This window comes from Alosa alosa, chromosome 5, assembly GCF_017589495.1.
Source record: "Alosa alosa isolate M-15738 ecotype Scorff River chromosome 5, AALO_Geno_1.1, whole genome shotgun sequence".
NCBI classification, from domain to species: Eukaryota; Metazoa; Chordata; class Actinopteri; order Clupeiformes; family Clupeidae; genus Alosa; species Alosa alosa.
This window is the reverse complement of record NC_063193.1, coordinates 27,538,301-27,599,248: the sequence shown is the minus strand read 5'-3', so window position 1 is coordinate 27,599,248 and position 60,948 is coordinate 27,538,301. Positions and strand designations below refer to the sequence as shown.

At 40.5% G+C, this 60,948-nt stretch overlaps 4 protein-coding genes across 8 annotated transcripts in view; all 4 read right to left on the bottom strand.

The window, feature by feature from the left end:
- Positions 1–418: 418 nt before the first annotated feature.
- On the bottom strand, positions 419–31,333 carry LOC125294906 (tripartite motif-containing protein 16-like). Of its 4 annotated transcripts, XM_048243967.1 has the most exons (8): positions 29,787–31,333; positions 29,155–29,250; positions 27,408–27,641; positions 26,491–26,662; positions 26,000–26,026; positions 25,779–25,838; positions 25,284–25,673; positions 419–1,027 (listed from the first exon to the last, which is right to left on the bottom strand). In XM_048243967.1, the coding sequence occupies exons 1-8, from the start codon at positions 30,369–30,371 to the stop codon at positions 903–905; spliced, it is 1,689 nt and encodes a 562-aa protein (XP_048099924.1). In that variant the 5' UTR covers positions 30,372–31,333; the 3' UTR covers positions 419–902. The 4 variants fall into 4 exon arrangements, with proteins under 4 accessions (XP_048099924.1, XP_048099923.1, XP_048099926.1 ...); XM_048243966.1 differs by lacking the exon at positions 419–1,027 and having other exon boundaries at positions 24,743–25,673; XM_048243969.1 differs by lacking the exon at positions 419–1,027 and having other exon boundaries at positions 24,743–25,673; positions 26,491–26,584.
- Positions 1,406–15,021, bottom strand: LOC125294907 (E3 ubiquitin-protein ligase TRIM47-like). Its single transcript, XM_048243970.1, has 8 exons — positions 14,028–15,021; positions 13,381–13,476; positions 12,666–12,899; positions 12,320–12,491; positions 12,179–12,211; positions 2,254–2,313; positions 1,654–1,709; positions 1,406–1,497 (listed from the first exon to the last, which is right to left on the bottom strand). Exons 1-7 carry the CDS (start codon positions 14,622–14,624, stop codon positions 1,675–1,677), a joined length of 1,227 nt encoding a protein of 408 aa, XP_048099927.1. The 5' UTR covers positions 14,625–15,021; the 3' UTR covers positions 1,406–1,497; positions 1,654–1,674.
- Positions 31,334–36,616: 5,283 nt separating the features above from the next.
- LOC125294908 (E3 ubiquitin/ISG15 ligase TRIM25-like) lies at positions 36,617–47,893 on the bottom strand. Of its 2 annotated transcripts, none has more exons than XM_048243971.1 (3): positions 47,262–47,893; positions 37,968–38,064; positions 36,617–36,732 (listed from the first exon to the last, which is right to left on the bottom strand). In XM_048243971.1, exons 1-3 carry the CDS (start codon positions 47,850–47,852, stop codon positions 36,701–36,703), a joined length of 720 nt encoding a protein of 239 aa, XP_048099928.1. In that variant the 5' UTR covers positions 47,853–47,893; the 3' UTR covers positions 36,617–36,700. The 2 variants fall into 2 exon arrangements, with proteins under 2 accessions (XP_048099928.1, XP_048099929.1); XM_048243972.1 differs by having other exon boundaries at positions 37,968–38,061.
- Positions 47,894–55,977: 8,084 nt separating this feature from the next.
- The window catches only part of LOC125295274 (CD209 antigen-like protein D), a 28,022-nt gene continuing 23,051 nt past the window's right edge, over positions 55,978–60,948 (bottom strand). Inside the window, exon 6 of the mRNA XM_048244540.1 lies at positions 55,978–56,060. Coding sequence (XP_048100497.1) covers positions 55,978–56,060 — 83 coding nt within the window. The remainder of the gene's footprint in view (positions 56,061–60,948) is intronic.

The window sequence follows — 60,948 nt, the reverse complement described above, 5'->3', positions numbered from 1 at the left end:
GTCTTCTTATTAAGCATTCATTATGATGGCAATACATGGTCTTGTTAATGAAAATGTCAAGAATCATATGATTCATTTTGAAAGAAGCTAAGTTATTTACATTTTGAAATAATAGTGACTTTATGAATGTCCATAATAATGGACACCAGGACCAAAATATTTTGATTTTTTGGGAAATTTAGGATATCATTTGTATGGGATGAATGGGGGTCAGATTTGGAGCTCTCAGGTGATGAGGAGTGAAACAGAGATGAGGACTATGAACTCCAGCCTCAAGAAGATAGCGAGGAAGAGTAAGACTAAAAATGAATTATCGCAGATGAAAGAAAAACATGAAAATGAAATGAACAATCCAGAAAAAAGAAATACAACTGTCAAAAAAAGGCAAATAAAGTAGTCTAGAAGGATAAATAACATTTTCCCTTATATTTGGTTAAGTTTACCCTTAATTTAATACCACTAAAAGCATAATTTGTCCATTTTTGTCTATTTTCATGGCTACCTTTTCATAGTAAAACGGTCCTTTTGTCCACCACAGGGGACATGCTATAAAATTAAAAATAAAAAAAAAATTGTAAGATGTTTTTTTAATCCTAAATAGAAAGGAAATCACAAAAAAAGAAGTTGTTGGGCACTTTTATTTCTTGGTTCTCAGGAGGGTATAGCTGCGTCAGGCCACCCAATAACTTGAGGGAGTGGTTTTGGTCTTTTGTTTTCCACAAGAATAGAGAATCTCAGGCAGCTGAGAGGCAGCTGCCAGATCCTTACATGTGAGTGGTGGCTTATATGTGTGCTGATGAGATGGGATGTCTTTATGGGGGTGTGTGTGGATGTGATAACAGCATCTATCTGCATCTGGGTTCTTTACATTTACTGTAATGTCCTGCTGTATACAGTGCGGGTCATAACAGCATCACTGATGATTTGGTACTTATCCAAAACCCAGGGTAGAGTGTGTGAGTGAATGTGGTCTGGACTCTGTGCAGGAGGGTCGTTGTGTCAGAGATGCTGTAGAAGGCCAGAGTTCCTGCCCCTGTGATCCACATGCGGATAGCCAGCTCCTATTCTGGAAAGGAAGCTGGAGGGCCACTAGGATGGATAACAGGAGTTCTTTACATTTTTAGTCTGTTTATTATGATGATTTGTACTTATCCAAAACCCAGGGTAGAGGTGTGTGAAAAAGGAGGGGTGTCAGAGAGCTAGAAGGGAGGTGATCCAGCCTCCAGGACCGATCATTATATCCAAACAATACCTGTATACCCTCTTTGCTGCTTTTATATGAGACTACTATATAAACAAGGCCACTCCACTCAACTTCCCAGTAGCAGCGTCCAGACACACCCTCTCTACACAGCACCTGATAATAAGTATCAAATCTTTCTGGATGATCAGGATATGACTGGAGCCCAGCTACACTCCAGTCCACCCTCCTGTTCCCCTCAGACAGATGGAGTTGTCTGTGTGCTGTGTTTGGATCCAGTGTGAAGTGACAGATATCTGATGGAGGAGAAGAGAAAACAGACTTGTATTTGTATATAACTGTGTGTGTGTGTGTGTATGTTTTTTGTGTTGCATGCATGTGTGTTTGCGTGGTGGTGTAGCAGTGTGGTGTGTGGTGGTGTGCACGTGTGTTTGTTTGAGTTTCCAACTTACACTGCAAGAGCTCCTCTCTGGTCACTGGTTCAGGAAAACAACCTGGACATCAGACACTAAAACAGAAAATATCACTTTACTACAAACAACACTTAGTTACATATACAGCATACAGATAATATATTATGATGAAAGCACACTCATTTTCAAATAACACCAGTAGAGATTGTATAAAGAAGGTTGTGTGCCATTATGCGTCCCCAGCTGCTTAAATCAACCTCCACTGACAAGTAAAGATGGAGGTGCCCTCATTCAAAAGTCCCTCATCTTCATTAGGAGGGTAAGGACATGTTTATAGGACCTTCAGTTCTAACCCCATCTGAATCAGCTCATTAGCACAAGACAACTCCAGAAGTAATGGGTGTAATCTACTGGTTTGTAGTGCATTCGTTACGGTTTGTTAAAGCTAAATTCTAACTCCACCATTGTTCTAAATGAGCTTGTTCTAAATGCCTAAACTCTGGGGGCCAGCCACACCACCAGGTTTGGCAGCTGAAAAAAGGTTTTAAAGATAAAAAGATTCAGTGAAACTATCATTCCTTTGCTAGACCCCAGATGTAAAGGCCTAGAGGCTGTTAGAATCAGTCAGTAAACACTTACTGTTTGGTGGCAGTTTCTCCTTACTGTTTGTTCTTCTGACTGGGAGTTTAGAATCAGTATCTGGGAACCAACACAGAGACACTTATATAGCCAGGATCTACAGACCAAACCAACACACATCTTGCTTTGCATTTATATTACCTTAATGTTTCCTCCACCTCTTTGGGGGATGTGTGTTTTTAGGAATTGCTTGTTAGCTCTAAAAGGAAGTTGTATTTCATCTGCTGAATGGGTGGCCATTTCCATAGCACCAAAAAGGAGGACACTTTGAGGCATTTAGTGAGGCAAGAATAAATTACATAGGACTCTGGTGTAGGCCTACTCCAAACCACAATACAATTTTGTCCATGATAATGATGGTTTCATGATACAGTGATTCTGAAATATTCTTCATTGCAATTAGGCCTATTTGCAAGACAATTTGATCTATGATATATCATGTCATGTATGTATAATAATAAAAAATATAAATATAAATTAAAAAAATATTCCTGGAAAGGCTAAAAGTGTTTGTTCACAGTATTTGTATTTATTCAATACATTGGGGTGTCTTTTTCAAAAACTGACCAGATTAACCTGCCTTGCAAAGTGCACAGTTCCACAAAGCATAGGCCTAACATGATTTCTGGACTGAAAATGTGCAAATTAAGTTCACATAAAAATAAACATTTCAGTTCTTAACCCTTTAAGGTGTAGGTTTTTGAACGTTCTAAGTTCCGCAACAATTGAAGGTTCTAAAATTCTATGTTGAATTCAATGAACCCAGATATTCTTTAGAACGTTCATTTCTCAACCAGTGTGACGGTACTCCTTTAAGGGTTAACAAGCCTAAATAACTTGTTTTATGTAAACAACAAAAGAGAGTGTGAAAAAAAACACCATGCATTAACATTCAAAACGTATTTATACAGTGATTCAGTCTATTGGGAACTTGTCTGCAGTGTCTTCATCATTGTGTCTGTGTGCGCAGCAGTTCACCTGTATTTTTAATCGATTTAAGTTCCTGTCCTCAGTATCCTGTTCAATTTAGCCTCAGCAAACTCCACCTTCACCCTCTGCAGCAGTTCAGGACAGGGGCGTCACTAGACCTTATTCACTGGGGCACGTGCCTTAGTAAAAGTCTCCAGTGCCCCAGTAAAATTCTAGCGCGGCTCTAGCTTCATTCATGAGCGCATCTCCGTGCCTACTTTAATCATGGCTCGAGCTGGTCACTTACCAGCCAATAAAAAAAACAAGGAATAAAGAAAGGGACCATAATAGCCAATCAGGAAATAGCACCTCTGTAGCTGGCTAAGATTGAACGCAACAATCAATGAAAATCGTTCACATGATTCTTTCGAGTGTTTCGTTGTACTGCACACACAAAGGGTGTGTTCCAAACGGGAGACAGCTGCCTACTGCCTCCCTCCCTACATAGAGAGCTGTCTCACTAGACATGACTTAGGATTAAATGCATCTTTTTAAAAAATGAGCGAAAGCACTCTAGAATCTTTGGTTAACACTCACGGTATGACGTTAGCAAAGGCCTGACGTTAAACTAAATTAGCTTAATGAAGTTTTAGCAGGCTAACGGTATAAATTAGTTTTACGGCCGGCAGATATATCAGACCAGACGCTATTAATGGTTACAACAATGGCATAATCAGATAGTAAATTGATTATTTCTAATCTGTAATCTGCAAATCTAAGCAAAATAAGATCACACAAATGACATTTTAAACAGATTCAGCAGCCATTACCGATGTCATCCGGCCATGTTTGTTTACCTTTCACAGCTGTTTCAGACGCTGCCGCAAGGGATTATGGGTAGGAGGCAGCATGAAGTGTGCATCGATGCTGCCTTCAAAAAAATGACCGCTATTTGGGAATTCTAAGATATCTTAAAAGGCAGCAGAATTTGTTTTTCGGGTTTCAACCAAGACTTGCTGCCTTGCTCCCCAGTTAGATATCTTAAAAGGCAGCAACTTTACCCGCTTTCGAACACACCCATACACTGTGGAATACGCTGGAGCTCGTGGACATCACTTTGAGCATAGAGTAAGTCGCCCCTGTTTAATGTTACAACAAATTGATCAAGACAAATTGATCGCTGTTAGAGAGTGTTACCCACATAACTAGCATCTGTTTTTCAATGCTTAGCGCCATTGTATCCTAAATTTAGCAACAGTTTACCAGCTTGTGCTCTCTCCCTCACACACACACTCACACCATGTAGGCTGCATGCACACATGCGGACAATTAATAAGGGATTTATATGTAGAGAGAGTCCTGTAAAAGTAGAGAGTCCCTGTAAAACTAAACATAGTAGCCAGATGGACATCAGAAAATTTCTTCCTGAACAGAGGGAGAGGAACAGTGAGGAGGATGAGGGAGGTATGATAATTTTGTCCCACATTAACGGTGTAACATTAAATGCTGGTAAAACAATGGTTTAGCAACTTAAATCTGATAAACTATTACACAGAATGGAGCCATCATTAAAATTTCTTCCTGAACAGATGGGCTTTAGTAGGAACAAAGTGCAGTATTGCCAGGATGTTGTGGGATTTTTTTTGAAGATGTAATTTTGCCCGAGAGATATGTATAGTAAAGTTCATGAAGAGTCTGTGTGCAGCCATGGCCAGGCGGAAGCTGGGGAGGATGTCATGCATGTGGTAATGACACAGGCCTAGTGGGGATTATGATTTGAGCTCATCCACCAATATGATTTATTGAGGTATACTGATTGCAGCCAAGGGGTCTGCCATTTACATAGGGGCAGACAAGGGTTGGCCATACGAAAAAAGGAGGTGTTTTGATAACATACAAAGACTTTCCCTAAGAGAAAACCCCAGAAGCCATCTGTGCCTGGATTGGATCTTGCAGAGGCATCCATCATTGCAAATCCTGCCTGGCAGCACTTAGTCTCTGTGCATTTTCAGAGCTGAAGGACTTGTGAGTAAAAGGCTATTTAAGCTCATCAAAGACCACTGCTGGTTTTGTTCAGAGGATGTTAAAAGTTAGTGGACAATGTCCCTTGCCTGGGAGGGAAGTATATCTCAATTTTGACTAAAAATAAGCTTCCCCTTGTGTTAGTAGGAAAGCCTATTAAATTCATGCAGTGAGTATAGGCCTACTTATGCCTATGTGTTTGGAAGTTGCTGGATAGTGGCTGCTACAACAATTGAGGGAGAGAGTGCTGGACGAGGAGGAGGAGAAGAAGGTCGACGAGAGGGAGAAGACAGGGGAGAAAGAGCACAGGCTGGGCAGTCCAATACCAGGCAGGAGGAGGAGGAGGAGGAGGAGGAGGAGAGAGACAGGCAAGAAACGGATGAGGACATGATGGGGGCTAGACGTAAAACTATTCAGAGTATGGAGGAGGATGTCTGTGACCTAGGGGAGATATGTGATGGTCCAAATCAGGCTAGCCATTTATTTCATATTGCGCACACAGTTCATTTTTTTTTTTTTTATGTTGGGGGCCTGTGCCCCAGCAAAGCTCTAAGTCTAGAATCGCCCCTGGTTCAGGAGACAACACCTCTAGGATGAGCTCTTCCAGGTTAAAGCGGAGCTTTGCTACGACCAGTGTCGGTTCAGACCTCCATGGGGCCCTAAGCAAAATCCTGCTAAGGGGCCAGCCTACCTGAATTCTGTGGGCCAAAATAAACCTTTTTTTTCCCAGTCCCACCTGCTCCCAATACAATCATCCCACCCCATTTTGGATGTCTACAGAAGTTACAAAATATCGTTTTGTGGGTAAAGAAAAATAATCGTGTGTGAATCACCTTCACAGCTATAAATGCCCAATTTTAGGGTCTAGACTGCTTGCTTTTGAAGCTGGCTGTACATATCTCGTTGTGCTAGTACTGGTTGAGGCTGACTGTTCTTCACCTGTGTCTGTAGTAGCCTAGCCTAGGCTACTTGCCAAAGACATGTACTGGACGTTATTCCCTTCAATTTTTTTATTTCATATTATTTAAATATTTTAATAGGCCTACTTCATATAATGTACTATGTGCATCTGTCCAGTATGCAGCACAGCAAATCAAAGTTTATCTATTAGGCTACTTTACATTTTGCATATGTTCAGTTGTATCTAATCTAACCAAAGCTTGACTGAAACATTATAAAACCATTGACTTGTTTTAAAAAAATGTAGGAAGAGTGAAATCACCCATTAATTTAGAGACGGGTCCTCGCATGTTTCTGCTGAAAAACTGCTGGTTTAACCTCAAGCGTGCACATATTAGTCCATGAGCCACAGGGGGTCGTCATTACCACTTGGGGGGGCAAATTCTCACTATATTTTTCTGAAAGCTACATATCTCTGGAGTATAAAATGGTATGATAGCAAGTTGGATCTTGTAGCTTTGTGGCTGTACAGGCCTTCAAAGTTGACCTGATTTGAAAAAAAAGGAAATTCCGCCTATTGGCTTTTTTTGTTAAAACACTCATAAGAGCCCAGAAAATAATCCAAATCTTATTATTACTGATGCATATGTGGTGTTTGATGTTGGCATACATATTTTGACTCATTATGTGATTTTGCTCTTCATTTTGGTTGATAAAATGTTTGTGTAAGATTTATGTACAAAAAAAAGCTAATTTGAGTTTTCAAAGCAACATGTTATGGCAATACCTGAAATGCAGACCTTATTGATCATTACTATTCTACCTTCCTTACTTTCAATTGCGAGTTGAAATTAATGTTAAATGATAAAGAGCTCATTGTGGACTTCAGGAAGTCTAAAGCTAGCAATCACACACCCATTCTCATCAACAGGACTGAGGTGGAGCATGTCACCAGCTTCAAGTTTCTGGGTGTCCACATCTCTGAGGACCTCTCTTGGACCCTCAACACCTCTACCCTGATCAAAAAGGCTCACCAGCGTCTCTTCTTTCTGAGGTCCATCTGTCTCCTCAGATCCTGGTGAACGTCTACCGCTGCAACATCGAGAGCATCCTCACCAACTGTGTCACAGTTTGGTATGGCAACTGCTCTGCCCACACCAGAAAGCACTGCAGAGGGTGGTGAAAACTGCCCAACACATCACCGGTTCCTCACTCCCCTCCATCGAGGCCATCCAGGGCAAGCGATGCTTGCGTAAGGCGCGCATCATCAAACACTGTTTTCACCCCAACCACAGACTGTTCACCCCACTCCCCTCCGGGAGGCGTTACAGGTCACTCCAAATCCAAACCAGCAGGTTCAGAGGAAGATTTTCTCTCCTGTGGCTGTCACCCTACTGAACTCTAGCTCTGCATCCCGGTGACATCCAACAAACTAAGCCCCCACCACCCCCTGCCCCGCCCCCGCCTGATGCCTCCTTGCCTGTGCCTGTTGCGGTGTCCACGACCATGGCAACCTTGACAGGGACAACAAGGAGGCGGACATCCCCTAGCCCCCCCCCCCACAACTGCACTACCCTATCCCACCCATCTATCCGATCCATCTATTTATTTTCAAATGTACATACTGTAATTACACTTATACTGTACATAGCCATATTCTACTGCTTTTCATCCTGCACATACACTTATTATTAATACTATTGTAATGTTACTGTTTCTGCACTACAATGGTACTGTTACCACACTGCACATAGTTGTACATACTGTACCTATCTGTCTATATGGTTCATACTAAATATCCATATTTATTCAGTTTTTCTGTAATATATTCTGTTAATACACTGAATATATCTATATTGTTCTTACTACTACTATAATGGTACCGCCACTACATTGCACATACTGTACATGTTGTTCATACATTGTTCATATTACAGTACATAGCCATATTTATTCTGCTCTTATGAAGTAACTGCTAATACACTGCACATATTTATATTTAATTTATGCTACTCTAAACCACCTTCTGCAAAACAACTGTATACTACTGTCTACACTGCACTATATGTCTTGTCCTGTCTATGCACCGCCTATACTGTGTATATCACATTGCACTTTTCTGCTTTTTTGCACTTCTGACGCAAACTGCATTTCGTTGTCTCTGTACTTGTTCTCTGCACAATGACAATAAAGTTAAATCTAATCTAATTTAATCTAAAAAATTATCTACCTCTGCTTTGACTCTTTACGGATCATGCTATGAATTGCAGCAGCAATGTCTGCATAAGTTGAGACATTGTTATTGACCTTCTGGACCAGAGACCATTATCTGATAGTGATGCAAGTTTCTGCAAATGCTTTGCAAGTGCTGCTTTAGAGGTTTTCCTTGGGGTCCCCACAGGTGTCGCCAATGACCATGGTTAAGGTCCAAGAGGGTGAAAAAAGACTTCTCTCATGTCCAGTCTTTAACATGATGGTCTTCCCATGTGCCTGTGTTTTCTTTTTTGACTCGTAAATGTCTTTAATTTTTGCTTTGTCAATGTATCATGGAATTTGTGCTTAGGTGTATCTGACTCCAGCCTCTATGTCATGATCTTTGCCTGGAGTATAAGCCTGAATCAGATCATCCCTAACCTCTTGTGTTGCTTTGCCTGCTGTAGATATGCAAATTAACTCATGTTCCTCTGAAAATGGATTGATCCAATTTCAGTTTCTGTCTCATCAGATCTAACTGTAGAATTTGTAGTAAATGTACAAAAACTGTTGTAAATGTATGTACTTGTAGATCAAGTCTTGGAAAATAGTTATTATTTCTTTTCAATGGAAATGATTTTACAGTTTTTTCTGAATGCTTAAACACAACTGTGATTCTTATAGCACAATTTCTAAAACTATTAATACTTATAGCAATACTACTACTACTCACTGAGTTCGCAAAACTAAAAGCACAAACACTGCTTTGCACTCAGTTTGCAATTTTGTAACACACACTTTGCACAACTGTAGGCACAATTCACTGCACTTACACTATTTTGCCAACTCTCTGGCACACTTTTGCATGTGAAAACTGTTTTAGATAATTAGTTCACTTTGCAATCAGCCTAAGCACTATAAATAAGCCACAGGTAATGTACAATGGGTACAATGGAGGGAACAGGAAGAGTGAGAAGAGAAAGAAATAGCCCTTTTACAGCAAAAAAAAAACAGTCTAATGTGGGGATATTGTCATCTCAGGCCTGGATACGTCATTCCAGAATATATTTTTTCCCGGTGCCTTGGACTAGGACATTGCATGTGATGTAGACAGAATTTTGAGAGTGACGACCCAGTCTCAGTGAAATTGCTATTTTGTGTTTTGACTTGGAAAAACAGACGTGTGTTTGTTTTGATGTATGTAAATAAACACCAATACTTACAGTAAAGTTTGGATCCCTGTATGTTTACAGAACTATGACAAAAGTATGACCTCAAACTGACATAGTCTACCTTGTGCACAGAGAAAGCAAAAGCCAGATGTGTTTTTTATTCATACCATCAGTGTGTTGTTGGCACATTGTGTGCTTACTATTGTGATGGCTTGTGTTTACTGTTTGATCTTAAAAACACCATTTTTACTTAAGGTGTGAAGAGTTAAGCCAGGTGTGTTGGCTTTTGCAAGAGAACTAATGATGTTTTGTTGATTGGGTGAGAGGTTTTGCCATTTGTGTGTAGAGTTTTGCAAAAAAAGCCATAGTTACAAAAAATGTGCTTACAGTTTTTTCTGAATGCTTAAACACATTTTTTGTAACTATGGCTTTTTTTGCAAAACTCTACACACAAATGGCAAAACCACTCACTGAGGTCACAAAACTAAAAGCACAAACACTGCTTTGCATTCAGTTTGCAATTTTGTAACACACACTTTGCACAACTGTAGGCACAATGGCTATTGTTTACACTATTTTGCCAACTCTCTAGCACACTTTCTCATGTGAAAACTGTTTTAGATAATTAGTTCACTATGCAATCAGCCTAAGCACTATAAATAAGCCACAGGTAATGTACAATGGGTACAATGGAGTGAGCAGGAAGAGTGAGAAGAGAAAAAAACAGACAAAAAAACAGTCTACATGTGGGGATATTGTCATGTCAGGGCCTGGACACGCCATTCCAGAATATATTTTTCCCGGTGCCTTGGACTAGGACATTGCATGTGATGTAGACAGAATTTTGAGAGAGACTAACCCGATGTAGACTGATTTGTTTTGTCTCAGTGAAATGCTATTTTGTGTTTTTGACTTGGAAAACACACTTGTGTTTGTTTTGATGTGTGTAAATAAACACTAGTACTTGAAGTTGGGATCCCTGTATGTTTACAGAACTATGACAAAAGTATGACCTCAAACTGACATAGTCTACCTTGTGCACAGAGAAAGCAAAAGCCAGATGTGTTTTTTATTCATACCATCAGTTTGTTGTTGGCACATTCTGTGCTTACTATTGTGATGGCTTGTGTTTACTGTTAGATACGAAAACACCATTTTTAATGAAGTTGTGAAGAGTTAAGCAAGGTGTGTTAGCTTTTGCAAGAGAACTACAATGTTTTGCTGATTGGGTGAGAGGTTTTGCCATTTGTGTGTAGAGTTTTGCAAAAAAAAAGCCATAGTAGTTAAAAAAAGTTACAGTTTTTCTGAATGCTTAAAAATTTTTTGTAACTATGGCACACAAAATGGCAAAAGCAATCACATAGTTACAAAAAACTGTAACATCAGATGAAAGACAATTTTAAGTATGATGATAATAATAATAATAATAATAATAATAATTGTACATAATGATAATGTGTAAAGTATGAATATTTTCACCAACCAGTTCATTTACATCTCATTCCCACATTCTTACTAGTCAAAAGTACAACTGAAATGTATAATGTAGATCATTTTAGCACCTGTGATGCAATTACCATAATTTCCCAACTATTAGCTGCAGCTTATACATTAATTTTGCAAAATTTCTTCAGCTATGAGGTTAATACACGGGGGCAGTTAATATGGTATATGGTTTTGTTTCTTTTAACTTGCATAAAACACTGTCCTGTGGCTTATACACAATACGGCTAATACACAGGAAATTACTGTATGTATTTCATGTGCCCTGGACATTATAAAATTATAATATTTATGTTAAGCTGGGTACATGTGGTGATGTGAACAATTTTCATATGGTATTCCTTGAATGTAAAGGTAATAATGGATTGGTAATCATGATGTTTTGATCTCTTGGAATATCTCTTATGGGTAGTTTCAATAAAATACTAATTTACTGAATTTTGGGGTGTTTCCGAATAGTACATTTACAAATAGTAAATAGCATAGCAATGCAGACCTATGTAATCATTTGTATTTCAAGTCTCTGCTGGGAGGTAGGAAGGTATAAATACATTGATTAATGAGGTAGTGGGCATTTCAATTAGTGCTGCAACACGTTGTGTCTCTGAAAACGTAGATTTGCTCATTATTACACATAAATCTTGAATTTTATCAACCAAAATGAAGGGCAAAATCACATAATGATTCAAAATATGTATGCCAACATCAAACACCACATATGCATCAGTAATAATGAGGTTTGGATTATTTTCTTATGAGTGGTTTAACAAAAAAAAGCCAATAGGCGGAATTTCCTTTTTTCAAATCAGAGGTCAACTTTGAAGGCCTGTAGAGCCACAATTTTTAAACTTGATGGCGCTATACAACAAATGAGTGGATATGGAATAGATTGAGATGGCCCCTTGAGTCCACCCTACCCTCCTTTGAGGGGTTCGGTGCAGGGTATGGGCAACAGATCAAAACGAAAATCAATAGTTCTGTGTCATCCTTGTGGAGCTACATGCCCACCATGTTTCATGCAGCCCGGCCTTTAGTGTCCTGGGAATTGTTGACGCAATTACTGAAAAAATATATATAAAAAATCTGGAAGAAAAAAAAGCTATACGCTATATGACTGCTATCCTAGCTATGATGAAGCTATGTCATAATAAACTTATTTGAATCAGAATAAACTGATTTAATCCATTATTTGTACAGCCTTTGGGGAAACTTAATGACAGACTCACATTCTAAAGACTGGATGATCTGGATATGTGCCACTGTTGAGAGACACAGAAAATGCATAGTCAGAATGATTTCATATCTGAACAAAACAAGGTCTTATAAAAGTAGTTCATAATTGTGTCAGTTTTAGATGTTTGTACAACCTGCTGCAGATATTTTGTCTACTTCCTGCTTGAAAATGCCATCCAGTTTCTCCTCCAGCTGCACCTTCACTGCAGAGACAGATTCCTTCACAGCCTCAAAAGAGAAACTCTGGCTGAATGTCATGTTGGCTAAAACTGTACTGCAAGGAGCACCAGTGACCGACACAACATTCTGCAGAGAGAAATACACACAAAGTCAGACAGGGTTAAATCAGTTTATTCACGCAAAAATGCAACTACCCACCCCGTTGCACCCATATTTTATATTGCTATGCAGTACATCTAATTATTATGTTATTTCAGATTCAGGAAACGCATTTAATTTAAATGTAATTAATGATGTCACCTTGAGGAAATGGATGTGATCCTCTGTGTGTGAAAGCTGCTCCAGTTCAGCATCTCTCCTCTTCAGCTCAGCAATCTCCTGCTCCAGTCGCTTCAGGAGTCCTTCAACCCGACTCACCTCAGCCTTCTCCTGAACTCTGATCAGCTCTGTCACCTCAGAGCGCCTTCTCTCAATGGAGCGGATCATCTCAGTGAAGATCCTCTCACTGTCCTCCACTGCTGTCTGTGCAGAGCTCTGTTAGGAGACACACAAAGAGGAGGGCAGGAGACACACAGAGGGAGGTGAAGCTGAAAGTGTTTCATGGTGTCAGTGGTTCTTTGTGTGCTGTAAAGATAACAGCAGAGGCACAGTTACTCACTGGGCACAGTCTGGCCCAAGGGTGGAATTACAATGTATTACTGCTAATAGACTCTTCTCACTCCCCATGATTCAGCATTAATATCACAGATTATGTATTGTACTTACTAATATGTAATAGAACACTACTACTATACTAATAGTTTGCTTTGGATGTGTGCCTATTATTCATCAAGACTCAATTCATCATGACTATCATTAAGCAATGGGATAAAAAAGGGAGTTTGTTGTGATAAAATAACTTTATACCTGTGATCTGGTAATAGCACATCAACCCAACTGCCATAACAATTCAATTATATTAGAGAGCTGAAACCTTAATCAATCAGCAGTTGTCTTTTCTGTGATCAGAACTCACCTTGAGAGTCTCCACAGCCTTCCTCAGCTCCTGCAGCTCCTTCTCTCTCTCCTGGATTCTCTGCTGGAATCTCCTCTGGGTCTGCCCCAACTGCTTCTGTTGATACAAAGGCAGACATATTTAAGTCAAGTTAATTTATATTATATCTAATATATATATATAATTATATCTAATACACATGGGAAATTCAATGTGCTTTGTATGAACAAAATCAATTAATAGTAAATAAATGGGCAATATAAAAATACAGTATAAAATTGTTAAAAAAACACATTAATCATTACAAGTCATACATACATTTCCCTCACGGGATCAAAAGATATCAAAATATATACTTATATATAGCGCATCTGATTAACAGGAAGTGCAATTACTGCAACAGAAAACATCTGAGAACAGTGCTATGCTCTATTAATTTGCTTTCAGAACGACCTCTGACATTGTGCATTCAACACAAGTCAAGCTGGCTCAGAGCCTGAAAAACATTTCCTGGTTCATGTCTTCTCTAATAACTAAGAGTCTATATAGAAAATCAGTAGAATTTAAGAAGTAATGTATAATGTTCTTGTAACTGTCCACACATTAGCCTATATGAGTATCAGACCTTTCAAATAAAATTAAGACTCGAGTATAGCTCCAGTACTCACCTGTTTGTTTTCCCATTCTGCAGCAGCTGTGACTGTGTCATGGCCTTTATGTTCGTCCATCGTGCACGGATAGCAGATAAAACTCTGATCAGTACGACAAAATATTTCAAAAACCTTCTTATGACGGGAGCAGATCCTCTCCTGTAGCTGGCCTGTGGCATCAATCACTGAGTGGTTTCTTCCTGGGTGAAGTTCATTGTGAGCTTTGAAGTGAGTTTCACAGTAAGACAACAGACAATCCAGACAGGACTTCGCAGCTTTGAGTTTTCTCCCAGCGCAGATATCACACTCCACATCTCCCGGTCCAGCAGTAGATAAAGCAGGAGGGGCAGCCTGGATTCTAGTCTTCCTTAGTTGTTCCACTAGCTCTGCGACAACATTATTTTTGTTTAAAACGGGTCTCGGAGTGAATGTCTGTCTGCATTGTGGGCAGCTATAAACGCCTGGTCTAACCTTCTGATCTTCCTGATCCCAGCAGCCTTTAATGCAGCTGATACAGTAGTTGTGTCCACAATGAAGAGTCACTGGATCCTTCAGCAGATCCAAACAAATAGGACACATTAAAAGGTCCTCGTTATTTGACATTGCCTCTGCCATTTTACTGAAGTGCTAACGAACACGATTCAACAAGAACCTATTGAGCAACACTTCTCTTTCACTTTCGTTTTTTACCCCTGATGTTTACCCAGCTTCCTTTGTTGCGCGCAGACCGGTGTCAAAATACCAGCCCACTTTTGCTAGTCATGAAGAATAACATGACAAGCTGTATGTCTGATGTACCCTATTGTAACGACTTGATAGCGACACACAGTTGTCCAATCAAAAGGTTTATCAGCAGAGAACGAGTGTAGACACCGACACAGAGCAAACAGGGCAGGTCAAGTAGACACACACACACACACTACAGATACAGGGAGGACGCAGCTCCCCACATAAAAAGCATCACACACGAGGGAGAACTAAAAGGGGAACATGTTACAATAAAGACGCTAACTTTACACTTATAACTAAGGAGATATAAAGACCCCCACCCCCCCAAATGTTCGCTCTCGTATCCCAGCATGCCCTGCGTGGGAGAACGCTACGCAATGTCTTGTGCGCCGACGTTACACTATTATACAGTGTTAGCTGTAGACTATGCCTACCTTATTGCTTTAATTTCGTGTTTCTCGTTGATAAGAAAATAGGAAAACATCACAGATTTAAAAGGAAATTAAACTCCAAAATGTAATGTTGTTTTCGCAAACTCGCTACTTGAAAACATAGTAAGCCTATTGGAAACCGGGAAACATTAACCAACAATCATGTAAACCCACCAATTCAGAACCAATGACTGCAGGACAGCATATGTTTATAATTGGATATCAGTTGTAATAAGGCCATCTAGTGGAGATAATGTGTAATTATGAAACAATTGATGAGACCTCAAAGTCTGCAAAGGAATGAGTAAGAAAATTAACTTTTAAGAATCCAGCCATATACAGTATACTGAGTTCATATTAATTATGTGTTTGTTAAGTTGTAGGGTATTGATTGATTAGTTAAATGCCATTCATGTTCTGTAAGGTATGCTATAATAAAAAGTATTGCCCTCTATGTCGACTCCAGTGAATCTGCGCGCGTAAAGGAAATGCTCAGCATCAGCATCGTCCATTACAGGACAAAAGCAGAGACATGTAGGCAGATTTATGACAGATTTACATCAAATAACTAAAAATACAAATGCCATTATACATGTCTTCTTTCTTTGATTTTCCTATCATTAGGGTTATTAACATCTGTTTGCCACCCACTGCTTGCCTTGTGAGTGTGTTAGCCCACCCATCAGTGCTGATAAGTAGCAAGTGGAAAGTCCTCTTCTTCATCATTATTCTGACTCAGTTATGCCCAGTCAAATAGGTGGCAGTTTTGTGGTCTGGAGAAGTTGTGGGCATCAGCATTTGTATTTCAAAATGAAAACCTACAAAACTGGTGATTGAGCCAGACAGATGACATAGTTGAGCTCCAAAAGAATTGTATTCGGGATGTAAATATTCATAAACAAGTCTGAGAAATCAGAGGTCTTTCTCCCCAATCCCAAAATGAAATATGAAATATGATTTTATTGTGTTCTCATCGTATAATCTCAGCTTTATTACATGCCCAATACAGTCCCTCCTCACACTGAATGTCCCTTTATTTGGTGATGATGACCCCGGGCAGCACGTCGCAGAAGATCAGATACAGCACCAGGTACGTGTAGCCGGACACGTCCACCGACAGCACCGAGCCGCAGTCCGTCACCCAGGTGGCGTTGTGGCTGCTGGTGGCCATGCTGGCCAGCAGGGGGCAGCAGAAGGCCAGGCCGCAGACGGGGATGAGCAGCACAGTGGGCCGCACGTGCCGCAGCACCAGCTCCTGGGCACGGGTGTAGCAGTGCACCGGCTCCATCACCAGCTTGGTGGCGAAGTAGAACAGCAGGAAGGCGGTGTTCCACAGCACGGAGAAGCGCAGGCTGAGCACCAGCACCACCAGCAGCGGGTGCGCCTGGCCCAGAATGCACTGCGGGTCCATCAGGTCCAGGCTCATCCAGAGCAGAGCGAGGGCCTGCTGCAGGATGCTCTGAGCCGCCAGCCGCGGATGACCTCCCACACGGGCGCCCAGCGGTGGGTGCTGGGCGCGCGCGGGTCGCACACTCTGCAGCAGGATGAACATGTGGAAGAACACGGAGAAGACCGCCACGCAACCCGTCAGGCACCACACACCCAGGCGGTGAGCCGGCGACAGCATTATGCCGGACGTGTGTGTGTGTGTGTGTGTGGAGTGTGTTTTTACTCCATACAGAGGGCAGTGTGTGAAGTCAGAGCCGACCAAACAGATCCCAAACTCTAATGGCAGCTCTGAAAATCTGCTCTTTCTCCTGAGAAATCTGCCTTAAAAGACAAAAATAAACATGTTATAGCTCTCATATTTGTTTTAAAATCCTCTTTTATCATCTTACCCTGATATCTACTGATGTTATCCACTAATGTTATTTTTAGGTAGCAATATCTTGCTCAAACAATTCATCTAAAATTCAACCCTGACCCAGTCCCTGTTAGGAGACAGCAGGTGATCGAAACTTAACCACAAAATCTTTCCATCAGACATCTTTTGTTGTTTGTTGTATGTAAGCATATATGTGTGTGTGTGCATGTACAGTATGTGTGTGTGTGTGTGTGTGTCCTCACCCTCATGGCCTTGAGGATGTCCAGGTTGTCCAGTCAGAGCTCCTTGGCCTGGGTGAGCTACTGTCTCTGCAGCAGAGCACTCGGATGGCTCTGCCCGTGAGTCTGATTTATACACTGGTGAGAGAGAGTGTGTGTGTGTGTGTGTGAGGGGCTGGTTAGCAGCTTGGCTTACCACTGCTTATCTAACACACTCCAGCCAACACAGACTCAGTTCACATTCAAATTGGCTTCCTGACGGCTTTTGGCTGTGTCCTTCACACACACACACACACACACACACACACACAAACATAGTGGTGTAATGGTGTGTGTTTGTGAAGTCAAATGTGGTGGACCTGAGGTGTGTGTATGTTTCCTGTCTGTCTGTAGTGCATGTGCCGTCGGGAGTTTAATGCTCACGGCCAAACACAGCTGCCTCTCAGCACGGAGGGATCACACACATCACACATACCGATATATACACACATGCATAATAAAGACCCATCACACAATACAGTCACATCACACACACACTGATATACCCACACATATAATACACACACACAAACACATGTCGTACACACACACAATACATCACACACACATCACACAATACAACCATGTCACACACACAATACAGGCATGACACCTGCATTGAAGGAGATCCCTCAAAATGTTTATGAGTTAGCTAATCATTTCCTGCCAGCTGTTACTTTACTGAATGCCCTATCTCTGAAGTGTGTTAATATATCATATTGTAGCCCCCGGCTGCCAATCACAGTAGTGTCCTCTCTATGTATATTATAAGTATAAATACTCTTTTGATCCCGTGAGGGAAATTTGGTCTCTGCATTTATCCCAATCCGTGAATTAGTGAAACACACTCAGCACACAGTGAACACACAGTGAGGTGAAGCACACACTAATTCCAGCACAGTGAGCTGTGAGGGGTTAGATGCCTTGCTCAAGGGCACTTCAGCCGTGCCTACTGGTCAGGGTTCGAACCGGCAACCCTCCGGGTTACAAGTCCGAAGGGCTAACCAGTAGGCCATGGCTGCCCCTAATATCCCCGGGCATGCTGATGGTTGGCAGGCTGGTGAGAGGGGACGGACCCCCCGGATATAAGCAACCTGTTGAGGAAGTTCATCCTCTCATGTCCTGGGCCAGATGTGGGCCACTGAATTCTGGATATCGGTGCGTTAACATGTTCATGGACATAAAACAAAATAATTAAACACTGGCACTCCAGTGAGACATTAAAATATTGTTTATGACAACAGCGTGTTGTCACACACACAGACAGACACACAGTCAGCCATGTGTGTGTGTGTCTGTATGTGTGATGACATAATGCAAGACCAGCAAGTGTCAAAGCGGCACAGGGCTTGTGTGTGTGTGTGTGTGTGTTCCCAGGTGATAGTGTAATGATGTGTTGGGGTTTCAGTGCTGGTTTGGCTGCTTTGCTTAGTGGCCTACTCCCCCCTCAGCCCTGGTGCTGTGGTCAGACTGTGTTTGACTGGGGGAAGCAGCGGCCGGTTTCTCGTCCTGCTGTGGGGGCCTGTGGTAAAGATATCAGGCAGGTCAGGGGCTGCGGTTGCGTGCGTGCGTGCGTGCGTGTGAGAGAAGAATAGACACATGCTGTTCTTCTATTTACAAAACTTCCACTCGTCACTTGTATGTTGGCATAGAAACCCTACTCTTACTTGTGATAGAGTCGGCATAGAAATCCTGTGCTTACCTGTAATATGAGCATGAAAATTCGTTCCAAACCAGGGACATAATTTATGTAACAGTTTTGGTAGGACACATATCCATTCCTTACTCTTGAGGTAATATATATAACGGTTATTGTGTCACACAAATAAATGTCATACTCAATGTAATTTATGTAATGGATATGGTATGATACAAATCCATTTTATACCCACGATGTAGTTCATGTAATTCATCAGTTTTTAAAAAAAAAAGTCGGTTGACTTCCTCCTCCATGTTTAAAATGAAGTGCAGCTTGAATCTGCTTTTGGCTGGTCTACTCCTTCTGCATTTGTCTAATTCCATGCTCTGGTTGGCCACAGACGCCTTCCACTGTGTCATCAGAGACAGATGACAGGATTATTTAAAAACTAATATCTTCAAATTCAGCCAAGAAAAGTCCTTAATAAATCTCAGCTGACTCTTTGCATCTGTAACAGTGTGTCACATAAAAGCACAGGCAGAAGAAAGACCACTACATGTGTACAGAGATGTGACTGTATAAACACCACTACATGAGTACAGAGATGTGAATATAAACACCACTACATGTGTACAGAGATGTGAATATAAACACCACTACATGTGTACAGAGATGTGATATAAACTCCACTACATGTGTACAGAGATGTGAATGTTTAACATAGATACACTGTAGATAGATAACATAGACAGACATATTGGAGATCAATAAAGTATCTATCTATCTATCTATGTTAAACACCACTACATGTGTACAGAGATGTGAATAAACACCACTACATGTGTACAGAGATATAAATGTACATAAACATTCATCTGAAAGAGGCACAACAAACACCAGCTTTAATACCGATTTTTCCGGACTATAAGTCACACTTTTTTTCATCGTTTGGCTGGGACTTAGTCAGGTGCAACTTATATATCAAAATATATATAATTTAACATGTTTTTAAGACATGAATTGACATGAACACTACATGAAACATTACCGTCTACAGCCGCGAGAGGGCACTCTAGGCTTGTGGAATGAGATCGAGAGCTTGGTAAACTTGCAACAGGTAAGTTGCCAATGCTAATGCTTTACAGTAATACTGTTGCCAAGGAAACGTCGGCCTACACTGGCATCGCTCTCAAGCTACAAGTCACTTGCTACCCACTTCTGAGCTTACCAGAGGCTGAAGCAGTGGGTGCTAGCCTATATTACACAATTGTTCCCTTGAGGCATTCCATCCTACAAATTTAATAAAAAAGTAATTCATGCAAAATTACAAAAGGCCTACGCAATAAGCATTTTTGTTCAGTGAACCTTTTGTAAAATGCTTTACAATTACCATCGCGCCTTCCTTATCTCCCAGTTCGCCTCAGCTTGCCGCCATTCACTCCTTTGTCTTCATTAAGACTCAAGGTAGAATTCTCAATCTTTTTGGCCTCTGTGCCCAGTTACATAGTCTGTCTGTTCTTGGTCTTGGATTTTGTGAAATAATTTTCTAAATAAATGCAACTCATAGTCCAGTGCACCTTATATATGTTTTTTTTTTTCTTTTCTTAAGGCATTTTTTGACAGATGCGAATTTAAACTGCAAAAATATGGTAATTTTCTCCTCCTTACTGCTGCTGCTGCTGTGTGTGTGTGTGTGAGTGTGTGTGTCAGGGATTAAAGTAAAAAAAAAATTGTTTGACTGAACTTTTTTCAGGCCATAAGTCATACGTTGTTCATATCTACCTATAGAGATAGCACCCCTTTTGGGGTCGCGACCTATTGGTTTTTAATTTACAAAAAGATGCAAACAGCAATGTAAAGCACCAAATAAACACCAAAACGAGGCTACAGGGTACTCTTAAGTTACTATAATAGTATAACTATAAGTATAAGTATATATACTCTTTTGATCCCATGAGGGAAATTTGGTCTCTGCATTTATCACAATCCGTGAATTAGGGAAACACACTGCACACACAGTGAGGTGAAGCACACACTAATCCCGGCGCAGTGAGCTGCCTGCAACAAAAGCGGCGCTCGGGGAGCAGTGAGGGGTTAGGTGCCTTGCTCAAGGGCACTTCAGCCATGCCTACTGGTCGGGGTTCGAACCTGCAACCCTCCGGTTACAAGTCCGAAGCGCTAACCAGTAGGCCAAGGCTGCCCGAATGCCACCTACAGGTGAATGCATAGAACATAACAATCCTATGGTTTGTGTACCCTGTAGCCTCGTTTTAGCCGCCAATGGCCGCCATGTGAATAAGGCGAATTGAGAGTGTTCTTGATTGAGATTTAGTTTTCCTGATGAACAAAACAATATTTCAGTACCATCCCTGACCATTGCTGATTAGCCATTGCTGTTCTTTTCTACTGCAGCAATATTGTAGCAAGGCTTTAACTTACACTCTTATTTAATTACTTCAGGCCAAAAGTGTTTAAAGGGGAGATTTGTTTTCTTGTTAATATACAATTCAACACCAAGTAAAATCTATAAAATCAAGTTTGCAAGACTTCACATTTCCTCATCAAAGTAACGAATCAGAACAGTCTAGATATTGTTCATATTTCCATTTGTTGCCTCATCCGCATTTAATGAAAACATAGTAATTTTGAGTTTTACAGACAACTCAGTTTTCCAATGAGCAGCAATACTGTGTGTGCTCATGCAGGAGGTCTGCGCATCTGATAATGACAATCTGGAGAGGGCGCTTTTGTCTTCAGCAACTGATTGTATAAGGTTGACAAGAGGTTGCGATATGGTGAGGGACAGGTCGTGTTGCGCTATGATAGAACATGCGTAGCCTATACTTTCTGAGCGCAAAAACGGTCAGCCATAGATAAACGTAGCCTACCTCTGTCGTGGTGGCTAGTTGCACCAGGTAGGGAAGATGTCCTGAAGTGCACGAACGTTAACCTTATGGCGGTCTTTTGATTGTTGGCGTGCTAAAACGTTTTCCTATTGCATCCATAAACAATTTTCTTGCAGCAAACCGCGCAAAAGCAAACCCCTGGCACTTTGTTTTTTTACACCATGGCTTGTTAGTTCTCCCGTTTCCAACAGCCGCCCATCTCCATTTATTTTTTAACTTTTGACACCTGTGCCTTCCTTTAGCAACGCATCCATGACAGCTAGTGGCCTTGCCAAATAGACGCACACAAATCATGACGCTAATATGCGAGGTTCTGGTGGGCCTACTGGTTATGGTTTTGTGCTATACATTAATAATAGCAAAGTTTTAAAGTTGCCTATTTTAATTGCATGGTTATTTTTTGTCAACATACGCTCGTTAAAAGTGAGGCCTAAGCAAAATAGGCTACAAGGCTGTCTGTGCGTCACAAACACGACTGACCGACCCCCTTTACTCAACAGTTCGCGATATTATTTTATGTAACACGCTCAGACAAAACCTTCCGTCGCAAATTGTGAACAACATGTTGTACATGTCAGACGGGATATAGGCATAGGCTACAGTTTATATTGCGTCGCTTTACACATAATGTTAGTTGCATTGATTAAAAACTGTAACAATAATAATACATCGGGTGGCATAGCAGGCTATCTGTTCAAGTCAGGTGACACCCAAAATGAATGACCTCCCCTGACAAGAGTTCGCGATAGTAAGAAATTGTCTACATGATGCACGGAAAGAACACAGCCTCCGAATTCGCACATAGAGCTCACAATATCATATCCAAAAAAGTTAAACGGATTGGGCAACCTCATCAGCTTTCGATTTTGTCACTATAATCCAAGACGTCAGTTGTTTTTTTAAGCAACCGCCCCAGGCCAATGAGACAAGCGTGACAACATAAACAAAGCGAAACTCATGGCTGACGTATCTTCTTGAGCGGTCTCTGATTGAGACACAGAAAGTTCTCAAGAACACTATAGGTCTTTAAACATTTACCATAACACACATTCATAGCCTGGCGAGGGTGCGTCTAGATTTCTAGGCTAACACATTCATTGGACCTAATATTTGTAGGCTAGTTGCCTTAACCCTTTCATGCACGCATTATGAAAAAAATTCTCTAGAATTTTTTTATATTGATTTTATTACTCTATATGAGCCTAAAACTGAAAAGCATTTTGAATGTTTTAAAAATATGATTTTATATAAAGTTATTTTACTGTCCACGTATGTGGACAGTGCGCAACAATGGGGTAAAAAATAATAAAGAGTAATGACAGAAAATATGGACCATTATGTGACTTTAATGCAAAAAACCAACAGTTTTTTTAAGTACATCATAACAGTAATGATTTTAATGGCACAGAAGGATATTCTAAAGGTGTTTTGCAACATTATAAAGAGTTAAACATTTAAAAAAGAGTTATTTATAACAGTATTTGATCATTTTTTGAACATATTTTGTAACAGATAACATATAAATTATTTTAAAATATTTGTCCAGTTAAAAAAAGTAGATTTTACAATCATATCATGTTGGTTATGTTGTAAACTGCAGAAAAATATTTTTTTACTATGTCATTTAGAAGATAATATTTACAAACATCTCGAAAGATTTGAAAAATGTTTTAAGTTTCAAAAACTGATTGATTTTACAATCATGTCTGTAATGTTATGAACAGCATTTTCCCTTTTAAACATCGTGTGTGTGTACTGTATGTGTGTGTGTGTGCGCGTGTGTACTGTATGCGTGTGTGTACTGTATGTATGTGTGTGTACTGTGTGTGTGTGTGTGTGTGTGTGTACTGTATGTGTGTGTATGTACTGTATGTGTGTGTCTGTGTGTACTGTGTGTGTGTGTGTGTGTGTATGTATGTGTGTGTGTGTGTGTGTGTGTGTGTGTACTGTATGTGTGTGTGTGCGTGTGTACTGTATGCGTGTGTGTACTGTATGTATGTGTGTGTACTGTGTGTGTGTGTGTGTACTCTATGTGTGTGTGTGTGTGTCTGTGTGTGTGTGTGTGTGTCTATGTGTGTGTGTGTGTGTCTGTGTGTGTGTGTGTGTGTGTGTACTGTATGTGTGTGTGTGTGTGTATGTATGTGTGTGTGTGTGTGTGTGTTGTGTGTGTGTGTACACCACTTAGTCATCACCTAATCACCTAATGTCTTAATATATTACTCTTTGCAAAACATACACACCATTCATTGGTCTCTATATATTTCTGTAATGTTGTCATAAATAGGCAGTTCACATAATGTATAACATGTAGTTAGGTCATTATTTATGTTTACCAAATGTTTGTTTCTTTGTAATTTAAAGTAGTTAAATTCATATTTGAACAATACAAATAAAAAAACCTTCCTAGTTACAAAATCAGATTTTTGGTCATCAACTCCTCTGTTGCGCAACATCCACGACTATACGAGCGTCTACAAACTATATTTTACATCAAATATAATTTCTAACCTCATAGAGTTGTTCAACACACTGTCCTGTACACCATAATATTTTTTTTACCTGGTTTAGCCTTCTTGATTAGAAACTTTTACAGATATGCCTGGAGCATTCAGCACATGGCCATTACTGTCAGCCATGTTGAATTGATGATGTCATCAAGCAGTCAATATTCCAAATATAAGATGATACATATTATTAATATATTGCAATGGATCTATTAAAACTGTCCTCAAGTGGATTGGAGTATATCAGCATGATAAACAAATAGAAATCAGAGTTAAAGTTACTGTCCACAGATGTGGACATTGCGCATGAAAGGGTTAAAAAAAGGAAAAGAAAAGGTGATAGACCCCCTCCTATTTTTTTTCTCACAGGATCTGCATCGATCTCAAATATGACATTTCTAAAATCAAATTGACGGAAATCCTTGGTGTGTGTGTGTGTGTGTGTGTGTATGTGTGTGTGTGTGTGTGTGTCTGTGTCTGTGTCTGTGTGTACTGTAGCTAGGCAATTAAGCCAATCCCCCAAAGATTTCAGTCAACATATTTCCCACCCAATAGTTCTAGAGGTGCAGACGCTGTAAGCTGGTGCATGGTTTTGGTCTTTAGTTTTCCCCAATAGTATCTATCTATCTATCTATCTATCTATCTATCTATCTATCTATCTATCTATCTAACACAGAATCTCAGGCAGCTCCTTACATGTGAGTGGTGGCTTATATTTTGTGTGTGTGTGTGTGTGTGTGTGTGTGTGTGTGTGTGTGTGTGTGTGTGTGTGTGGATGTGTGGATGTGATAACAACAATAACAGCATATATCTGTATTTGGGGTCTTTACATTTCTGTCCTGCTGTATATGGTGTGGGTCACAACAGCTTAACTGATGATCCAGAAAATATCTTAAACCCAGGGTAGAGTGTGTGAGTGAATGTGGTCTGGACTCTGTGCAGGAGGGTCATTGTGTTAGAGATGCTGTAGAAGGCCAGAGTTCCTGCCCTGTGATCCACATACACTCCTATTCTGGAGCTGGCCACTAGAGGGAGTTTAGTCTCTTTATTATTGTGCCTGAAAGAGGAGCTGGAACTGGTAATGAACAGCCTCCAGGACTGATCATTATATCCAAACACACACTCCCTACTCTGTCCTTTCCTGCTGATGCTGTTATATGAGACTGCTATATCAACCAACCTACTCCTCTCCACCTCCCAGTAGCAGCGTCCAGACACACCCTCTCTACACAGCACATGAGGACACACATCAAATCTCTCTGGATGATCAGGATATGACTGGAGCTCAGCTCTGTACTCCACCCTCCTGTTCCCCTCAGACAGATGGAGGCGTCTGTGTGCTGTGTTTGGATCCAGTGTGAAGTGACAGGAATCTGTTGTATAAGAAAAAACAGGACAAACTTAGACTTGTATTTGTGTACTGCAGTGTGTGTGTGTGTGTGTGTGTGTGTGTGTGGGGGGGGGGTTGTTCAGCTTACACTGCAAGAGCTCCTCTCTGGTCACTGGTTCAGGAAAATAAGCCTGGATATCACTGGATACTGAAAGAGAAAATATCATTTTACTAGCAATAAAGCTTCAATACATAGTATAAAGAGAATATAATGATAGCATCATATTACTTTTCAGAATGAGTCTGTTAGCGCTGAGGGATAGTTTTATTTCAACGGTAGAAGGGAATATAACTTTGTGACAGACTCACATTCTAAAGACTGGATTATCTGTGTCACTGTTGAGAGACACAGAAAATACAGTCAAAATGAATCCATGTTTATTTCAACATACAGGACCCTCCAGAATTATTGGCACCTCTGCTTACTGTAACTAAAAAGAGGAATATAAAATCATCTTTTAGAAATTGATAATTTTATTTTTATGCTCATTGAGCTCAATGCAAATCAAACCAGCTATAGGCTAACTGAAATAAAACCATGCCAGTCTCTAGGTATGGTGAAGGGTATGTGATGATGTGGGGCTATTTTAATGTCAAAGGTCAAGATAACTTTATCAGGATGCATAGTAAAGGTTGGATATTCCATCATTTTTTACTTGAGGCATTAAGATCAATTTCCAAAAGATGATTTTATATTCCTATTTTTAGTCACCTTTAGCAGAGGTGCCAGTAATTCTGGAGGGTACTGTAACTGGTCTGATATAGTTCATGAATGCATCCAATCAAGATGTTTGTCCAACCTGCTGCAGATATCTTGGCTACTTCCTGCTTGAAGATGCCATCCAGTTTCTCCTCCAGCTGCACCTTCACTGCAGAGATGGTTTCCTTCACAGCCTCAAAAGAGAAACTCTGGTTGAAGGTCAAACTGGTTGGAACTGTACTGCAAGGAGGAGCAGTGACTGACACAACATTCTGCAGAGAGAACCACAAGGTGAGTCAGATCACCTGAATAGTAAGTCAGGACTGTTTCCCCCAAAGGCTGAAGACATTATGAGTTAAATCAGTTGGTTTAGTGTGTGTGTAATTATGCATTAGTGTGTGTTAAGTATGTATGCATGTTAGATACATTATCTTACTGCATGTAAAGCAATACAATTCCTATCCACATTACACAGCACACATACAGTTTTTATCATGTGGACATACATGTCATATGTTGCACAGAAAGATTTATCAGCTGAATTCTTCCTGTCATTGAAATTCTTATGTTATGACTGCTGGTAGCATAGTAGTGATAAGTGTCATACAGAAGTCTTTTTTCCCCCAGACTTTTTGGAAAATGATTCCCGGGACAACGAAACACCGGGGCACATGAAACTTGGTGGTCGTGTAGCCTCCTAGACCTTTACAGAAAATAAGTGTTTGGTTTCTGGGGGCCACAATAACTACCCGAACCATTGCACCCAAGATCACACAATTGTATGGTACGCTGGTCTCAAGGGCCCACATCAACCTACAGTACCATAACGTGATGTTGCAGCCCCAGTAAAAATGAAAATGCAAAAACATGCCTCTTTAATTGCCTCCATGTTCAGAGTTTAAATTTGCTCCAAATTTGATGTGATACCCCTGACATCCTCTGGGGGTAAGCCCATACAATAAAGGACTGCAGAAGGAAATGTATTTAATTTAATTTAATTGCCATTAATGATGTCACCTTGAGGAAATAATTGTGATCCTCTGTATGTGCAAGCTGCTCCAGCTCAGCATCTCTCCTCTTCAGCTCAGCAATCTCCTGCTCCAGTTGCTTCAGGAGTCCTTCAGCCCAACTCACTTCAGCCTTCTCCTGAGCTCTGATCAGCTCTGTCACCTCAGAGCGCCTTCTCTCAATGGAGCGGATCATCTCAGTGAAGATCCTCTCACTGTCCTCCACTGCTGTCTGTGCAGAGCTCTGTTAGGAGACACACAAAGAGGAGGGCAGGAGACACACAGAGGGAGGTGAAGCTGAAAGTGTTTCATGGTGTCAGTGGTTCTTTGTGTGCTGTTGAGATGACAGCAGAGGCACAGTTACTCAGTGAACTCACAACAATGTTGCCTGATAGTGGAATTAGAATTTAATTTAATTTAGACTCTTCTCCCCACATCATAGACAGTGCACTTACTAATGTCTAATATAATGCTAATACTACTCTACAAATAGTTTACTTTGGATGTATGCCCATTATTATGACCGCCGCGCAGCGAAGCGGTGGCCAAATTTCTGTCAAGGATTCCTGGGACACTGAAAGACCGGGGTACACGAAACTTGGTGGGCATGTAACCCCACATGGATAGCATGGAACCATCGTTTTTCGTTTTGATCTGTAGCCCCCCCGCTGGACTGGACCCCCCGAAAGGAGGGTAGGGCAGACACAGTTTTCTGTGAATATCTCGAGAACCGTAGGGTTAAGGAGGACCACCTTTTTTTGTATGTTGATCTCAAGGGGCCATGTCAACCCATTCCATAACCTCATTTCATGTATAGCGCCACCTAATTAAACACAAAAAAGTAAAAATGAGGTGTTGTAATCGCAGGTATCTGTGACCTAACAAAACTGCACAAAATTGGAAGTGTAGGATCATTATGACACCCTCTGAATGCACACCAAGTTTCGTGGAATTCCGTTCATGGGGGGGCACACAATAAAATAATTTATGTGTACATTTAGTGACCGTACACCAACAGAGTTTTCTGTGAATATCTTGAGAACCGTAGGGCCTAGGATGACCAATTTTTTGCGTATGCTTGCCTCCAGGGGTCATGTTAACCCATTCCATATGCACACATATGCATAAACAGATACACATGCACACACATACATTCACAGTAATCATACGTATGACACATACTCACACAGTAGACATATGTACGCATGCATGCACATGCACACACACAGGCACATACACAGGCACACACACAAGCACACACACACACACACACACACCCACACACATAAACATGAACATATACACACGCACACATGCACACAATTCAAGAATTTCTCAGAATTATGAACAGGCAAGATGGGGGTGGGGTTGTATAAAATGAATTTTACATGTGAAATCTATGAACTAATCATGTTTTGGTACTTGTTGTCTAGCAGATACCAGTGAGAATTGAGTGTGCATAGTGCAATTTAGTGAGACAGTTAGAATCATATATGCCTTTCAGCGTGATTTATTTTTGTGGAAAAAATGTGCTGGACTGGGCGGCGGTCATATTTTGTACCACTCTGCGGTACATCTGGTTTAGCATGGCTATCATTAAGCAATATAATGCAAAATGAGTTTGTTCTGACAAATAACCTTTTACCTCTGATCTGGTAATGGCACATCAACACAGCTGCCATAACAATTATAAATTATATTAGAGAGCTGAAACCTTAATCAATTAGCAGTTTGTCTTTTCTGTGGTCAGTACTCACCTTGAGAGTCTCCACAGCCTTCCTCAGCTCCTGCAGCTCCTTCTCTCTCTCCTGGATTCTCTGCTGGAATCTCCTCTGGGTCTGCCCCAACTGCTTCTGTTTATAATAAAACAAACATACTGTGCCTAACTATGTTTCCTATTCATTTGTCAGAACAATGATAACAATAACCAGATTTTTTTGATGAACACATAATATTGTAGAAACAACATGATCTTGTTTCAGTTAGAGAACTGGTATTAAGCATTAAACACAGGGACTGTAAAAAACATTGGACCTTTTGTATGGTATCATATTGAGAGAGACATCCAGGCTACCCTAATCAATGACGCCAATGGCATTTGACGAAAAACAAACAACAAGAAGTGATATCAACCCTCGCTAATTATCTATTCCACTTTCTCTTATTCACATTGAGGCTGCCATGGCAATGTTTGACAGATTTTACACATTTTGCTCTTTGCACCTGCAATGCTTACCTGCTTTGTGAGTTCTCCAATGAGCCTAATATACGTCTGCAGAAAATCAGTAGACTTTAAGAAGTATAATGCTGTTGTCATTATATAAACACATCACTTGTATATCAGACCTTTCAAATAAAATGAAGACACAAGTGTAGCTACAGTACTCACCTGTTTGTTTTTCCATTCTGCTGCAGCTGTGACTGTGTCATGGCCTTTATGTTCATCCATCGTACACAGATAGCAGATACAACTCTGATCGGTACGACAAACTATTTCAAACACCTGATGACGGGGGCAGATCCTCTCCTGTAACTGTCCTGTGGCATCAGTCACTGAATGTTTTCTTCCTGGATTTACATAATTGTGAACTTTGAAGTGAGCCTCACAGTAAGACAACAGACAATCCAGACAGGACTTCACAGCTTTGAGTTTTCTCCCAGTGCAGACTCCACATTCCACATCTCCAGGTCCAGCAGAACACTGAGCAGGAGCAGCAGCCTGGAGTCCAGTCTTTCTAAAGTCCTCCACCATCTCAGCAATCAGAGTGTTTTTACTGACAGCAGGTCTTGGCCTATATGTCTGTCTGCACTGGGGGCAGCTGTAGATGTCTTTACCATCCTCCTGATCCCAGCAGCCTTTAATGCAGCCCAAACAATATGTGTGTCCACATGGAATTGAGACTGGATCCTTTAGTAGATCCAGACAAACTGGACAAGTGAAATACTTTTGTCTTTTGGCTGAAGCGTGCGCCATGTTTTGTCCCGATCACACACAGCAGGAGAGGAGACAGCAGTGTGAAAGGGCACTTTTGGTTTCCTGTATTATCATCAGGAGGAGTGGCTGCCACATTGATAAGGAGAGGTGACAGCAACTTTATCTGAGAATGTACTGTACGTATGTCTCTCTCTATCCCAGTGTGTGTGTGTGTGTGTATGACAGACAGACACAGCGGATACCAATTATGGATGCATCCCTGGGTGAGACATCAATCCATGCAGTCACACTATGTATGTGTGTGTGGGTTATTTGTGTGTGTGTGTGTTTGGTGTAGAGCTGCACACATGTGTATGTGTGTGTGTCAAAGGAGACCATGGTGACCAGTGATCTTTAAGCTGTACTGTACTGACCAACGATCCATGGATCTGTACTGCCACCCAGTGGCGACAGAGTGTCAGTGTGGCTGCTGCCCCATGTAGGCCACGGGTAGAAGTGCTGCTCCTGCACCTCACCTCACCTCCACTCCACTCTCATCTCTGAGACTGACCTGAAATGAAGGGAAACCTGCTCTGCTCTCTAAAGGAGAAACAACTTCTTCAACAACTCTAAACACTGGGCCTGTGATCATAGTGAAAAGTAAAGAATGTGTTTGTGATAAATTATGTCTTCATTGGAGAGTTTATAGTGTAGAATTCTTTATTATATGAGTCATGTTTCATCACATCTATTTGATCACATAACTGATTCCTTGGAGATAGAGTGCCTCTTGAAGGTTGTATCAGCGATGGCGGGGTAACGCCACTTCTGTTGACGTTCAAACAAAACTGAGAGCTAGCTCGCTACTCCCTCTCCCTCCCTCCCGTGCAATTGAAACTCTCCTGAACGCTCGTCGATTATTGGTTGGAACAATTTATTTTGCCATTGAGTGGTTGGCAACACTTGTTAACAATTGTTTTTGTGTGCAGATCTCAGAGCCTAGGCTGCCTACAGAGACACGTTTTTTTGACGGCCTGCTTATGCGGGCGGGCAGCTAGCGGATCGTTAGGAAAGATTAGATGAATGTAATCATTAATGTTTGGGCCTTTTTTGGGCCTACAATCGCTGATACAACCTTTAATAGAGCTTAGAGTTACAGTTCAATTTATCAACACTGACTTTATTACAACAGATATGAAGAATTAGGTATGTCAGGTTGATTTGTACTGTTTGGTTAATTATGATGGATACAAAAGGATGTCTATTCATTTTTTCCAACATTAATGTGATTTAAACTAAGATCATTTGTGTATTGGTAAGATAAGGTGCGTGTTGTTCAAAAGGCATTTATAAGTATAATATTTAGATACAATTACAGTTACAATTGTATTATTTGTCCCAGATGGGTAAATTGTATCACTTATCATCATGTACACATTTCCTATGAGAAGTATATTTGGCATTTTCAGGAATAGCTTCTAAAGTAGAGATCACGTTTTTGTAAATTTAACATTAGCCATCAAAAGACATTTTTTACAATTATTATTATAATGACATCTGCTGAATCTCATAAAGATTAATGACATTTATGATAATTCACTCTAATATAAAGAGTTTTTACTGTGGCCCTTCCATCAGACGTGCTCAGTCACAGAGGGATTAAAGGCCTGAAAACCTGGGGGAGGGAGGGGAAATGGGTTGTGGAAGAGGATCAGAAGGGGATAAAAAAACTGGGCTAATTAAGTCATTGCCTATCCAATAGTTTATGTGTGGTGCGCTGATGTGTGTTCCAGCTGAGGTGCAGACGCTGTAATATCTGCTGGGGTCCAGAGATGAGGGAGTGGTTTTGGTCTTTTGTTTTCCCCAAGAACAGAGAATCTTAGGCAGCTGAGAGACAACTGCCAGATCCTTACATGTGAGTGGTGACTATATGTGTGCTGATGAGATGGGGTGTGTTTATGTGTGTGGTGACTATATGTGTGCTGATGAGATGGGATATGTTTATGTGTGTGATGACTATATTATATCTGTGCTGATGATATAGGATGTGCTTATGTGTGGAAGTATGGGATGTGTGGATTTGATAGTAACCTCATCTATCCGGGTCATTCTGTGTCAAATTCTGTGATACTGTTGTTGCTGCACCGTCTCAGATTTTGTTCAAACCTTGTCTATATCATCAATGGGTCCTAAAACCAAGGGCTGTGAAATATTTCTGTGCAAATCTTCTGTCTTCATATCTTTTTCAGACCTTGAAATTCTTTCATTTTTACAGCTTGAAAAACACATGCCATGTTTAGGCATTAATATCTTGACAAATATTTTCCCTAGCCTCTTCAAATTTTCTAGGATGGACGATCAACTCCTAAAAATCATGTGTAAACAATTTGAAGTATGTACTAAATGTCTCCTGACTTTTGAAAGGGCCCTAGATTTTGGAAAAATTAGCTTTAAGTGTGATATTGAGGGTATTAAAAAACAGTTTTGTTTTTTTCATTTGGTATCCGTCACTATTTCCTCTTGAAATGCATCAGTTTATTAATGTTTTCCAACAATTTGAAGTCTCCACATCAAATGACCATGACAATAATAAGGATAAAACAAGGCGTGTTTGTATTTTTGTGTTATTTTCAAGCAACTGAAATGGTATGTGGGGTATCTAGTAGGACCATAAAAATCAAAATCTAAATCAAAATCTGTAAAGTACCAATATTGTAGCAAGTCCTATTCACAGAATATGCATGTAGTTACAGGTGTTTTGGGAACACCAAAATAAACATTTACAATAAACAATAGATTTTAGAGGCCCCTCAGGTGAAACACAGCATAGTATTTTGTTCCTTTTGTTATGTTCCTAAAACACCTGTAACTACATGCATTTATTCTGTGAATGGGGATGCATTTTCATACATTTCAGTTGCATGAAAATGATACAAAAATGCAAACACGCCTTGTTTTATCCTTATTATTATCATGGCCTTTTGTTTTAGAGACTTCACTTTTTTGGGAAACCATTAAAAAAGGATTATCTTTCTAGAGAAAATACTGAGTTTTGAGACCCTCAATATCACTTATTTTGCATGTTTTTTTCTGAAACTAGGGACTACTATCAAACCAATGAGAAGTTTGTGGTACAAACTTTTAATGATTGAATCGTACTAAGAACATATTTGTCTTCCATTCTACAAAGTTTGGTAGTGGTTCATACCTGCAGTAAATACTCTGTGTGGTTCAAGTGAGGGGAGTAGCCAGGCTTGACGCACAATATATGGTCGGGGTATGACACACAATATATCAATCAATAATGATGATAATGCTAATAATTATGGCAAGTCCATTTCATTGAAATGAAAAGAAAGTCTGAAAACATGAGTTTTATTTTCCTTAAAAAGGGCAACAAATTACCATCCGAAGATCCTGGGGATTGAAACATTACTCTTTTAAGACTGTCTTATTTTTAACATAGGCTAAAGTTTGTCTAGCACCTGTCCTTTTTCCAAAAGTTATCGTTCTCAACCAAGCGGTAGCCCGGTCTACATAAAGGCTATAGACACAATCTGGCCATATATAGCCTATAGTCAGTTAAATCGCGATGCAATGGATGTTCATGGGAACTTCCCGGCTTTGCCAATTAGTGCTAGTCTGTCATGAATGAGAATAAATGGATGAACTTGATTATGATGATCATAAACTTATCGGCTACAATCAAAGCCAAGGAAATATCATCAGTTTCGCACAGAATGTCATCAACACACCCCCTTGCTTGGTGTGAATTTACCTTTGCTTTTTGTAGACTAAATACTCTCACCCGTGTGACCTTTTTGTAGACTAAATACTCTCACCCGTGTGACATCCTGACTAGGGGTCTGGTAGTGTCATTGATTTCCAGGTAAAATAATTGTGACTTGATGCCCGGATCATGTACAGAGTTCAGTGCACGTCTGAATACAACTAAAGTTTGTCTGTGGGCGTGTCTGTGTGTGTGTCCAACTTACACTGCAATAGCTCCTCTCTGGTAACTGGTTCAGGAAAAACAGCCTGGATATCAGACACTGAAACAGAGAATCACTTTACTAACAATAAAACTTTACATTGTGTTGCTGTGACTCGTTGCTATAAGGTCTTATCACTTGTTAGATGACTTCACAGTGCACTCTCAAAATACAGTAGCAGTGTAGAGCTGCTCATTTTACTTTGGATCAGTTATTTCTTGGTCAGTGGCGTTATCATTTTCAGTGGCTGGCTTCAAGATTTGCTGTGTGTAGGATAGGGCCCCCAGTGTTTAATTTTCTCCTAAACCCTTCATGAAAATATTAAGGTATTTTTACACATAACATATAAAGGGCCTTCATTTCAAACTCTGGAGCCAAGCCACACTCTTTCATTTCAGTGAAACTATCATTCCCTTGCTAGACCCCAGATATAAAGCCTTGCAGGCTGTTAGAAGAAGAAAAACAGTAAAGACTAACTGGTTTGTGGTAGCATGCCCTTACTGTCTGTTCTTCTGACTGGGAGTTCTGGATCAGTATCTGGGAACCAACACAGAGACACTCAATCACCCAGGATCAACAGAAAAAACAAACACACATTCTGTCACAAATGCTAAAAACAAACATTTCCCAAAGTGGAGTACATATGAAGATAATATGTGCATATATTATCTTCATCTGTACTCCACTTTAGGAAATGTTTGTTTTTAGCATTTGTGACAGGTCTGTTAGCTCTGAAAGGAAGTGTTATTGTTGAAGGGAATGTAACATAATGACTCACATTCTAAAGACCGAATGATCTGGATATGTGCCACTGTTGAGAGACAGAGAAAATACAGAGTCAAATGAATCCATAGCAATTCAAACACTGTGACAGTGTCTTTTAAAAGAAGTTCATGATTGTGTCAATTCTAGATGTTTGTCCAACCTGCTGTAGATATCTTGGCTACTTCCTGCTTGAAGATGCCATCCAGTGTCAACTTCAGCTGCACCTTCACTGCAGAGACTGATTCTTTCACAGCCTCAAAAGAGAAACTCCTGAAGGCCATGTTGGTTGGAGCTGTACTGCAAGGAGCACCAGTGACTGACACAGCATTCTGCATAAAGAGACACACATAAGGTGAGACAGGCCACCTGCATATTCAGTCAACTCTGTTTCCACAAAGACTGCTGAATTAGTTGGTTTAGTGTGTGTAATTATGTGTAATTATGCATTAGTGCATTTAAGTGTGTACAGTACATGTTAGATACATACTGCACTTACTAAAAACAATACAAACAATTTTTACTCTAATCACACATCATACAGCACAAATACAGATTTTATTACACACTGTTCATATGGGCATATGTCTATGTTGCACAGAAATGTATCCGCTAAATACACAGGGCCACATGTTACCTACAAAGACAAATAGCAGGTTTTTTCTGTCCGCAGAAAGCAAACGCTGTGCCATTTACTAAGCTTTCACTTCATTAGGTTTTGCTAAATTTTGCTTTTTGTTTTCAAAGCCCTAAATGGGATGGCACCCACAGTATATCTGTGACCTTTTATGTCCCTACGGTCCTTCTAGGCCACTAAGGTCTTCCTCGCAACATCTTCTTTCAGTCCCCAATGCAATCCTACCTAAAAGCGAAAGGTGATAGGGCTTTTCTTTGCTGCCCCTCGATTCTGGAATAATCTATCTCCCTTTAGAAATGTTCCTTTATCTACAATCATAATCAGTTCATCATTATCATTACTGTTTTTTTTTGTATTTTTATTTATTTTATTTGTCTTTGAAAGTTTCTCTAATTGACGCATTTAACCGCAATTTGGATGACACCTGCTTTTAAAAGTCGGAACATTTTCACCACAAAACGTGTGCCGTTTTCATACATGTGGCGGAATACCTAATCAATCACTATTAACACTTCTCCTCCCATGTTTTTGCGCGATACTCCCCTCGAACTTCCAATAAATGTATACAGTATGTATGTATGAGTAAGAAAAGCACAGTTCACAATTCTGCGCTCCAGTGGCATGCAAAATGTGCTTTCATCCATGTCCGGTCTGTTTTGTACATAAGATGCCATGTTTTAAGGTGCAAATTGCGTTATTACAAATAGGCGGTAATTTGGCGCTAATTCTTAGTACATCAGGCCCTGTTTCATACTTTACATTTAATTTCAGTTTCAGGAGGTCAGGTCAATGTTACCTTGAGGAAATGGAAGTGATCGTCTATGTATGAAAGCTGCTCCAACTCAGCATCTCTCCTCTTCAGCTCAGCAATCTCCTGCTCCAGTTGCTTCAGGAGTCCTTCAGCCCAACTCACCTCAGCCTTCTCCTGAGCTCTGATCAGCTCTGTCACCTCAGAGCGCCTTCTCTCAATGGAGCGGATCATCTCAGTGAAGATCCTCTCACTGTCCTCCACTGCTGTCTGTGCAGAACTCTGTTAGGAGACACACAAAGAGGAGGGCAGGAGACACACAGAGGGAGGTGAAGCTGAAAAGTAGCTCATGGTGTAATTTACTTGATTCAAGGCTAATAGGCCTTATGCTTGAAAGGCTCTTCAGGTAACTCATTTGTTTCCAGTAGAGCCAGATGTGTTTGAACCTGCTGCTATTGTTAATGTAATTAGTGTCTACACGGACCCGGTTGGTTGTTGCATCTAGTGAATCACCATGCTACAATGTAAAAGGATTTATGCGTGCGTTGAAATAGTTATTATTGGGCAAACAATTTTTTCATTGTCGGAGCATGTAAGGAGCAGAACATAACAGAAGATGCCGATACAACACAGCTAAAGCTACACCAGAAACAAATGAGCTACCACAAGAGCTTTTTGTGCATAAGGTCAATTCCTGTTAAACCATGTCTTTCTGGACAATCCATGTCACGGATCAACAATGCATCAACAGCATTGCCTTGGCTCTTTGTGACTAACAGGCCAAGGGTTTGCCATGCCAGACTGCACTGGAATTTCATAGGGTTGAGCAGAATCTAGGATGGCCACTGGTGTGGATGATAATATTCAATATTACTGATGACGTCAAGGTGGTGGGGGCCCCCAAATCAAATATCTTTTTAAAAAAGTATCAAAAAAGCATCGAAATCACAATTCTTGACTTGGTATCAGTATCTAAACAATAATTTTGGTATTGTGACAACACTATTACTCTCTAAAAGGACGATCATCATTGTTATCATTACTTGATTGGTTATGAACAAAAATGAGTTCTAGGCTAGCTGAAGCACGTTTTTACATGAAGAAATCCTGCACATAACAGGATAACAATTAATTTCATCAATGGCAAATCCCTATTTCAGCTGTGATGATGAGCAATCACCGGCTGCGTGGATATGTCATAGAATCCATCATTTGCACTCCAACTTCGGAAATGTGGGTCTTATTGTGTGGCAGATTAGGCATCAGAATATGAGAGGGAGTGTGCTGACAATAATGACTGATGACACCGTGATAACATGTAATCCTGAGACATCAAAGCTTGCTGAAACAACAAGACCAAGTGACACTTCCAGGATCCAACATTCTCCTGTGGTCAGTACTCACCTTGAGAGTCTCCAGAGACTTTCTCAACTCCTGCAGCTCCTTCTCTCTCTCCTGAAATAACAAGACCAAGTGACACTTCCAGGATCCAACATTCTCCTGTGGTCAGTACTCACCTTGAGAGTCTCCACAGCCTTTTTTCAACTCCTGCAGCTCCTTCTCTCTTTCCTGGATTATCTGCTGGAATCCTATCTGTGTCTTGCCCATCTGCTTCTGATGATAAAAAACACACACAACCACTTTCATTTATCAAAGTCAAAGTCAAAGTCAAAGTCCTTTATTGTCAATTTCTTCACATGTTCCAGACATACAAAGAGATCGAAATTACGTTTCTCACTATCCCACGGTGAAGACAAGACATATTTTACCAATTTTAAGTCCACAGACAAACATAACATTCAAGTAAACAAAAAAGTAAGTAAATAAGTAAATAAGAGGGCACATATAATAATGAAAAAATAAGAGCAGCAAAATTTTGTTGAAATTGTGCATAGACAGTCAATAAAAAACTAGTGCAAAGTCAGGCCAATAAGAGGCTTGGGTAGTTCTGTTTGACCTGAGTAATAAAGAAAGTGGCATAGTGGTGCAAGTTATGTAAGAGCAGCAGAAGTGTTGTGTTTTCAGGACAACAACACCAAGTTGTAAAGTGTACAAGTGTGCAAGTGTTCAAGTGTGCAAGTGGAGTAGTGCAGGCGGCCATTGTGGGTCCAATGTCCAGGATGTTATGTAGCTGAGGGTGGAGGGGGGAGAGGAGGGAGAGAGTTCAGCATCCTTACAGCTTGGTGTATGAAGCTGTTGGTGAGTCTGGTAGTGCGGGTATATATTTATATCACAATTATATCATCTTAATGATTATAATCAGGTAGGCTATCTCAGCAGGCAAGATATGAATCTCTACAGAAAACACGCAGCTATCAGGATCATACTATGACGACTACTCCAATACTTCGTTCAGCAAGCTTTATTGACAGGTTCGGGAGCAGAGACACAGACCAAGACCAACACAGTATACGCTAGGGAAGTCAAAGACACTCATACACTACACGCACAGGGGTGGACACAGCCACACCAACACGAAGGGTCACACAGGAGATAGAACTAAAAGGGGAATCACTCTACACTAAAACACATAAACAGTAATTAAAGGCATAAACACACACAAAAACAACCCCAAAGTTCTCCCAGAATCCCCCAGCATGCACTAGTGTCGGACCGTAACACACAGTCCTCATACAGCACCGACGTTACACAGCCCCCTCGCATGCCATTGCCATCCTCGGCAATCGCCTCTCCCTCAGCTGCAGGCAAACGTCGGTGCGGCACTCCGCCACCCAGTCCAACTGTCCATGGTACCACCAACACACATGGGGCGCACACCGCAGGAGCACACTCACCGACAGCAGCACAACCACAACTGCTAGCGGTCCAGTGCGGGCACCAGCTTTTTTGAAAGGCGCCGGCCAACAGGCCAACTGGAACAAGTGCCTACACTGCATGATGTCTCTCACGCGCACCCAGAGGAGAAAGACAGTCACTTCAGAGGGCGCCCACCCTCTGCCCCACCCAGAAGTCAGCCCGCCGCTCGGGATCCCAGTGAGGACCAAACCAGGCACGTCCTCCCAGGCTGCCACTCCATCTCGCTGCTTTGACCGATGAAGCGACAAAGGGCCCACGCCTAAGATGCAATGCCGGCCAGGCCGCCGCCATCCAATCCGCCAGGGAGGACCGGAGATTGGCCGCCATCAACCGCACGAACTCCCCCGGCGGGGGCAGGTACTCCGGGACCTCCCTGCTCTGGCTCCACAGCAGCCAGGCCCGGATCACCGCCCCACGTTTCCTCTCACATCGCCCCAGGGACTTCAAAGGCTTTTTTTAAGCCATTATAAGGGCTCTCATTGGCATCAGCTTGTTGAGCCCCTGCCCGTGGATAAGTCTTCTGCTCCCCCCAACTCTTCCAGGAAAGGGGCAGGCAGCTCTCCCACCCACTGAGGCCTCTGTCTGAGTCTTTTGACAATAGTATAATGACCACACCACTACTTTGTTCACTAAGCTTTATTGACAAGTTCAGCCTCAGGGAGTCAGACCAAGAATATCATACACATGGAAGTCAAAGGCATACCCTAAACTACACGCACAAGGGGGGACACACCAACAGGAAGGGTTACACACGAGACTAAAATTGGAATCACGCTACACTAAAACACAAACATAAACAGTAATTAAAGGGACACCAGGCAACGTTTTCGTGTTAATGAATCATCTTCGTAAGTCGGTATATGGTTAAATGACTCATTACGGGGCGAATGAAGGCTCTCTCGCCCGCCCCTACTGCCTGTAGGAAGAATATCCCACTTGCAAGTTCGGTGTATCCTACCCGGCGACCGAAGCAGGATCAGTTTACAGCACAGAGGCAGGCTAACGAAACGCTAGAGATTGTTGCAAACGTGTGTATAATGGCAGAGCCGGCGAAGAAGCAGCGAAAACCCTTGACGGAAGACGCAAAGAAAAGGAAAACAGTACTTCTCACTGAGGTCACCAACAGGACATACAGAGGAATTACAACTTAGAATACATAATCCAATTTACGTTCCCATTCTTTATTGTGTTTACCTGTGATGAATCAGATTTTAGCGTGCAAAATAGCCTACATTTAATGGTCATAATAATGTGATGAAAAGCGGACAAAAATGCAGTCAAGTTATGAAACGAGACGTTGCCAGAATAGTTTGACATTACTACATCAAAATCTAAGCCTACACATTTCCTCTCTTTCTTACTCGACTTCTTTCTTATCTTCAAACGTGTTCTTAAGTGACACCGCGAAAAATTACAATCTAATCTTAAAATAATTACAATTATTTATGTCTCTGTGTGGTATATAACCTACTTGGGATGCTTACATGCAGATGTCAAAGTGTTTCTATTTTCGTACTGATGTGAATTAATGTGTAGATCCGAAGTTTAAATGGTAGGCCTATAGCTGTGACGTGCAGTCACCTGACATCACCGTCAAATCAGAGGATATTTCAGAACTATTAACGTGGACAGCTCCCCTTAAGAGCATCTTAAGAGCAGTGCACGCGCATTCACGCTACGAGCATGTTCGAGAAACAGTTGGAAAAACCAAACGAACGATCGTAAGATGAATCGTAGAAAACCCTTGTAAGAGCGTGTCTCCGTCGTTATCGGGAAACTGGGCCCTGGTCAGGAGCTATACTTTCTGTTTCGTTTCGTGTGAATTCAGGAGCATGTAGGCTACTGCACAGCTTGGGAAAGACAGGTGTGTGCAAACAAGATTTCGTCATTAACATTAAATAGCATTAGACGAACGAAAAGAAAAAAGATTAGCCAGCCTATATATGAATAACTTACATAGGCTACTCAGACTTTAATTTATGTTTGCTGTGACAACCATAATAACATTTTTAAGGAATAGATGTTTAATGGTAGAGAGTCTGAATGAAGGGTGGGCCTATGTAGGCTAGTGAATTTTAATGGCCAAACACAAACGTAGCTATAGCCTACAACAACGGAATCATTTCCAAACGTTTCATTTCAAAAAGCTTTCAAAGATCGGCTATTATTTGGCATGTATTTGGTACCAACTGGTGGAGATGTTTTGTAGTAGGCCTAGCCTGTAAAACAATTTGTGTTCGCACTGCTCTGTCATACATTCCATTGGCAACTGTGCGAAAAGATTAAAAATAAAAATAAAAAAACTAACCAAGCCTCCAAACATTTATTGTATGTTTACTGGAGTCTTATTGGTCTAATGCCTCAGCCTTTTCAGTTTAATCTAGCCTACCACTGAATCATTGTCCAATCAGCGCAGTCTTGTACCATGGGGTAGGCCTACCGCCCATTATTGGGTTATTTAAGTCAGGTTGTAAATCACCCAGATTTCTCTGATAGACTTGAAAAAATGTATTTTTGAAAAAATGTAATTTTTTTTGTTCAAATAGCTGGCACTATAATGCAATCTCGATGGGTTAGGCTATATTATATAAGCAGTTGGAAGATGCAATTGTATGTACAGCAAAGGTAGACCAAAATGCATTGCTTCCTGACTGACTGCCAATGAGATTTATTATCAGTTTGTAAAAGTTAGGTGAAGTAGGTAACATTTGGAATCCCTGATCAATATGATTGGTTAGGCTGGAAGTTATCACAAAGTGTATGATGCTAGGATTTGAAATGTTTCCGAATTGTGAGAGGCCAGACTTTCTTAACAAAGTAAGTCTGGAAATCAGGCTAGGTCTTAGCTCCCAACCTAAATTATTGGGTGGGAAACAGACACAAAAGCCACCAGTAGCCAGTTAAAACATCCTGTGCAAGTTAAAACCTTGCTATAACTTAATATAATAGCTTCAAAAGTAATTTTGACGGTTAACTAACGTGTAGGGAGAATGGTGCACCTTCTCAGCCCTATATATATCTGCAAAGAACCATGCAACTTTCCTCACCCCCAACCTGGAGAATCACAAATGGCCTTAGAGAAGAAAATAATACATTTTGAGGCTAACGCAACAAGTTGATGCAGTAGTATAGGCTTTGCTAACTAGACCTTGTTGATGTGGGCCCACTTCCCCGAAAGCATCTTAAGAGCGTCGTAAAGTCCCTCTTACGAACATCTTAAGATTTGCCGACTGTTTCCCGAAACCATCGTAGCTTAAGAGCATCGTGAAAACACTCGTAGATCTACAAGTGCTCCAGAGTACTCGTTATCGGCTAAAGGCCCATTCACACCAAGAACGATAACGATAACTATAACCATAACGATAAAAGCGTTCACACTGAACAACGATAAACAAAGTCTCTCATTGTGTTAATAAATGTGAGGGCTAAAATTCGATGGGTTCTGATTGGCTATTAGCATTTTATCGTTGTGAAAATCACTCTGAAAGTGATCCCCAACGATAACGTTCTTCATGTCGTTATCGTTATAGTTTATGTGTGAACGTCGTCATTCATATTAACAAGAACGATATTTATTTATAGTTATCGTTATCGTTATCGTTATCGTTTTTGGTGTGAATGGGCCTTAAGAGCGTCTTAACAGTGCTTCTCACTGAGGTCACCAACAGGACATACAGAGGAATTACAACTTAGAATACATAATCCAATTTACGTTCCCATTCTTTATTGTGTTTACCTGTGATGAATCAGATTTTAGCGTGCAAAATAGCCTACATTTAATGGTCATAATAATGTGATGAAAAGCGGACAAAAATGCAATCAAGTTATGAAACGAGACGTTGCCAGAATAGTTTGACATTATCTTTGCTAAGTGAATATTTTATTAGGCCTATGAGGTAAAAAGCAGAGAAAGCAACATGTGGTTTAGTCTGTAGCCTACTGCATCAAAATCTAAGCCTACAGTACATACACGATCACTTACTAGTGCAGGGCGATATGTAGCAAAAAAAGGTGTTTGGAACATTTCATACCTTTCAGACCCTATAGTTTGCAAAACTACCTGTTTCCAATTTTTTCCCGGACTGCACAGGTCCAAAATCCAAGATGGCGGCTATATCACCAAAAATTGCAAATAATCGCCTTTTTAAACATTTTAAATGGATATATGTTAGGTATTATCATTATATACATACATTTTCTAATAAAATTGAATGACTTAAGTAATAAATATGACCATGGGTGACATGAGATGTCATGATTATCAACCAGTGATTGGTGTAACCACCATTATGCTGTTTATTGGCATACCCAGAAAAACACATTGACTGATTAAAAGTTTCCTTCACATAACCTAATAATCATTTGAATTAAAGTATTGTTCTGCACTCACCACAATAGATTAGATTAGATTAGATTCAACTTCATTGTCATTGCAGAGTACAAGTATGAAGACAATGAAATGTGGTTTGCGTCTAACCAGAAGTGCAAAAAAAAAAGAAAAGTGCAATGTGATATACAAAGTATAGAGGACGAGGTTGTTGTCCCTGTCAAGATTGCTATGGTCGTGGACACCTCAACAGGCACAGGCAAGGAGGGATTGGGCGGGGGTGGCTTTGTAGGTTGGTTGTCAACCAGGATGCAGAGCTAGAGTTCAGCTGCAGGAAAGCTTCCTCTGAACCTGCTGTGCGCCTTATGCAAGCATCACTTGCCCTGGATGGCCTCAATGGAGGGGAGTGAGGAACCAGTGATGCGTTGGGCTGTTTTCACCACCCTCTGCAATGCTTTTCTGTCGTGGGCAGAGCAGTTGCCATACCAAACTGTGACACAGTTGGTAAGGATACGCTTGATGGTGCAGGGGTAGAAGTTCACCATGATCTGAGGAGGCAGTGGACCTTCTTTAGCCTCCTCAGATAGAAAGCTTCCTGAAGTCCACAATGAGCTCTTTGGTCTTCAATAATTCTGTTAACAGGACTTGCAGGAAATTGTGGGAACATATGAATTTGTTGATTATATGCAAGCCTAATGCTGCCCACTACAGCTAAGTCTGCCTTCATCCATGAATTGTGACTGGTTACAGCATCATCTGAACAATCTACAGAGAGTAGCTCAGTGCAATTAACACACACATTGGATAGCATCTTAATAGATGGCATGGCTGTTGTGCAGGAGATGGTTGTCAGGAAAAATGACATAAACTGTTGCTAAGATCTGGCAGAATGCTTCTTTGAAAATGTTGAAAGTGAGGCACGAGGCTACAATGACATATAGGCTACTTATTATTTAACAACTATACCATCACAAACTCCATGAAAGACAGGACGAGACAGGTCGATACAATGGGAAAAAGCTCATGATAAGGGATACAAAATACAAGACTACACCAATCAAAGACTTTAAAGCTTTCTGGGATCGAAGGAAACCAAAGCCAACCTCGTCCTCTACCTTGCTCATAAAGCTGTTGAACTATGTAAACTGCCAGTCACAGTTCACACACACAAAGGTGGCAGTAGCATTAAGTCATTTTTGGCAAAACCCCACATATCTACTCGTCACACAGATGTCTTGGTGCTTGCCCTTCGCAGGGTACCAGACATCAACGAAGACAGTCTCATTATCATGGGCACTGGAGAACGTCGACAAAAGATACATCTCAGCCTAGAAATCTTGACGCACCCTAGCAGCAGCAAATGTAATTTCTAGCCAGGTAGTCTAGCAACTCTCCGTTGGCTTGTGAGGTGGAAAAACCCAACTTAGGTCCAGCCAATCACATCGTGCATAGAGTCGGTGGACCTATCGGGTATCCTATTGTATCCTGTCAGGAAATTGAAAGACAACCGTTTGTCCCGCCATTTACTTTTATCCCGTGGGAAAGGAAAGGTTTCTGTTTTAAGTCAAACAAGTCGTGATGATGTCATTAACACACTTTGTAGGCTTGTAGTAGGTCCTCATCCATCTCCAGACGTGTTAGCTGGATGTGAGAAATTTGTGTGTCAGCTCCTCAAAACATGGTTTTCAAACAGCTAAAGCCCTTCAGTGGAACTCGGGAACTAAGGAATCCCATCCCTATGATTGTCCTACCATCGTCTATTGCTGTCCCCATGCTCGGATTCCTACCCGCGCAGCCTAGAGACCCACTACTTGCCCGATGACAACTCCTAATCCCTATGGACAATTCATCCCCTACACTGGACTATTTGAACTCAACACTAAATAGGATTCATGCATTATCATACTGGTTATGTAACCATCTAACCACTTTGTAACATATACCTCAGGTGGCTCTAAATACCATGTTCTATTCTCTGTATATAGACCTTACTGTCCTGTAACTGACCCCAGGCAGATGGGTCAGGCCCTTGCGAGTTCTTGCGAGTTTTTCCTCGCCTCTGTTACTCATTGGCTCTGTCTGAATGTTTAACACTCTGTAAAGCGCCATGAGACATGAGTAATGTTTTGATGCTCTATAAGTGAAATTAAGTTGAAATTGAAATTCTGAGAGCACACAGGCAAGCAAATGTTTGGGCACAAGATACAGTGCCTGCTCCAAAGATTCTTGACTCACTATCACTGGGATGGAGGCAAATTGTTGATGGGCAATGGGCTCCTGTTCTGTCAAAACTTCCACCAGCACCACAGGCTGTTGTGGAGCTTGTGAAGTGCTGTTGTCTTGCCAGCCAATGCAGTAGAAGGTGTTCTTGCAAGAGTAACAACTTACCATTCACACAACTTTGCAGGTGTGAAGGCTCTGAAGAGATGTGCACCAATATTAAAAAGACAGTGACAGTGGTGAGGATAAATACTTGAGTGACAATGTTTTGTTGAACTCTTCAATAATGAAACAAAATGCAGATTTTTTAAATGTTTTTCTATTTTTCCCATTTTTCTCCAAATTTCTTGGCAAATGATGCAATACATCTTTTGTAAATAGTCTGTATCTCACTTGTCTACCTTATTATATGTATATTTATCAAAGAAATTGACCACTTTAAGCCTTTATATTATTTTTCTGCATATATTGTCCACCATCTTGAATTTTGGCACTGAAAATGAAGAAAAAAATTGGAAACAGGTTGTTTTGTATTCAATGGGGTCCTAGCAAGTAAAAAATCACCAGTTGCAAAAATCTATATGAACCGTTCCTAAAATTGCACGATTCCCCATACTATACTTTCAATTTCAACCGTTTTGTCATAGGCTAAAACCTGGCAACCCAAATAAGGAAGCGGGTGCCGACTGCACAGTCTGAGTCTGGAAAGCAAGCGGGTTAGTTGAATAGCCTAGCCTACTCCAGAACTAGCTGGAAATTGTTGGGAATTTAATAGATTAACACATCACAAACTGTTACTGAGTGTTGTTGGTGGGTAAGGTCGTAACACCCCCAATTATCACCACTTTTGTTCAGAAATTCTAAAACGATGTTTTTTAACACTTCAAAATAACATTTGTTAAATGAACCTTACATTTTTCAGTAGCCATTGGTGTGTAGATTTGAACAAAATCTGGTTTGGTTCTGGGAGCATTTACTGCCTGAAATATCCGATTTTGTTTACCACGCTCGGAGTTATAGTGCTGGCCTAATGGGTCGCCTATTTACGCCTTTTCAACGACATATGAACGGTTAGACCGAGAATTCTCGTCATGAAATTAAAATTCCACTGGAGCTCCAAGCGGTTGTGTACACGCAGCCTTACAACACTATTTACAGCTCTTCGAGTCACGGTAAATTGTCATTTTTGGTAGGCCTACATAGCTAATTAAGATACACCTATGGTGTGGGTGGTTGCGTTTCTTTAGGAGTCCGCCGTCTTGGTTTGTATAGAAATGGATATTAAGTGACACATACACGCAAGACGGCGGAAATACGGGACTGACGGTAATGGGGGGAGTTCCGATAATGGTAAGGTAAAAGCAATGACCGAAATGCTGTGTTGAAACACGTGTATGAAACATGTTAAATATGCAAAAACACTGACCCGGTATACACGTCTACTCACCTGTTTGTCGGCCCATTCTGCAGCAGCTGTGACTGCGTCATGGCCTTTATGTTCGTCCATCATGCACAGATAGCAGATACAACTCTGATCAGTACGACAAAATATGTCAAACGCCTTCTTGTGACGGGGGCAGATCCTCTCCTGCAGCTGGCATGTGGCATCAGTCACTGAATGTTTTCTTCCTGGATGAATATCATTGTGAACCTTTAAGTGAGTTTCACAGTAAGACACCAGACAATCCAAACAGGACTTGACAGCTTTGAGTTTTCTCCCAGTGCAGACGTCACACTCCACATCTCCAGGTCCAGCAGGCCTACACAGAGCAAGAGAGGCAGCTTGCATTCTGGTCTTCCTTTGTTGTTCCACAAGCCCTGCAACAACATTATTCTTGTTTAAAACAGGTCTTGGAGCAAACGTCTGTCTGCATTGTGGGCAGCTGTAAATTTCATTCTGATCCTCCTGATCCCAGCAGCCATTAATGCAGCCCATGCAGTAGTTGTGTCCACAGAGAATAGTCACTGGATCATTCAGTAGATCCAAACAAATTGAGCACATTAAAAGGTCCTCGTTACTTGAAATCGACTCTGCCATTTTTCTGAAGTGCTAACAAAAACAGGAAGCTATTGAGCAAGCGTTCTCTTTCACTTTCGTTTCTTCTGAGTGTTCACAACCATATATATTAGAAAGCTAGATAGCAGGGGTGGAGCCAGAGGGGTGGCTTGAAATTCGATTGTCCACCCCAGGTGCCACCCCAAAACCGTAGTCTACGATTGGCCATTATGATGGTCTAAGGCGGGACCTTTCTTGATGCACTTGCAGCGCTAGTTTGAAGGGTCAGACAGACGTCGGAAAGTGGCAAACACTTGCCATTATACATGACTTATTGTTTTTAGCATGTGAGTTTAGGCCTACAGGCTACTGCTTGTTAGCCTGACATAGCCATACTCATTTCTAGTCAGAATACGAGTCTGATACTGCTCTATTGGGAAGTAATTATGGGGCGTGTTTCAACCGATATGGGGGAATGCCTCTGCACTCAATTGGATAGACCTAACCAATCAGAGCAATGAAATAACTTACCGTGAAATGTAGGAAAAACACACAAACCTTATCCTTATTCTCCACAAATGCCTTAAAGGAGAAGTAGGCTACGGTGTGATATTGACCTAAGTGTGTTGAAACATGATACCGAGTGTGAACTTTTGTCTCATAGCTCATCTCGGCTTGTCCCCTGCACTCCGAAATCTGGTGCTAGTTAGCCGATGCTACCAACAGGTTTTCAATGGGGGTGCCTCGGGCAAAGTTTTCTAATCTGCCTTGATAATTATTCTACTTTGTCTTTTATTACTTTTTTTTACTACTTTTGCCTTTGTTTTTGCTTACTAATTATTCTTTATTTTTAAATGATTTTACCTAGTGTTTTATGTTTTCTTTTTATTATGATCTTTACCTTTTAACTAGTCTTTGACTATATTGCCCTTCTATGCTTTTATTTGTTATTATTGTTTGATTTTGTTTATGTAAAGCACATTGAATGACCTCTGTGTATGAAATATGCCATATAAATAAACTTGACTTGACTTGACTTGACTTGACTAATAATAATCGTTTTCAGTGATAAAACCTCATTGAAATAATATGCATTTTCCATATGGGGTCTTAGAAGCCATCTGTCGCTTTCTAGCCACAGCGATTTTGTTGCAAACATAATCAACCTAAGCATGCTCAGATGACGTGATAGATGAGACGCTGTTGCTCACCTGTCCATCATCGTAAAGCCCGATTTGATTGGTCCGCCAGATTTGGGTCGATCATAGTTGCTCCACAACGGAGCAATGCCAGACCGAACTTCCCGACCTCAAATGTTGTGGGTGGGACTAAGTTCGGCTGGCACCCAGGCTAACTGCTTGTGCTAACATGCAAAGATATCTATTTAGGCCTACCCATCGCATCTGCCAGTGCCTATTTATCTAATCACACACACAAGTTGTCAAAGTGTTTCTATTTTCGTATTGATGTGAATTAATGTGTAGATCCGAAGTTTAAATGGTAGGCCTATAGCTGTGACGTGCAGTCACCTGACATCACCGTCAAATCAGAGGATATTTCAGAACTATTAACCTGGACAGCTCCCCTTAAGAGCATCTTAAGAGCAGTGCATCGCTGCGTTCACGCCTGAAAGCATGTTCGGGAAACAGTCGGAAAAACCAAACGAAAGATCGTAAGATGAATCGTAGAAAACCCTCTTAAGAGCGTGTCTCCGTCGTTATCGGGGAAGTGGGCCGTGGACTCTAAGCAGTTAGCCTTAGTATGTTCTTAGTATTTGCTGTGATTATATGAACAGATGTTTAAGGAACAACGACCGGAAGACTGGCAGCCTTAACCCTTAACCCTCTACAAGCACGCCATATGGCAACAGTGGCAAGGAAAAACTCCCATATTCCCGGAAGAAACCTTAAGCAGCAGTTGAATGTAGAATAATCCGAAAAAAGTAATCTACAAGATAAAAATGAGTTAACTGAAAGCTCACATACGGGTATGTTTTCAGGTCTTTTTTTTAAAGGGTGTTCCATAGCTTTGGTGCATAATGGGTAAAAGCAGCTTCTCCACTTTGCTTGTGGAGCACGTTGGGTACAGTTAAAAGATTAGGATTGGAAGATCTAAGTTTCCTTTGTGGTTGATATAAGATATTAAAAGCGCAGAGATATATGAAGGTGCTATGCCATTCAGTGCTTTGTAAGTAATTAACATACCCTTAATATTCTATAGGAAACAGGGAGCCAGTGTCATGTCAGTCTTATCCACCAGCTTCAAGTAAAGTGTTACCAACATTTCTTTAGAGCTTCCTCTTCTGTAACCAGTGACAGGGCAGAGATAAGACCTATACTTCACTTAAGTGTTCCACAAAATAGATAAGATTCTTGTGAATGTTGTGAAAAAAACAGAAACGGGAAGACACCTAATCTGCACTACATGCCTAATATGATTGTATAAAACGTATGTGTTCTGATAGGACCTGTTATGTTCCTGATCAATTTTCTTAAAATATGTTGTAATATATTGGACAAACAAAACATATTAGAGCCCTATTTCATTCAGAATGTATCCACATAATTACATGTTTGAGTAAGTACGTTTAAATGTATTTTCAACTCATTATAGCGGCGTTCTCTTATGATTATGTCATTTCATCCATTAAATTGTACCACAAAGAATGCTTGTAGTTTGAGTAGCCGTAAGGACTATGAGTCTGAATCTCACAACTCTGAAATATGAGAGCTTGGTTAGAGGAATTTCATTTTAAGCTCTCTCAAATCTCCTTAAAGGTGCCATGTGTAAGAATTGAGGTAAGAATATCCAAAAAAAGAGTTACACACATCAAAAGAATGAGAAGAAATAAGGGTGATGATGTCATTAAAAAAATGACAAGGTATAGTGCTGCAGAGATATCAACCTGAATTAGCATGCTAAATTACTAGCCACAGCCCGACAGGTGTCATAATACCAGTTTCGGCCATGGGAGGCGGTATGCGGGCAACATAACCGCAAGCCAAACTGCAATACACGTTTCTTGGTTGTTACTCTAGGGTAGACCAACTCACTTTCTGGAGGTATACTGCCCCCATCTTTTATGGAATGTGGAGTATGAATTGATTTGATTGATTTGATGAATTGGTTTAAACCAACCCAACATTTAAAAATATTTCTGGTAGTAGATTTTTTTGATACTTACAGTATTTTGTGTATAATAATAGTGAGATAATGAGATTAAATATGAATCCGCCTTTTGGTTTTTCATGAGAAAGGCATTATCTTTGGTCTATGCAAATTTGGCATGGCAAAGGTCCTATCTTTACTCTGTATGTCTGCTCATGGTTGTATGTGAAAACTGGGTGGACTGATATGAGGTGGTATCAGGATGTGATTGCAGGACTGAGGGCATCAAGGCCAAACAAGGCCCCTACCTCTTTAATGTTCCTGGTGAGATGCATGTGCAACAGCAGTGTCTCAATCTAATGGAACATGGCGCTAAAGATAAAGACTGAGTGATCCATGCCACTCATCATCCCTGATGCTACCTGCCAACCTTCGCCTGTACAGTACCTGCTTTGTTGTTCACTGATTTAACGTGGCAGTTACACTTCCCTCAGATTTTCCTGTAGCTAAATCACTGAAGCAAAGGGCTAACAGCATAACATTGATTAGTTTGATCCCTGCAGGAGGCACACACTCATGACTGAACATTGTGTTTGTGTGCCTCAGTTAGTTGTTGAACATAAGGACATAAGGAACAGGAAAACCAAGATCACCTGATGGTGGCTGAAGGAACGTTTAACCTGTTAGAGAGACTTCCTCTTTTGGCCTGGCATATTAAATGTTGTAAAATTAGAGAGGTAGAGTCACTGATCAGTTGTGCCTTACAGAAACATAATGTACATCTGTTGACTATAGATTAAAAAATTGAAAGTGTAAGGCAATATGGAGATGGAAATCTACAGCAATGTATCTACAACATTTTCTCAAGAACCTACAAATACGGGAAACAGGAGCCCACAAGCAGATGCAGGATCAAAATACGTAAGTACTAACAAGAACATATAAAAGGCAGAATTAGAAGAGACTACTGCTAGACTGAATAAAGCTAGCTTATCCACAGTAAATGCATGGAAGGGACTCTACCTATCTATTAAAAACACTCTGTGCAATTGAAAATATTGCTTTATTAATATGATGTATTTGCTTACTTTTTATCTATTGCTTTATCTGCCCTTTTTTTATTTTATGTATTTTTTATTTATTTTTTCCCTCCTTTTCGTTATTTTATGTATGTTGTGTTTACTGTTTGTACCATTTTTGCAGAAAATGTGAATAAAAAACATAATCACAAAAAAAGAAATGTGGAGGGTGGGTTTTGTCCCCTTGTGATTTAACATCACTCTACATCTCCACGATGGGCTCTATTTATTTGTTTGTGTGTCTGTCTAGCGCTTTTCCAAAGACACTTACAAAGACCTATTTACTAATAAATGGGTGTCCAGAAACCTGGTGTTATGTTTTAAACCAGCAGCCAGGCAGCTATGGCAATACACTCTGGGGACATGAACACAGGGGCTCACGTAGTCTGTACCAACAGTACTTGGTAATCTTGAGAAATGGAGATCTATGTGAAAAATCGCCGGTTGTCTTTAAAGTGATTTTACATCACTCTGCTTCTCCATTGCGAGTCCCTAATCGTTCATTCGCTTCTGATAACTAGTGGATACAGCAGCAAAAGAGTTTAGCACAGTTTAGCGGCTGGGGTGGTTGCAGATATGAAGAGTAAAACAGTGTATGATTAACACCTATAGACCCTTTCAACAAGGTAAACAAAAACAATGCTTGAACGTTCTATTTGGGCCCCAATCTACTTCCTCTGCATTAAGATAACATATGGAATGTATGGAATGTTAAAAAGGAAGTCTTGTGGGGCTAACTATGATGCTGATAATGGAACTCTCTTGAAAGGGTCCATACCCATGATCAATTAAGAAACATCCCTTCTGAACTATGCACCTGGCGCAAAGACCATTTTTAAGACTCAAATGCAAAAAATTCAGACACACCCTAAATGTTCATGCGCATCACACTTCAGACTGTATGTTATAGGTTGCTCAGTACCATACATGTATTGTTAAAAGATAACTTTAACTTTAACTACAGTATAACAACATAAGCATTTGTTATCGTCATAGTTTGTGTGGCCGTTGTCATAGTTATTGTTCTTTGTGTGAATGGCCCTTAACAGACACCTGTTTTTCAGACATGATGCAAATCTGTGATGCAGATGAAGAGCAAAAACTGTTGATGACCAATGTCACTGAAGAGTCAGGGCAGCTTCCGATGAATCTCACAGATGTGATTGAAGATGGAGACATCCTACAGGCCAATTCCACTGATCTACCTGAAGAGGGAGACATACTGCAGTCTTATTCCACTGATCTAACCGAAGAGAAACAAGAACAAACCAATTACACTAGATTACTTGAAGAGAGTGCTCTACAGACCAATTACACTTCTCTAGTTGAGGGAGACCTGCTACTGACCAATTGCACTGATGTGGTTGGACAGATTGACCTATGTTTGACCAGGTGAGAGGAGTTCACCGCTGAATGTTCCAGTTGGGTTTAAATCCAGTCAGGTCTAAATAGCTCTAATTTCACCAGCTGGCTGGAAGTATTTTCGCTCCAGCATCTATTTTTTCTCCACTGTGAGGAAAACCTGGTATGAGGCCCGGGAGGACTCCAAACAAAGAGGAGCCGACCTGGTGATCATCAACAGCAAAGAGGAACAGGTAGAGACAGTCATATGCATGTACACAGACCTGCTAACTAAGAGAAGCGCAGACCCTATGCTATGTTGAAAACATTTACAAAATAGTTTTGGAAACTTCTTTTCAAATGAATGAACCACAGAACATTATTCGGAGAACATTATCTGGTTGCTTTAGATGTTGGAGTTGTAAATGTAAATGTAAAAGATGTAAATTGTTAAAAACAATTGTTTGTTTACCTGATGACATTGACAAACGGAGATCTATGTGAAAATCGCCAGAGTTCTCCTTTACTGTAATAATGTATATTATTCATAGCTTGAATTATTACATTTCCCTTGAAAACATGGCAAAAAGATTTTTCTGACTATTTACAGTTTTCTTCTTTATGCGAGTAAACAAAGTGGCCATGCTTGATGGTGATGTCCATTAGTTAACACTTGCCCCATATTACATAGCCGATATAGAGAAAAACCTTCAAATTTGAGAGAGAGGTAAAGTCTACTCAGACAAAATGGAGATATATTTTTCTCCTAGTTCAATCACCAAAGAAAACACAAAGAAGAAGAAACAGGCTATGTATGAAATTTCTTTTACTATCACAGACCTTCCTCTCAGTTCGTCGAATGGAAGGCTGGATTGGTCTCACAGACAGAGAAAGAGAGGGGGTGTGGAGGTGGGTGGATGGGACTCCACTGACAAGAAGGTGAGTGAGGAAATCACCATAAAGTCCATCCTCTCTGTCTATCGACTCTAGGAAAACACACAGATTTGTGTGTCAACTCCTTAAAGTAGAATCATGAGCTATGAATGATTTATGAATGGTATATTAAAGGAGAACTCTCTGAGTACTGTTGGTGCTAAAGAAGCCAGGCAGCTATAAGCGCTACACTTTGGAGGCATGAATATGGGGGCTCATGAACATTCCCCCAAAGTTTAGCACCGTAGCTGCCTGGAAGCTCTTACTCGACAACCTCCACTTGATCTAGGTCAAACCAATTGTTTTCAGGTTTTCTTCAGTACCGACAGTACTTGGTGATTTCGAGGAACAGATTTATGTGAAAAATTTCTCCTTTAAGCAGTGCAGTCCTTGATTTACAGTGCTGAACAGTGCAGGTTCATATCAACAATGGACAGAAACTATCAGTGAGGCATTCAGAGTACATTGTAGGCTGTAGACTGCAATGTACTTCTCATTTACAGTACTGAAATGCCTGTCTTTTCCAGTATACAGTTTTTCACAATTGATAAAACATATTTTTTGAAAACCTCCCACCCTTTTCTCAAAACTGTAAACTGTAAATAATTTTGCTTTAGTCTTTTTTTGTTTTTTAGATGCAAAATGCATTTACTATAATGTAAACAATGAAAATATCTCCTGGAGCTATATGAGCACTCACAGTGTTTTCCAATCACTGCTCAGTATTGTTTTTATTTTGATCTGAAGATAGTGTTTGGTTTTGAGCACAGGTGCAACTGTTTTGAGGCAATTTCTCAGTTTTGCAGAGGTTGGCAAAGGTTTTGGGAAGGTAGTTTGAAATTTGGGATTTGTGTTTATAGTTTTGACTTAAACTCTTAAATTCAGGCCCCATTTTGAGTGTTTTGCCTTACATTGCACATCATTTACTTAAATGGACACTGCTTCCACATACTTTGGCCCATCATCAAATACATGGACTCTTTGGAAAGCTGAGACCCAGTAGAATACTCAGAAACAGTCAGTGTGATGCACTGACAACGGCTGGAATGTTGTTTTGCCTTTGAGCCAGTAACATACATCTCTGGAACTGCCCACATTTGGGAACTCTAGGTCACTTGAAGTGACCTTGAAACACAATTGAGGCCTGAAACCAGGTCATGTGAAGCTGTAACTCAAAGTAGATGACTATAGAGTAAATATGGATTTTTCACAAATTTATTTGTGTTGAAATACCTATGCGTTTAGCTCAGTATCATTTTTAGATAACAGCCACAGTAGCAGATTCATATGTAAAAGAAATCCTTTTTTTATTTTATGACAATCACTGCCATGCAAATGTAGATACAACTAGAATCTCCAGAATATTAGCTTTCATTTGACACCAAGATTACAGTATGCTTCTACTCACAGGTGTTCTTGCGCAGTAAGACTTTTATTGTCAGTAGGCATTAGAAAATTTCCCATCAAAATGTAGCTACGAAACCTTTTTCATGACATTTGAGGGGTGTTCTGTAGGAGCTGTTACAAGCCTGACTCAAAGCAAGCAACAGATTAGGGAATGGCCACATGCGGAATGGCGATATATATTAGATTTATTAAATGAATAGAATTTAACAGAATGGGTTAAGTAAAGTCAGTAATGGAGTTGGCTTTGAAAAATAAAGCAATCAGTGTAATGCAGTGTAGTGAATAAGCAAAACAAAATCCTAAACGGTGCGGGACAGAAGGAGCGGCGGCGTCGACAACCCGGTCTCGTCTGCACGACTCCAAACACCTGCGCCCAGCTCACCTGTAGGAGACAGACGCAGCACACAGACAGGAGGAGGAGCCAGGCAAGGCCGTGACACTTACGGTGAAATCGCATATCACCGTAAATGTCTGCTTCTCAGCTATTCGGATATCCGGGTCTCGTCTTCGAGTAATTTATTTCGTCAGTCATCATGTTCATTTTAATGAATAGGAAGGAAATTTAAACCATAGCCAGTAGGGGTTACGTCATTTAGAGACCTCAGACCAGCCTCAGGAAGTGACGTCAATTCCGGAAATAAGTACATAATTTACTTTACTCTTTATGGAGAGTGAAGGAAGTGCGTCATAACAAAGGGATACCAGACCCTCGTGTAACAGCTGTACTCGGTGATACTGCAGGACTTCCTGGACTCGTCTGAGGCTGGTCTGAGGTCTCTAAATAACTTAACCCCTACTGTCTTCGAGGTTTGCTGTATGCTTGAGTTTTGTCAATCAAAGCTGGGGTGCCTGAACCATTGGTCGCAGAGACACATGGGTGGGTTCAATCTGACCGGGAGAGTCATGTGATCACGCCGATATGCGTGATTCCCATAGACAGTAAAAGAAATGGACGAACAGACTCCGTCGTTTTCAATGGGAGGGCACTGACACAAATTGAAAGTTTTTTCAGTTGGTCCCCCCAGTACTGCGCAGACTCAGACTTAACTTCATAACGTTAGCCATCGAACTGAATCTTGAATATGATAGATACACAGAAATTATTCTCACACTTCCTTCGCCTTCAAAGTCATCAAAGTTAAACATTTATTTATGTATTATTATTAATATCATCCTCACAAGTGATATCAGGTCGTGTTAATGTTGAAACTACCACACATGATCATCTTTAAAATCAGTCATGGTAAAACAAAACAAAAAAGTTATAGCCTAGAAGCTAATCTTCTTTCCACTTTTCCGACCTACGGTCAATCGAAAACCTCTGAAATGATTATCGTTGGTGCCGTTAGTGCCGTTTTTCATTAGGTTTACTTGCCTTTCAAGTGTGTTGCGGGCAACAACGACCCAACCTGTAAGAAATTCGAAAGGACGTAAGTCTGCATTAAACTATTGACCTATCCATATTGAGCTTGCAGAAACCACAATCAAATATTCGATTTGTCAACGACAACCAGGTGAAAGAGACAAATTCACAGTTTGATAAGATGTATAGACAAATAGCAGTTTGATAAGATGCATAGTGAAATTAATCAAATACAGTAATGCACAAAACACATTTTGTCATAGAAAGCTTAACATTGAGCGATTCCCGAGACTCTTAGCTTTAAAACGAGGTATATTACGACTATGTATGCATGTTATGGTGCATAAAAATGATTGTACAGTAATGGGGGAAGAGGGGTGAACTTGTGATGAGGTCGGTGCCGGTTTCGTGAGATTTAATAGTGAAGGGTGTCAGGTTAAAAATATATATATATGTTTTAGCAATTGTGAAAAACTGTAACATGGTTTAACATGGACTGCCATACCATTCAGTCAGATATAACTGCTGTTGGAGGGGGAATAAAAACTGGTAAAAGGCAGGAAAAACTGCTAATGTGTAACACCATCTGTAAGTTCTTTGTGGTAAAATCTAATTATTGTTTCAGGTACTGGTGGTCAGGCCAGCCAAATGACTACCAAGGTAACCAGGACTGTGCCCTTCTCTACAATACTAAATGGGATGATAAACCATGCTCTACACACTATGTGTGGACCTGTGAGAAACAGGTTAAATTTTAGTAATTTTATTGTAATTTTCTCACTCAGTATTCTGTGAAACTCAAAAGTAGAATTTCTGCAGTAATCAGCTTACATTTTTTGCAACAAAAGTTCTTACAACCTTGGCAGGGTTGATAACTGCAATGGACTGTTCACAGGCCTTCCTAACAAGACTTAAACAGCTTCAGGTGATACAAAATGCAGCAGCTAGGATTCTAACAAAAACTAAAATAATTGACCACATTACTCCAATTCTTAAGTCCCTGCACTGGCTTCAAGTAAGTTACAGAATTGACTTTAAAACACTATTGCTTTGTTTATAAATCAGTAAATGGAGCAGGACCTACAGTAAATACCTATCAGATATGTTTCAGCAGTACACACCTTCTCGTCCTCTCAGGTCCCAGGTGAAAAACCTGTTAGTAAAACCTACTGTTAGAACTAAACATGGTGAGGCAGCTTTTAGCTGCTATGCGGCTCAGCTCTGGAACTAACTTTCAGATGACATCAAAAAGGGCCCAACTGTAGCCTGTTTTAAATCTAGACTTAAGACCAAACTGTTCTCAGATGCTTTCTGCTAACTGTGCTGAGTTACAAATTCTGAATCTGCCTTGATAATTATTCTACTTTGTCTTTTATTACTTTTATTACTTTTATTACTTTTTTTTGCTTACCGGTATTATTATTCTTTATTTTTAAACGATTTTACCTTGTGTGTTTTAAGTTTTCTTTTTATTATGATCTTTACCTTTTTGAACTATTTTTTGACTATATTGTCCTTCTATGCTTTTATTTGTTATTATTGTTTGGTTTTGTTTATGTAAAGCACATTGAATGACCTCTGTGTATGAAATGTGCTATATAAATAAACTTGACTTGACTACAAAAAAACATTCTTACAGAACTAAAGAAAAATAGAATCAGAGTTATCAATGCAATACTGTAAGTGAATATAATCTAAACAAATCAAAACTGTAGCAAAAAAAATAAAAATAATAATAATTAGGCTACTGGAGAAATGCTATTGAGTGTGTGTATGTGTGTGTGTGTGTGTGTGTGTGGAGTGTGGGGGAGGGATTATGGATGCTGCCTTCCGTTCAGATCTGGCCACAAGTTCTCGTCGACATCGCAGGCGATGTGATCTCTGCCAACCCTGGAAATCCATTGAATTGTCTCTGCGAGACATTCTGGCAAAGAGCAATGATGCACGTTACTTTTTCCCCTTGCATTCCGGGGAATCAGCTAAACTGATGAAGACAGCGCTGCAACGTTGGAGGACAGTACACAATGGTCGTAGTGTTATCCGATTGCGTTGAAGTCCGAAATCATTCAGTGTAAACATGGTCTAGTGTTATCCGGTTTATGTTGTCTATGTGGTCTATGTTATATTGCGTGCAGTGAGATTTTTATATGCATGCTTGTTGCCGCCCATCGAGTTGGGGCATTACATTGCTCTTTGCCAGACCCTCAATCTGTCTAGATTATCAGGGTCTGGATTTTTCAGGCTAATCTCTGCCTAGGCAACGGGGAAAATATCACCTTGTGTGCCATATCCACCCTTGAACTGATCCCACTTCAATGTCTCTGCATGCCCCTTCCGTTGCTTGCTAAAGAGACATGCAGGTATATGGTTGGTGGTCATATACTTTTCATTGGCCCACTGAAAATAAGTCTTCAATAGGTTTTAGAAATGGGGTGTAAAGGGAAAAACACAGAACTGTACATAGGCACTCAATGAAAAAGTGCACACCTGAAATATTTTTGTATGCTAAGCCTTTACTATTTGATGTTCAATTTTTTCTGTAAGTGTTGTCCGGTATGAATGTATTACCAATTACCAGATGTGCTTGCATTTTGCAAGTGTTTCCCAATGATAACAAGAGATTTCATTTTTGAAGAAAGTATCTAATGTAAGAAACAGTGTGTAGTGTTTCGCAATAAGTGTGTTGCAGAATTGCAAACAATGTGCAATGCAAAAAATGTGTTTAGGCTATGTTTACACAGTGTTTAAGGTATGCTTTAAGACGTTTAGGTATTGAGGCTTTGGTGTAAGCATTTGTTTTTAGTGTGTAAGCAATGGACAACAACTGTAAGTGTCCCACAGACATTACCCATATTACCTGAGTTTACCTTACAGTATGTGTGATGGGTTAAACCGTGCCCAACATTTCAGACTGAGCATCATGACTTATCACAGCTTTTCAAGTTCCATTGACCCAGGGGCGTTACGGTGTCTTCAATATTGGGGGGGACAGGGACAGATACTGCCCCCAAAAAAAAAAAAAGCTTTAGTTATGCTTGTGATCAAGGGTGTAACCAAGAGTTCAAAACATTCGGGGCTTCGCCTAAAACTCAGCGGTGGTTCGGCAGGACAATTTCGTAAATACTGTTAAGTAAATGCTGCACACATTCTGTCAGAGAATAGGGCCTACACTAAAACACGCATGCATGATCTGTTATCTCACCTATTTTCCAGACATCTGCATGAAAACATTTAACTCACAAGAGAAATGAACAAGGCCATAGGTTGCCCAAAACCCTTTGCTACGTTTTTAGAAACAAAGATTTTGTGTGTAACAAATAGGCTATAGAAAACACTAGGATCAGTGCCAAGTTCATCTCCTCAGTTATAGCCTATCTGTAAGTGAAACGAGTGTGGTTTATTCTGGGATAAAGTTAACCTTCCTTCATCAGTGAATTTTGACGAGACATAACTGTGATCATAGTGTGCTAACGTGATGAAAGCGCAATGTTCACACTAGTAGTTTAACTTAAAAATCTATTTAATATTCGGTCAGTAGGCTACTGGTAATCTTTGTCATGGCATGTAGATTGCAATTTGTTCAATAATTATTTCTTAGATGTAGGATAGGCTACCCCAAATGCGCTCGTTAAAGCCCACAGCCTAATATAATAGCAGCTTAGGATATATGTGGTAGCAAATAATGTTCACCATCAAAAAATAGACGTAATGTAGGAATGTACGCAGAGATATTGCAACAGTAATGGTGTATCTGATGAAGACCTGAGTGGTTGAAACATACTAATTAAATAACACTGGGAATACAGAAGACAGTGTGCGGATATCTTCACTTTTTTCCCTTTTGCAACTATCAAAGAAATCCCATAAACACGGGAAAGTATCGGGTAGCCACATCAGATGGCTTAAA

Coding starts and splice junctions, on each gene's coding strand:
- LOC125294907 (XM_048243970.1), bottom strand. CDS start 14,624: ATGGCAGAGGCAATGTCAAATAACGAGGACCTTTTAATGTGTCCTATT. Junction 12,492..12,665: donor ATCACATCCATTTCCTCAAG/GTGACATCATTA, acceptor TTCTCTCTGCAG/AATGTTGTGTCGGTCACTGG. Junction 1,710..2,253: donor GGAGAAACTGCCACCAAACA/GTAAGTGTTTAC, acceptor TTTCTGTTTTAG/TGTCTGATGTCCAGGTTGTT.
- LOC125294906 (XM_048243967.1), bottom strand. CDS start 30,371: ATGGCGCACGCTTCAGCCAAAAGACAAAAGTATTTCACTTGTCCAGTT. Junction 29,251..29,786: donor CAGAATGGAAAAACAAACAG/GTGAGTACTGTA, acceptor TATTATAAACAG/AAGCAGTTGGGGCAGACCCA. Junction 26,663..27,407: donor ATCACAATTATTTCCTCAAG/GTGACATCATTA, acceptor TTCTCTCTGCAG/AATGTTGTGTCAGTCACTGC.
- LOC125294908 (XM_048243971.1), bottom strand. CDS start 47,852: ATGGCAGAGTCGATTTCAAGTAACGAGGACCTTTTAATGTGCTCAATT. Junction 38,065..47,261: donor CAGAATGGGCCGACAAACAG/GTGAGTAGACGT, acceptor TTTTATCATCAG/AAGCAGATGGGCAAGACACA. Junction 36,733..37,967: donor AGGCTGTGGAGACTCTCAAG/GTGAGTACTGAC, acceptor GTCTCCTAACAG/AGTTCTGCACAGACAGCAGT.